Raw genomic sequence first — 70,868 nt, forward strand, 5'->3', positions numbered from 1 at the left:
CTGTACGCTTTTATTTCCAATGTTTTTGCTCGTAATAAGGCTTTGTCTCCTCTCAATCTGCATGCGTGATGCCCTCTAGATTATTTGCTATGGTCCAAACCTTTGCGTTGTAGATGTAAACGTTATCCTGGCTTTCGTGTTGATGAGGAAGAGTTTCAGTTGGGGGTTTGTCTACTCTTAATTTTGAAGAATAAGCACTTCCTATGCATTAGTTTGAGTCGTTTGACACAAATCTGTTTTTTAATATGTAAATTAGTTATGGGTTAGTGGATTGGTTTTCGGTCTAGAATGTAATACGTCATATGTGACGCTTGTAACCTTGTAACTTTGGCTATGATTGCTCATAAGAGCTTTATGTTCATGATTTTTCTATGAATGAGACTGATATGGATTCCCTTTTTTTTTTTAAAAAAAAAAAAAAATTTATGTCACATGAAAACACTTTTTTAAACTAGAAAACAAACAAATATTTTTCAAAACCATTATCAAACATTGATTTTTATTATGTTAAAAGCTATTAAATTTTTAACTATTTTAAAATGAAGAATAATAAACAAGAAAAGAATATAAGACAAAAAGATAATATATATTTTTTTAAGATTGAATGTGAGAAATTTTATCTAACTCAATCTATTAAACTGACATGTACTCAAAATATATGTCAAAATGGATATGAGAATTATATATTATATTAAAAATACATGTAATTCTCATATATATATATATATATATATATATTGAACACATATAATTTAATAATTTGAATTCAATTTTGTTTTTTTTTTGGGAAGAATTGGGTTCAATCTAGATTGAAGTAAACTTTGTTCAAAACTAAAACAAAAACGAAAAAGTAGCTACGACCTACGAGGACAAGAAACAAACAAAAATGCCAAAAATGCCAAAAAAAAAAAAAAAAAAAAAAAAACCCCACAACTTCAAAGGGCTTCTCAGCTATATATGCTGTTCCCCTTCTGTTGAAGCTTTGAATCAAGTAACTTGCTGACTGTTGAGCCAATAGCTTCGCGCACTTCGCAGTACACACTACACGCGCGCCTCTTTCAAATACCCTTCGGAGAACTGGTAAACATTCTATCTCTTCCATTGCCAAATTCGTCTTCTCAGCGCATCTTAAGAATGACTACTATTTTCACTGTTAGATTCAAAATTATGGGTTTTTTTCGTAAGGGTACAATTAGGCTAGGTTTTTGTTTATCTGGGTTTCTGGGTCGTGCACTTTATGGCTTTTGTTTGAGTTTATTTGTATAGAAAGTGGCTGCTCTTATCATAGTTAGGTATAAAATTGTGGACTTTTTATTAAATTACAGTTAGCGGCAGGCTTTTGTTTATTTGGGTTGCTGGGGTTATGGAATTTGGGGCTGTTGATTGAGATTTTGTTTTGTTTCCTCAAAATTGAGCTTATATGTCAAGAATGTGATCTTGTTAATAGTTCTTGAGGCAAAGTTTAAAACTTTTTAAGAGATGCCTCAAAATAGACGTTTATCTGACAGCGGTGCAATCTTCCAATATACTAATGCTTTGTTATGGTATCCCAATTCCTTTGCCTCAATCTTTGTTGAAATAGTTTTGCATTATTGATCTTGCTTGTGGTGCAATTAATATATTAATGGTTTGTAAGGTTGATGAGAAAATTTTAAAAGTAAATCCTTTGTTGGATTGATTGGAAAATTGAAAAAGTGTAGCGACTAAAATATGAGATCCCACAGTATTGATGTGAAAATTCTTAGGTTCTCTGTATCATTTCCTAATCTAGCAGTTTGTTTTGGCTTTTGTTATGCTGTCACCATTGTTGGCACATTTTACCGCCACCATGCTGCTACTACCATTTTATCACCTCCATTTTTCCACTGCCTGTACGAAGCTGCTGCTATAGCTTTCCCGTTAACTACTGCACCCCAATCACCAACCTGGTGATAGCATTGCCACTACAAACAATTTATTACCTGCATCATGAGGCTTCCACCACCACCACCACCCATTATAATTGCACATTGATTATCATTTTTTAGAAGATAAATTTCTCAAAAAGAAAAGAGAAGTGCTTGAACCTAGTGAGCACAGGAAGTATCATTTTGTGGAAGGGTGAATTTTTTTTTTTTTGGCAGAAAGAGATCCTAGGAGCCAATGTTTTCAGGTTTGAGTCTTTTTATAGCATGTTGATGAACATAGTTGTGGACATGTGAAAGTGATTATAATGTGTGTTTTTTCATATTTTTGTTCCATTTAAAGTGGCCTGCTTTTGTATATGTGTTGGTTTGTGACGATATTTTAACTATTAATCAACTGGTTAGTAGAGGAAGGGTATCGAACTGAAATTACCAAAAAGTGATTTTAAATTTTGGCGGTCGCACATAAATAGTTTTAAAAGTTGTTAATCAGTAAATGGTATATTTTGCAGAAATAAGAAGTTAAAAGTTAGGGGCAAAACAGGATACCTGTTTAGTGTGCTTTAAACAATGCTAGCCTACTTAAAACCTTGTATGGCAGCAAGCAAAAAAAAAAAAAGGTTAGATGCCTACATTCGTCAAATATTGGAGCCTACAAATTGAGAACCTTAGGAGTAAAGTTTCAATACTGGAAAATTCAAATCCTTGAACATTTTTATCTATCTTCCTCTCGATGCCACATAATACGAAGAGTTGCTGCTTCCTTACAAGTCACAAGCTCTATCATTGGAAAATGTGTTTTTCTTCTTTCAATATTTGTATTGAGAGACTGTCTAACTTTATCAGCAAGTTTTCTTCTGTCTACATTTCAATTTGATTCGGTGATACTATTTGGAACTTTTTTATTTATTTATTTTTTATACTAAAGAACTGAACAAGATGAATCTACATCTACACTCTTTTCAGTCTCCTGAAAATATTTATATGTGAAGTATCAATTATAACATTAATAATGGTTTTTAGTGAGGTGAAAGATGCTTGGAGAGATTGCACCGCAACTTCCAACGGACTGAAACTGATGCTCAACTGAACCAAATTCTTCTTCATTGTGGGCCCCAAACTTTTAGATTGATTTGAAGTTCATTGCTATTACATGAAAAAATAATGATGTCTTATGTTTTTTAATTTTTATTATTTACTTGGAAAGCTCATGAGTACAAGGTTGACATTTGCTCTCTTACTCATTGTGGTAAAGGCTTTTGGTAGCAGTACTTATACCCAATAAAATTATTATTTCATCAGTGTAATTAATATACTTGTTTAACTTGGGCCAGCTTAATTCAAAACATTACTTCCAATTAGTTGATGTCATCTACATGGACTTACCGCTGCCTAAAGCCATATTCTCTATCAAATCTTTCAACATTGTCTCCTTTCTTATTATTATCCAAGCCCATTTTTGGCATTCCATTTGCCATTTTACTCCTTAAATTAAGTTGAACCCCTCTTTCACACTGTTACAGCTGGATGTGTTTCTTTCACATTGCTGGACCATTTGAAATGTCCTTTTGTTATCCTTTCATCAATTAATGCTGCCTCTACCTTCTTTTTTTGTTTGGATAAATGAATGCCTCCTCGACCTTCTTTTTTTGTTTTGGTTTTTGGATAAGTGAATGCCACCTCTACCTTCTTATAAATGTCTTTGTTTCTTATTTCATCTTCCCTTTTATTGCTGCTGATTCATCTTAACATTCATATGTTGACTACTTTTATGTTTTTTCTTGATAAGTAAAGTTTATATCAAAAGCACAGAGGGGCGCAACCTAAGTACACAGGGAGTATACAAGAGAAAACGCCTAACTAGGAGAAGAAAAATGAACAAGAAAATCAAGATAGCTAATCACTAAAGAGGCAAGCCAAGCTGTTGTCTAAGTGAAAAGCGTATAGAAGAAGAAGGCCGTGAGTTCCTTCAAAGATCTCTCTGAGTCCTCAAAGCATCTCGCATTTCTTTCTAACCATAAACACCACACTAAGCATAAGGGAACCATCTGGCATTACTTTTATGTTGTGAACACGTTTCTCAATTGCCCACCATTTTGTATTATAAAGCAATAAAGCATAACTCTCCACTAATTCAGTTCACTCCATTAAGTCATATTTTTATTCATGTTTGTTGAATTTCACGCATTATCGTTTGGTGTTGCAATACATGCTTGTTCAGACCTTGTGTCTTACCATGTCATATCTTTGAGAATTTTAAGTTGCCAGTGGTGATTGCTGGTTTTGCAGTTGTTTGCTTTCTAGAGCTTTGACACTTTGCTAAATGGCCAATAATCCTCGATTTTCGGGTGCACAGGTAGTTTGTCCATAAAACTGTTTCTTATAACATTTTATATCTTGTGAAACCGTTAGTTCTAAAGACAAGGTTTTCTGTTCTTTTAGTTTCAAGATTTCAAGAAATGTAGGTTGTTATCAAGGATTTTTATCCTTGATAATAAGATCAGTCCTGAAGGTATCATCTATGGGACTCCCTTTGAAACTCATGTTTCCAGGCTTATGCCTTAAAAGGTTAAGGCACTGAAGGGGTTTAAGCCTTATGCATGGAGGCTTACCTTAGTTAAGATATAGCAATCAAACGCTGGAATTTTTATATCTAAAATTGGGCTATTGCTTATTTTCTTTTCTTTTGCTAATTGATTTCTCTTTTTGGCAAAGCCTCATCAGCCTCCTATAGGTGGTTCAATGGAACCTCCTCGAAGTTTCCTTCCACCCATGTCTTCTCAAGTAATACTTCCCTTCTTGCAGAGTTCTTATTGCCTAATGAATATTATTATCATCTATTTAGATAAAACCTCTTTACATCATTTTTGTTGCTGCAGTTCCGACAGGTGGGTCCTGCACAGCAGTCACAGCAGTTCAATCCTATGCCTTCTCAACATTTTTATCCTGTTGGCCGAGGCGTTCCGCTAATGAATGTTGGATTGCCTCCTCAAACTCTGCAACCCCAATTTTCTCAACCAATGCAGCAGTTTCCTCCACGAGCTGGTCAGCCAGGTCATGCTACACTACCATCACAGGCAATTCCATTGCCAATTGCTCAGCCAAACATGCACATTACATCTGAAAAATCGATGCCTCAGATTAATGCCCAAACTCCAAATAACTATTCACCTAGTTTGGGTGGCCCAGAAAGACCTCTCAGTTCATCATATACTGTAAGATTCTGGTGTGTTGTTATTGCTGAGTTCTTTATTTACTCCAATTTATTAGGTCTTGACTTTATATAATTACACTTGTGCAGTTTGCATCAACTTCTTATGGTCAACCACAAATGAATTTTAATACTTCCACCCATTATCAGTCTACATCTCAAATGCATGCACCCAATATTTCTTCTGGGAGACAACTTAGTTTATCATCTGAAAGTCAGAGCACTGCCTCTGCTGCACAGCGCACTGCTGAACAACCATCAGTTCCCACTGCCATTGTGTCGGTTAGACGTCTTTCTTTTTCTCCTCTTTACATTTAGTTGCTGAGTTGTCAGCGTCATTGTCAAATATTTTGTGCTCCTTTGCTATCTGAAATGCTATCTGTATGTTGTTGACATATTAAAAAATTTCAGGCAGCAAGCATCCAGCATAATTCCACCAGAGAGGCCCCAACAGATTGGATAGAGCATACTTCTGCTGATGGAAGAAGGTATATGGTTCTAATGAATGCAGAAGATCCTAGTTTTTCAATCTTTGTCTAGGTTAAAATGTTCTTTCGCTTCTTCCTATATATATTTTTTTTGATAGATGTGGACTTTCTTTAAATAAAATACTAGCAGAAACAGAAAATCTGGCCACGAGACTGAGTAAACATCTAAAAACCATGTCTACTCCTCTGTACTTAAGTTATTCTCCTTTTTCTTTAATTACACTTTTAATCATAAAAACATTCTCAGTTAAGTCTAAGGAAGGCTGTTTTTTGATGAATAATGTGAGCCAGATGAAAACCTATCCCAAGGGATGTTGAGATTTCCATTGTCCGAATTTTGTCATGCATGGGATGAACACTTTTCATTTTTTTTTATTTATTATTATTATTTCCCCTCCTCCCTTGAACATCCTTTTCTCCTTCCTTTCTTGTAATCCGTAGCACCTCCAATTTTGGAAGGAATTGATTTTTTTTATTTTTATTTTTGTGTTCTTAATATTGCAACTCCTGGAGGCATATGCCTTTGCTATGGTGAGCCGTTTCTTGCAACAGGTTTTTATTGCATGCTTTCTTCTGTGTTGGTGCTTTGTTGTGCTCTTATTCTTTTGCATTTAGACATATGCCCTTTGGATCTTTCAAAACTAATGGAATGGATAAGGTGTTTCAGTCTTTGTCACTGCCTTTTATGATTTGTTGTGATTGATTAGATATGGTTATAAATTGTGACTACATTCTTAAAAATTTCATTTTGGCATTTCTACAATTTATGGGGAAAAATTGAAACCGTGTCTTTGCTTAGAGGTGCCACATTCTTCTTCTCTCATCCTTAATGTACCAAAATATTGTGCTTATTACAATTGTTTTTAACTCGTTATAAACATATAGGCTCTGCTTGTTAATGTGTTTTGGGGGTTTTTTTTGTTTTTGGTTTGAAAAAATGTTTTGATGTGACTTATCAAAAAAGTGTTTTGATGTGAAATACAAGTGAAAACTATTTTTTGTGCTTTTAGGAGTGTTTTGTATTTGGGTTGTTTGTTAATGTTTTTGTTTTGAGAAGAGAAAACAAAAATTTTAACAAATGGAGCCATAGTTTTTGATTCTTTTCATTTGTTATTTTTCCTTCTTCTGGCTAAAATTCTTCTCCACATTAATCATTCAGATACTATTTCAACAAGAAAACACGACAATCTAGTTGGGAGAAGCCCTCAGATTTGATGACGCCAATTGAGGTGAGTCATGCCTTTTTCCTCTTGCTTCTTCATAATGTATGATGATTAGTCATGCTGTTGAATAGTGTTAAAGCATACGGTGGATATGTATGCTGTGCACATGTTTCTCTTGTGATTTATACTCCTAACCTGGTTCAGTATGAGCAAACTTGTTTTACGGATTTATTTTTGCATTTCTTGTTATTCAATATGCTATATTTTTTCTAGACCGGTGAAAAAAATCCGTTAGTTCAAGTTGCAGGATTCTTTTGTCTCATTGTAAGGACGATTGTATCCAATTTGTGTTTGGAACTGTCTGATAATGTATTTTTAGCTCTCTTTCGGATGAAATTTTGGAAGAGTTCTCATTTCATATAAATTTATTTTTCTCAATCTTGTTTATGGACTGAAGTTCTGTCCTATGAAATGGGCACAAGTTGCTTATCATTCTGACAATTACTTCCACATGTATCTCTGTCAAAAACAAAAGAAACACATATCTTGTCTTCCAGTTTTTATGTTTTTGGTTTGAGGCTGGGTGCTTAAAGTAACTGTTTTGTTCACTTATAACTTCTGTTTGAAAACATGTGTCTCTTCATCTCTCTTCCTCCCTCCCTCTCTCTCTCTTGTGCGTGCCTCCCCAGTTCTGATTTTTTCTTGGAAAAAGTTACTGTATAATGTGCCTTTTGGAATTATACAAAACTGGTCATAGCATTTCTCTACTGGTGTATTGCATAATCTGGTCACAATATGGATGAATACAAACGGGATTGTTTATTCCATACTTCATATCATTTCTCTACTACTGTGTTGCCTACATCTTTGATTCTTATTCATTTAACATTTGATGTACTCATAAAAAAAAATTGATGTAATTCCAAGGTGTTCGATCTTTGTAAGAATTGCTGAGATACTTAGACGATTGTCTGCTAGTGGCATTATTTTGCTTCGAGACCTATAAAGTTAATGGTGTTTTCAATTCCTTTGGAAGTTTGTTTCTTATTCTCACTCTTTTATCCTTGTATACACTGCGGGACTTGCGTAGCTTTAAAGATGGTTACAGGTACCTGCTGTGCTACTCTATTGAGAGGTAGGTTATGCTGTGGGTCTTTGCTGCCTGCCCTACCTACTATATAGCTTGAATGTTAGTAAATTTTGTCATTTGTATTATTTCCTTGCTTGTTATAATTTGATGTGCTCAAACTTGTTGATTCTTTAATAAAAGAAGTAATAATTTATCTCTTGCCATGTTTCCACAATAGGATGTGCATCTTTTTCGGGGCTACATACCATACTTTCCTCTTTTATTTCTTTCTTAGATTCTTGCTTTGGCCAAGCATTTGAACGCCAATGTAGATTTTACTACATATTTGATTTGATTTAATGAGAAAACAAAATTCGTATAATGTTTTCTTGGATTTTTGTAGGTTGTTATTTGAAAACCTATAATTTTGCACAACTTGACTCATTGTGATAAAGTTGTGGGTTCCCATTTACAGGCTTGGAATATATAGCTTCTGCATTGTATTTTTATTGGGGATAATGAAAGTAGTTTCATGTAATTCCAGGATGTTAGGGTGAATTGAGTGGACGTGCCCGTGTTACATGGACTTGGCTGTGGTGCTGTATCTGGTTACATGTCCAAGTGTTAATTTTGTTTGCTTCCAAAGTGTCATGTAGTGTAGTTTTCTGTTGCCAAAAGAGTATGCCAGAGAAGTGAAGGGTTGGTCTTATAGAGAAGGGGGTGGGGATGATGAGGATGCGATGAGAGAACATTGGCTGAGATGGATTTGACATGTCCAATGTAGGTAAGGATTGAGTGGGAATGCTATGAGGATGAGGTCAGCTAGTAGGACATGGCTGGAACAGCATCACTCCCATTGATCTAAAAATGTCCTCAGTAGAGCAGAATGGTTAAATAAGATTTTTGTGGTGAGTGCATTGTCTATGCTAGCCATATTTGCTTGGATGTTTTAACTACTTATCTCAAATCGTAAATTGGGGAGTTATATATATTCTTTTGAACTAAAATATGGAAGTGGCATATTCTGAATCCCATATTCTGAATCCAATTGAATCCAAACTGTTGGAATAGTTCCATCAAAAAGTCAAAAAGGAACCTGATATAAGTAAGATTTAACATTTCATTATTACCCAATGAGGTGCCGGAGATGGCTTTTCTGAAGGGGCTTGCCTGTCCTTTACAATATTTGAACCATTATATACTTAAAAATAACTTATCAGAATGCCCAGAGTATGTGTATAACCTTTCCCAGACTCATTGGCAAGAGAGAGAGAGAGAGTGTGTGTGCCATCTCTTGAAAGGTTCCAAAGCCTCTTAACAGTGGGCTTCTACCTGCTTGAATTTTTCTCTCTCCAAAGACAGAAAAAAAAGAATTGATATAAGTTAGAAAGAACCTTTGGTTATAGTTAAATTGATACCAACCACCCCCCTTTTCCCCTTCTGTTAATGTTATTATTGTTTCAGTCTTTTTACCTTACTGAATTCTTGTTACTTAACTATTATCATTTGGAATCAGTTCTTTATTTCTTAAGACTTCTTATTTGGAAATTGTTTTTATGCTAAAGAATTTCTATTTATTTTAGTTTTTATCACTGTGACAGAGGGCTGATGCATCAACTAACTGGAAGGAATATACAAGTCCTGATGGAAGGAAGTGTGTGATCCAATATTGGTTCCTTAACGCTATTCCTTTATTAGCTCTGCACATATGTGACTGACTTCTTTTCTGTGCATGATTGTATTGCAGGTACTACTACAACAAGGTTTCGAAGGAATCCAAATGGTCGATCCCTGAGGAGCTGAAGGTTTCTTCCCATATCAACAAATTTATTCTCATACTTTTTTTATTTTTTTCCCACTCATGTGCCTTTCTTTGTTATACTGCTTTGCTTATACTCTTACTTCAAGTTGGCTCGTGAGCAAGTAGAAAAGTCATCTTTCTTGGGAACACAGCAGGAAACATTTGGGACTCCTCCTGTCTCATATACCGTTCCTCCCTCCGCGGTTGAAGCACCATCTGGTGCAGATACCTTATCTTCCCCAGCTCAAGGGATACCTTCAAGCCCAGTTTCAGTGGGACCTGATGTTGCTGTTAGTGATCTGCAACCCGTGTTGGTTTCTGGATCAACTGCTTCAATTCTTATAGCTTCTCCTAAAGATGAAAAGGCAGATGGAGTGCAGACACTTGTAAATCTTGTTACGAGTTCAGCAGCTGTACCAGAAAGTGGTGAAGCCACCGTATCCATTGCCAGTACCATTCCTGCATCCATGTATAGTCAATCATCCATGTATAGTCAATCTTGCTAGTTTTGAATGTTCTGATTGTAGTTTGCAAATGGCATGTTGTTGGAATTTAATTCTACTTGAGTTTTGCAGGGACAATGTTGACAACCTTTTGGCTCAAGATATTCATAGTTCTGCTGATGGAATTCCTGCGAAAGACTTAGAGGTATGACTCGATTTTTTTTTAAAAAAATTGTTGTTAGTTATGTTCTTGTGATGAAAAAAATGCCGTTCTAGGGAGTTGATGCGGTTAAAGCGTTGGAGGAAGTCAAGACAGATGAAATAGGGGAGAAAATGACTGATAGTGCGTTGGTAGCAAAATCAATTGATCCTGAACCCTTGATATATGCCAACAAGCTGGTACGATATAGAACTTGCCACATTCGAGTCTCTCTTATTGTTGCTCTTCTGGGCATAGACTAGTGATATCATTGGTCTTTTCTGTTTCTAGGAGGCTAAAAATGCATTCAAAGCACTTTTGGAGTCTACCAATGTTGGGTCTGATTGGACCTGGGATCGGGTACTTTAATCATGTCAATTTCACTATCTTTTATTATTATTATTTTAGTACCTGACAGCAAAAATGTATGTATCAGGCGATGAGAGTAATAATTAATGACAGAAGGTATGGTGCTCTGAAAACACTTGGAGAGCGGAAGCAAGCTTTCACTGAGGTAAACCATTTTAAGGATGTACTTTTAAGTCGAGTATTTGATGTGTTGGGTTTTAGTCTGATTTTGGCTGTGAATTGGAACACATTCTTTGTTAGGCACTTCTGGAAGACTGGAAGTATTATCTAGCCATTTGTTAAGTGCAAGTCCTGTTTTGTTATCATATAATCCAATCTTTTTGTTTCAGTTCTTAAGTCAAAGAAAAAAACAGGAAGCTGAGGAAAGACGCATTAAACTGAAAAACGCACGGGAAGAATTTAAACAAATGTTAGAAGTACGTTGCTTGCTGCATCTGGAAATTTCTACCATCTCTATTCATATTATATACTTTTTCTTCTTGTCCTTTTCTTATCTTCGGTTGACGTTTTACAGGAGTGCACAGACCTGACATCATCCACAAGATGGAGGTTTGTTTTTCCCTAAATGGTTTTACACATTGATTTTTTTCTTCTTATATATATATATATATACCTGGGTTATGTTTTGCATATATCTTGGTTGGTTTCATGATAGTTTTCCTTGCTATTTGGATTTTTGAACAATCATTCAGCAAAGCAGTGAGTATGTTTGAGAATGATGAACGTTTTAAAGCTGTCGAACGAGATAGAGATCGCAGAGAATTGTTTGATAACTACTTGGTGGAACTCAAAAACAAGGTAAGTTTCTACTGCCTCTACTGCTCCTATTTATTATAAGAATTTGCATGCATACATATTGAGGTGTATGTTCCCATCTCTTTCTCATCTCTTTTTCCTTTTTTAGTAAATAATGAATCTATGTTTTGTTCAAGAAGAAATAAAATCCCTCATATCTATGAAATCCATATTCACGATCAGTTCCATTTTATGGCAAAAGGTGGAAAGAAGTTGAAATTTTAACTTTTTGATTGAATTGAATACCTTTCTTTGTTAACTTCCTCGACTATCAGTATGCTGTTTTTCATATATGGTCAAAATCGACCTGTTTAATATGTCATCCTTGTTTTGATGCATTGTACTCGATTCACTATGAATTCAGAAGCTATTGAGATTCATCCAAATTATCACAAAAAATCATTAGCAGAGTTTTTGTGGATTAAAAAATAAGGCTGTGAGCAATTTAGTAGTTTAATTATTATTTTTACTGTTGCTTTTGTTTTTGTTGTTATTGGTAATTATGTTAGGAACGAGCAAGGGCAGAGGAGGAACGCAAGAGGAATATAATGGAATACAAGCAATTCTTGGAATCTTGTGATTTTATTAAGGTACCTTTTGGCAATGTTCTGCTCGTTTCTTCTGCTTTTGCAGGTTATCTTTTACGATCAAAATTGTACTTATGCATCGCCTTCCTGCTTCAGGCAGACAGCCAATGGCGAAAACTTCAAGACCGCTTAGAAGTCGATGAAAGATGTGCACGTCTTGAAAAAATCGATCGCTTGGATATTTTTTTGGTAATTTTCTATCTCCACCTCTGGAGAATTTCTATGAGGCTTTTAATCTAAATTCAATATGTTGTCACAGGAATATATACGTGATTTAGAGAAGGAAGAAGAAGAGAGGAGGAAGATACAGAAGGTGCTTGAATATTTAGGGTATGTTTGGTACGCGAAAGGGCTATTTCATTAGAAAAAAATGAAAAGCTTTTATTGGAAATGGAATAAGGTGGAATGGAATAGTCATTCCCATGGCCCGTGAGGGAATGACTATTCCAAGTGTTAGTATATGTATACTTTAACACCAAGGCTATTTTATTCCACATTCTTCAATTCTTATAAAGGCTATTCATTTTTTCTAATGGAATAACCATTATGTGCACCAAACGTAACCTTAGCCTTTTTTTGTTAGCAATTTAACCTATTTTCCTACCCCTCTCCCTTGATTTTATTTATTTATTTCATAATGTTCTGATCTTTGTTTGATCAAAATAGGAAGAATTGAGAAAGGTTGAGCGTAAAAACCGTGACGAGTTCCGAAAATTAATGGAGGAGCATGTTACTGAAGGCATTCTTACAGCCAAAACCCACTGGCGTGATTATGGCGTTAAGGTTAGCATCCCAGTATTGTTTTTAATTTTTTCTCTCTTTATATGAGCACGACATATTTAGTTCCAGCTAAATTATTGTATATTTTTAATGTGGGTTGTTTCTTGCTCTGTGATGGTTTCTAATTTCATTTCCCTCTATAGATTAAAGATTTACCTGCATATTTGGCGGTTGCGTCAAACACTTCAGGTTCAACTCCAAAAGAGTTGTTTGAAGATGTTCTCGAGGAGCTAGAGAAACAGGTAACTAAACTATTCTGTCTTTGTAATGAAGATTATTGTTGCATTCCAAGATCTTAATTTTTTGAGTTTGTATGTTATTGTTACCTTGTAAATCATGTAAATTTGATTTTATATTCACGTGCCATTAAATTTTCTAATTCATAGTTTCACGATTTTTCGTATTATATGTGAGCTGTATTTTATTTCTTTTAATAGACACAAAACTCTAAAGTTAAATATTGGTAATCACAGATAAGCTAGATTTCATAATAGAACTGTCCAACCAGTGTGACATGATGAATTTTGACCTAAGTCTTCTATTAGAATCATCTATGTAACTAATAAGATGGAGCATCAGTATGTAACTCCTTCAATGATTGAAGATAAGGTCCTAGATAGAGATGAATGATGAGCAGGAGCTTGTGTAGCACATAACTAATAGATGGAATACTCTGTTTAATTGAGTTAAATAAAATGTAGGAATATTTTTGCTTTGCAGAGGATTGAGCTAAGGATTTTTTTTGAGCTTCTCAGCATGATTTTTCATGGAAATTATCGTATTTTTGATATATGGTCATTCAAAACTTTTCAAAATGGTTCCCCATGTTAGTACTCCTTTCCATTGGAGGAGTATTTAGTAGAATCAGGCTCCCTTGAGAATGGTGTTCTTTTCTTTGTCAGTTGCCTTAGGGATATAACCTAAGAAAGCGACATGTCATTGCGGTTGATTGGTGCTGAATGTGTAAGAAAAGTGAGTCAGTGGACCACCTTTTACTCTATTGTGAGATGGCTAGTGTTCTATGGAATGCTATTTTCAGCCTAGTGACTTATAAAAGAAAAGAAAAGAAAAAACTATTTTCAGCCTTGTAGGGTTAGCATGGGTTATGCCTAGTAGAGCGGTGACCTTAAAGGGAAATTTGGAAGGCTTCAGAATATTGCAATGTGGAAGATGGTTCTATCTTGCTTCATGTGGTTTCTTTAGAAAGAAATACTTGGATTTTTGAAGACCACAAATGGATGGTGATGGAGTTAAAGGATTTTTTTTTCTTGAAGACACGTTACCACTGAACATTTGCCTTCAATTTAAATATTTCTAGCTTTCATGTTTTTCTTGATCTTTTTTCTTCTTCTAGCTATGTGTATCTCATGTATACTTGTGTACTTGGGTTGTGCCATTTGTGTTTTTTTGATAAATTTGCTATTACTTACAAAAAACAAAATAAAAAATCCAAATTCTTCCAACTATCATGACTTGGTATCTTCAGTGTTAGCTAGAATTATATAAAGTAGGACAGTCTTTCTGAATTAAAATAGCTCTTTAAAATCATTCATGGCTGGTTCACCCTTCACTTGTTTACTTATCAAAAAAATAGCTCTTTATGGAGATGGAATAAACACAGAAGACCTTAGTTTTTGGAATGATGGACGAAGAACCTCTCGTATGCTCTAATCAAGCAAACTATAAAGTTCTTAAAGCAACTTAAAATCCATAGGAAATTTTTTTCCCAACATCCATAGGATTAAACATGGTTAATATTGTTTCATATATCTTAGGCTTTAGCTTCCCCATCATTGTCTTCATTGTTCTGCTGCTTGTGAAAAATAACCACTCACCACATCACAACTCTCTCTGTCCATAGAGATAGTCTACCTTTCTTATTCGTCTCTCCCAATTTTTTTTTCCATGTGAATTGTCAAGGTGAATTTTACATAATTACCAAATTTTCCTTCTACTACAAGTCCATAATTAAACAAAACGAGCAACCAAGAATGCGCTCATTTTGGTCTCCTTAATTTTCTAAAAGGACAACATTTTTGGGACTGATGGACAAATTGCATCTCCAGGCATCAGCTTGTTTTATTGCTGAGCTTACTGGTTTATGATTATGGTATGAAAAAGAGAAAGTTGAACCACTAAGTGTAAAAAGTTGTACTTCTGCAAATCATCAATAACGACAACATCAAACAACTACCGTTTACAAATTTTATGGTTTTTGCATAGCTGGTTTTTAAGTTGATACCACTGGGGCTTCCGGTTCTTTTCTTAATCTTACAGTATCATATACACACTTCTAATGATAACTTGTTACTTATCAAAAAGGAAAACTTTATTTTACAGTATCATGAAGATAAAACTCGAATAAAAGAAGCAGTGAAGCTGGGCAAGGTATGATGTATCTGTGTTTTCTTGTTTCTATTTGATTTTCTTTGCCTTTTTAGGTAGCTAATGTTCAGGTAATCTTCAGATCCTGGTGTCATCTACCTGGACGTTTGAAGATTTTAAGGGTGCTATTTCAAAGGATTTTAATTCTCCACCAGTATCAGATGTCAACCTAAAGGTATGTATTTTACTCTCAATAGTTGATTATTCTTTATATTGTATGTTCTCTTGTCTCCAACAAAAGGTTTTATCTCTTGTAGCACCATAAGGCATGTTCGTTTGTATTATTAGAATGCTTTGTTGGTTCAAAACTCCCATCTGGATACATATTCTGTAATTCATTTTGCTAGGCAACATTAATAGATTGCTTTGGAATTGCCATTGTTAGAACATCTTCTGTTTACTAAATTTTTTGATAGTAATTGACAAATATCATTAAAAGTGTAAGGCGCCCCTATGTATATAGGAGAAAGTATACAAAAGGAAACCTCTAACTGGAATAGGCAAATAGAACAAGGAAATCACTATAACTAAATGTCACAGGAAACACATAAGCAATTGTTCACTGATACAAAGTTGTGAAAAATAAAGATATAATCTCCTCTAACGACTTCTCCTGATCTTCGAAACCTGTCATTTTGTTCTCTCTATAAGCACCATAAGAGGCATGTAGGCACCATTTTTCACACTGCAACACTTCACGGACTGCCAGAGGTCCATTAATAAGCATACAGAGCAACTACACATCTAGGCATAACTCAGGACAACCGGAAACGACTTAAAAAGGCAGTCCACATGGCATAAGCCATGTCACAATGAAGAAGAAGGTGGTCCATTGACTCCTCACATCATAATTGATTTGGCACCTTCTTCTCCCATAAGATTGGGCTAGATTGTGAGCTCGTTTGCCTAAGAGATACTGGTCCGTTAACTTACAATACAAAAACAAAAAAATTCATTATGACTTATCTTTTGTAATTGAATTTTTTAGGGTAGAATATAAATCTCCATCCTTGAAATCTAGGTGTGAGTTTATCCAGAAAATCATTTTGGCCTCTCACCTACCCCAATTTTGGGCAAAAGGTGAATTTTTTGGTTTTGTTCAGATTGAATTGTTTGGTTAGGGTAAAATATAGATTTGGGCTTGTCCTGAAAGGCTCCAAGCTCTCACCTACCTAGAAATTTAGCTGAAGGTGAATTATTTGTTGTACAGTATGCATTTGCGACGTGCAATTAATCTGAGTAAAGTTTTCTTACGTTATCAAAAAAAAAAAAAAAAAAAAAAAAATTCTGCTGGCCATGGCCATGGTTATTGAAAGCCTGATTGGGATCTTGATTTTTTATTTTTACTTTTTATAAGTAATTATGTATTATTAATAAAACACAGGGGCACAAGCCTAGTACACAAAGAGTATACAAGAGAATCCCTAATATGCTAATATGAAGAAGCTAAAGAACATTTATTCAAAAAATATGCAAGAGTAAGAACAATCAAACTATGATGCGCCATAATCCATGTAACATAGCCTATTAAGCATAAACTTCTACAAACTGCTGTTTTTACATCTTCAAAGTGCCGAGCATTCCTCTCACGCCAAAGATACCACATTGAACACAAGGGAGCCAGCCTCCATACTTCCTTAGCTGTACTGCACCCAATCGAACTGCCCCAAGGCCCCCAACTATGCAATCTCAAAAAACCATAATAATCTGGATCTTTAATCGTGTCTTAACTTATGAAGATCACATTATAATCTCAATTCAGATTGCGAGATCTAGTGAAATTCTGGTATTTTTAACAATTTGAAGGATCCCAAATTTTTAACTTTTTTTAATATTTTTTTTGGATCGACATGTATATAGAAGATTTTAAGGTATAACAACCATTTAAACATTTTAAATTTGGCATTAGGCTAAAATCATTGGAAAACGTTGTAATAACCATATTTACTAATATAGTAGTAGTCCTGATCTTTTAGTTGCATTCCCAATATTTACAGCTAAATATAATCTTATGTGCAAAACTTACTAGTTTTAAGCTTTATGTAGACTTTCAACCTAAAGATGTTTTTATCATACATATAGTTACTAGTTGTTATCATTTTAGTTTGTAAAATTGTATGATCCACATCCTATGATTTGATCTTGAAGACCCTACCTCCGATATTGGAAAGGAATGGATTTTAGACCCTACCTCCGATCTTAGAAAGGAATGGATTTTATCAACCTTGGAAATGAATTTATTATCATACGACTGTCTGTTGACAATAATCAATGTTAGTTTCTGAAGCACCAGCTTAATCATCTTGGAATGTTGGAACTGCTTTTCCCATAGAGCAATACACACTTAGAGTACATGCATTTAAGCACTACACAGACAGACATGCAAATGTACGAACAGTAGTACAGTCCAAGACATCCAATGTACAAAAGGGATAACTTACAATAACCATAAAGAAAATACAGAGGTATGGGTATAAATGACAGCCTAGCTGATCCTACTAATGAGCCTCAACATTATCCCTCTTTCATTGCTTGCTGGTGTCTCAAACTGCTAAAGAAAGTGTAGTGGGAGCCTACCCTTGTTTTTCACTCGGTTACTTCTCTGCCAATCCTAGGTTTCATAATTCTAATCAGTGGCAGACATGCGTGAAGAGTTTTTAAATCAAGCCCTTGTTGGACAGGGCACAGGATTTCCTTCTTACCCAGGCATACCCATACAAGAAATTTTTTGACACTATCTCTACGAAGATTGAAGAAATCAAAATTAGGAATTTGAGGCATTTGAGCAGTTATTTACTACAACCAATGTCTTTTTTGTTCCAATTTTTAAGTGAGGCTCAGGATGCTTGAAGAACTAGGTTAGAGGCAAGAGCTTGCTGAAAAGCAAACCCAGAGAAGGAATTTCCTAAAACAAACTCTACAAATAGTTACAAAGATCACAACTTCTAACTCTACAAATAGTTACAAAGATCACAGCTTCTAACTCTACAAATAGTTACAAAGATCACAATTAAGAATTTGAAACATCCCCATTTATCTACTACAACCATGTCTTTTTGGTTTCCATTTTAAGTGGCAAGGCTCAGAAATGGCTTTAAGTGCTCTTCTAAAGGCAGCCTTTCTAATAGCCTGCTCCAAAGCTTTTCGAGGAAGTGCTTGTTTCATGCCTGGAGGCTGTCTAAGGTTAGGACAACATACTTTAGCTATTGTACGATTCTAACATACTTTCAGAGCTGTTCGCGACGATTATCGCAAGCAATGAAGGAAAGGGACCGGGTATGGCCTCAACTGTGGGTAAGAGAGGTACTAGAGAACTCTATAACCCTGCATGCTCCATTAATTATGAAGGTAGTGCTTGTTGGGGGAGGAACAAGGGAAGGGCTCAAAGAGAACTGTTATGAAGCCAAGGTTTGTTTCTTGGAATGTGAGGGGTTTGAATGAGGGAAATAAGTGTTTGAAGGTAAGAAATATGCTTAGGCAATGGAAGGTGGACGTTGTGTGCCTCCAAGAGACGAAGATGGAGTTTATTTCTAGCAAATTTGTAAACAATTTGTGGGGCTGCGCTTACGCCGATTGGTGTTATGTTGCTTCTGATGGAGCATCGGGTGGCATATTGTTGATGTGGGATAAAAGGGTGGTCACGAATAGGGGTGTCAAGGCAGTTACGGTTAGCGGTTATTGCCAATAACCGCTAACCGTAACCGCCTTAGCGGTTAGTAGATTTCACTAACCGCAACCACTAACCGCCTAGAGGTTAACGGTTAGCGGTTAACTGCCGGTTAGCGGGTAGTGAAATAGATAACCGCTCGCTAACCGCTTTTTTAAAATTGGGCTTTTTTTGGGTGTTTTGGGGCTTTCTTTCGGGCCTTTTCGGGCTATCGTACTTCCGTCGACCTGAGAGACGAAGAGAAAGGTCTATCTACTATTTTATTTAGTTATTCAGTTAAACCAATGATTCGTTATTGTAACAGATAGCAACAACCATTTCATCCCTCATTTTTTTTTTTTGGTATTTTTTAGTGTCTTCTTGGGCCCAATTGCTATAAAAGAGCCCATATTGAAAAATCAAAAATATTTGACCCAAATTTACATTTACTTGTACTTTAAAATAAATTCCTTAAATATTAAATCATAACCGGTTAACTTTTTTTTTTTTTTTTGTAAAAAAAAACAATTCAACACAACATATAAAAAAAAGTTCAGAATTCAGACAACTGTTACAACATATAATGATAATTACATTAATACTTAAATTGTATTTTTATAAGTATCACATTGGTCATTATTTAATCCAATGTCAATTACTTAATTTGATATTATACAAATCATATCATCATTGTACATTAATAATATGATTCACTTGAAGTCTTGAATAAAGTATTTGAATTGTCATTGAATCATATGATAAGTATTGATATTATACATTTATATTATTCATATGCATATGTAGACTTATATAAACTTATAACATATATAGACTTATAAGTTTATAACATACATTGAAAATAAGTCTCTAGATATTTAATTGTTGTATTGGTATGAATTGGTATACTTATGAGTTATGTCATATTATATATGTATAATTTGTTATTATATAATCAAATGATTTAATGATCAATTGATCATGTGATATAATCATATAAATTATAGTGATAATATATTAATACTCAAATTGTGATTTAATTATTTTAAAAAAAAATTGCGATTTAATGATCTAGTGATTATATGATATAATCATATAAATTATAGTGATAATATATTAATACTCAAATTGTGATTTAATTATTTTTAAAAGAAAAAATTGTGATTTAATGATCAAGTGATTATGTTATATGTATAAATATTTTTATAATTATAATTATAAAAATATATTATATAAAAAGGTGGTTAGCGGTTAGCGGTTACGGTTAGTAAACCCAATAATCGCTAACTGCTAGGCGGTTATAGCGGTTAGGCGGTTAGCGGTTAATATGGTTAAGCGGTTAGCGGTTATAACGGTTAACGGTTAGCGGGCGGTTTTTAACCGCCCGCATTGACACCCCTAGTCACGAAGCTCGAGGTCTATGTGGGTGAGTTTGTTGCAGCTTGTTATTCCAAGAATGTGTAGGATGATTTTGTTTGGGCATTTGCGGGGGTGTACGGACTGAATCTTGATTATTTTAGACGATTTCTTTGGGAAGAATTGGCTGGTCTTATTAGTTGGTGGGAGGTGCCATGGGTTATTGGTGGTGATTTCAATGTCACGCATTTCCTGAGTGAAAGGTTGGGGGGAGCGCGGTTCAATACCGCAATGTCAGACTTCTCCGATTTCATTTCCGATCAGGGGCTTATGGATCTTCCTCTTTCAGGAGGGACGTTCACTTGGTCCAACTCCTACTCTCGGTCTGGGATTGACCGCTTTTTAGTTTCTCTAGAATGGGAAATCAAATATCCCAACCTGCTTCAGAAGAGGTTGCTAAGATTATGTTCGGATCACTTTCCCATCTTGCTCTATTGTGATGGTATGATTAGGGGTAAGAGGCCTTTTAAATTTGAGAATATGTGGTTGAAAATTGATGGGTTTGTGGATAGGGTGCGGGGCTTGGTGGTCGTCTTATAATTTCTCTAGTACTCCGAGTTTCATTTTGGCCCGAAAGCTTAAGGCTTTAAAGATGGACATAAAAAATTGGAATGATATGGAATTTGGAAAATGTGAATGCTATTTGCAAAGAAAAAGCGGAGGAATTGAAGGCTTTGGATAGGTTGGAGGAAGAGAGAGGATTAGGTGAAGAAGAGAAAGAAAGAAAAAGGGTGATTGTTAGGGAGTTGGGGATTGCTATTTTACAAGAGGAAATCAGTTGGAGACAAAAATCTAGGATCCGATGACTTAAGGAGGGTGATAAGTGCACTAAGTTTTTTCATTAGATTGCCAATTCTAATAGAAGATGCAATTCTATCGAGTCCCTATATATCAATGACCATCCTTCTTCTAATCAAGACATCATTAGGGACCATGCGGTGCAATTCTATAAGTCGTCGTTCTCTGAACAATGCAATTGGAGGCCTAGGTTGGATAATCTTGCCTTTGATTGTTTGGAAACGGGTGATGCGGATCGGCTAAAAATTCTTTTTGAGGAAAGGGAGGTGCTGGAGGTGGTGAAAGGTATGGATAGAGACAAGGCCCCTGGGCCGGATGGTTTCTTAATGGCTTTCTTCCAAGATTGTTGGGAAGTGATTAAGGAAGACATTATGACGGTTTTTTCAGATTTCCATGCCCGTGGTAAGTTTGAAAAAAGCCTCAATGCTACTTTTATTTCTCTCATTCCAAAGGTACCTGGGGCGTCCGAGCTTAAGGAGTTTCGTCCTATCAGTCTTATAAGTGGTATTTATAAGATCATTGCTAAAGTTCTTGCTAATAGGATGAGAAGAGTGTTGGATAGGGTGATTTCAAAGCCTCAAAACGCCTTCATCAAAGGAAGGCAAATTACGGACTCGGTTCTTATAGCGAGTGAATGCTTGGATAGTCGCATCAGTTCTGGGGAACCGGGGTTGCTTTGTAAACTGGATATAGAGAAGGCCTATGGTCATATTGATTGGAAGTTTCTCTTGTATTTGTTGAGGAGGTGTGGTTTTGGTGAGAAATGGTGTTCTTGGATAGAGCAATGTATTTCGACTGCTTGCTTTTCTGTGTTGATCAATGGCACTCCTGTTGGTTTATTTAGTAGTTCCCGAGGGGCGAGACAAGGGGATCCGTTGTCTCCGTTTCTGTTTGTCATTGTTATGGAGGCTTTCAGTAGGATGATTACTGCTGCCATCGGAAGGGGTCTTATCTTGGGTTTTTCAGTGGGAGCCAGTTTATCTGAGAGGGTTCACATATCTCACCTTTTATTTGCAGATGATACGTTGGTTTTTTGTGGGGCGAATATTGATCAAATTCGTTCCATTAAAGCCCTACTTGTCTGTTTTGAAGCTGATTCAGGATTAAAGGTAAACATGGCTAAATCAGCTTTGGTCCCAGTAGGTGATGTGGACAATATGGGAGAATTGGCTGATGTTTTGGGTTGTGAGATGGGTTCTTTACCTCTGAAATATATGGGGCTCCCCTTGGGCGCTTGCTTTAAGGCTAAACCCATTTGGGATGATATTTTGGAAAAGATTGATCGTAGGTTGGCGAGGTGGAAACGATTGTATCTTTCTAAGGGAGGTAGGGTTACTCTTATAAAGAGCACCATCTTTAATCTTCCTACTTATTTTTTGTCCCTATTCCCTATTCCTGCTTCGGTGGCCAGGCGGATAGAGAAACTCCAACGAGATTTTTTGTGGGGAGGTGTAAATGATGAGTTCAAATATCATTTGGTTAAATGGGACAAGGTTTGCTCTCCTATTTCCGAAGGAGGACTAGGGATCAGGAAGTTGAGGCTATTCAACCAGGCTGTTTTAGGGAAGTGGCTGTGGCGTTATGCACACGAGAGAGAGGCTTGGTGGAGAATTGTCGTGGAAGCCAAGAATGGTTCTGAGTGGGGTGGGTCTTTGGAGGTATATTAGTAGGGGGTGGCGTTTGTTTTCAAGCCACACTAGATTCGATCCAGGTGACGGATCCAAAATCAGATTTAGGGATGATGTTTGGTGCGGAGAAGCGTGTCTTAAGGAAGTTTTTCTAGGCCTATACAGCATAGCTTGTGCAAAAGATGCGTCTATTGCTAACAATATGGAATTCACGGGTGGAGCTGTTCAATGGAATGTTAGTTTTTTTTGGATGATTCATGATTGGGAATTGGAAGTGTTAGCCTCGCTCTACACTTTGTTATATTCCCATAGAATGAACAGGGAAGGAGAGGATAAAATTTGGTGGATTCCGTCAAGTAAAGGGAAGTTCGATGTTAGATCTTACTATAATGTCTTGGCTAGCACTGAGGCTAGTCCGTTTCCTTGGAAGAGCATTTGGCGTGCCAAGGCTCTCATGAGAGTGGCTTTCTTTACTTGGACGGCGGTGTTAGGGAAGATTCTCACGAAATGACAATCTTAGAAAAAGGAATCTTATTGTGATTAATGGATGTTGCTTGTGCAAATCGGATGGGGAGACGATCTATCATCTTTTTCTCCACTGTGAGATCGCTCACGCTTTATGGAATGCTATCTTTAGCTGGCTTGGATTGTCATGGGTTATGCCTAGTAAGGTGGCTGATTTGTTTGCTTGTTGGTGGGCGGTCCCAAAGCGCTGTTGTGTGGAAGATGGTTCCCTTATGCCTAGTGTGGTGTTTATGGTTAGAAAGAAATGCGAGATGCTTTGAGGACTTGGAGAGATCTTTGGAAGAACTCACGGCCTTCTTCTTCTATATGCTTTTCACTTGGACAGCAGCTTAGCTTGCCCCTTTAGTGATTAGTTATCTTGATTTCTTGTTCTTTTCTCTTCTCCTAGTTAAGCATTTTCTCTTGCATACTCCCTGTGTACTTGGGTTGCGCCCCTCTGCGCTTTTGATATAAACATTACTTATCAAAAAAAAAAAAAGACCACAATGCTTACATGCAAGGCCTTGTTGATGCCTTCATATATCTATGATTATCTAGAACATATAGAAGATGTCATCACATGCAAGGTATGCCTATAGCACCTATCTAGATTACTTATTGTTGAGCTTGTTGTAATTAGACGATGCCTATTCTATTGTATGTGTCAATGTATTCTTTCATATCATGGCTTGGAAATTTTAGGAGTGTTTCGTTCAATGTGGTGAGTTCTCTTCTTCTGAGAAGTAGTCATGTTACAGTTAAGTAATTCAATGGTTAAAAGCTTGTATCCCTCTGTTAAGCAAATAGATTTTTTAATGAGCCTATTCTTTAGAAAATTCCTTGTTGCACATTATTCTTGTAACATGTTGTCCCGTGTTGATTTGATGTGATCCTCTACTACACTGCAGCTGGTATTGGATGAGTTGCAGGAGCGAGTTAGGGAGAAGGAAGAGAAAGAAGCAAAAAAGCGTAAACGCCTTGCAGATGACTTGATTCGTCTACTTTGTTCAATGAAGGTGTAGCATCCTTTGCAGCACTAATAGATGTGCTCATTTTGCAATGGTTGAGTGGGAAAGCAATCTTGTCCACCTATTTGATTATTTACTTTGTTGCAGGAAATAACTGCATCATCAAAGTGGGAGGACTGCAAACCACTTTTTGACGGTAGTCGAGAGTTCAGGTATCATTTGTTTGTAATTGGAAGATTGGTACTTTGTCGTACATACAAGAAAGTCATTCTTTCCTTTTGGTGTTCTGCAAGGAATAATGCATTGATGTCCTTGGACATCTGTTTTATTTTTCATTGAATGGCCGATTATGCTATTTTATATGGAAACAAAATAACTAAGAAATGATTCCCTAGTTTTAATGGACGTTGAATTTTGAATTATATTCTTCCTATTCCTGATTTGTTGGTTTAATTGTTCTATTTTCTTTAGACTTCTGTAAACTATTATATCCTTTCTTTGGTGACTGTTGCTTTTGTAGTTCCATAGGAGAAGAGAGCCTTTGCAGGGAGATATTTGAGCAATATGTAGCACAACTAAAGGAACAGGCAAAAGAACATGACCGAAAACGGAAGGAGGAAAAGGTATTTAACTAGTTACAATGTCTATACGGTGACAATTCACCTTCTGATCATTAATATATGTTTATTGACAATATCTTATAATAGAGCCTTTCTCGAAGTTTTCATTATGAGAAATGCTGAGGCTTTGTATGTTTACATTAGACCCCCCAAAAAAAAGTATGTTCTACATATGAATTGTTAGTAAGTTTCTGTCAGGCATATGACTGCATTTTTTTTTTCCCAAAACAAGCGGTTAGATCTTGACCCTCTCATTGTTTGGAGGCAATATATGTTTACATTAGACCCCCCAAAAAAAAGTATGTTCTACATATGAATTTTTATTAAGTTTTTGTCAGGCATATGACTATATGTGCATTTTTTTTCTCTAGTCTGTTTTGGAATATGACCCGCACGGGACTTGGGGTACCACTTCCCAGCTGGGATGCCCAGGTTCGACTCCCTACACAAGCACCTAGTCTTAAACGATACTTGTCTCTTGTGGGAGGGGGAAGGTTTCCAAGGTTTACCCCAGTCCCACCAAAGGTGGGGTTGGGGGTTCCACGATATATTAAAAAAAAAATGTTTTGGAATGACTATTAGTAATTTAGTACCCACTAATGGTTACATGCAATTGTATCTTCTGAATCTATTGCTGAATGCATCATGCCACCCTAGCTTTATTATAGGGATGCTCATTTCATGGTGCAAACCAGGATTTAGACTTCAACCTTAACGTTGTATCTTCTTTAAGTGGTTTTAGGATTTGAGAGAAGGGCTTTGTGAAGAGCGGTAGTGGATTGTAAATATGGCAGCTTGTGGGGTGGCTGGTATTCTAGTGAGGTTAACGGGTCATATGGGTTGATTTATTTAAATTTATCAGGAAGGGTTGATGGGGATTCTCTAAATACAGTAGATTTGAGGTGGAGGATGGTTCCAAGATTAGATTTTGGTATGATGTGTGGTGTGGAGAACAGACCCTTAAGGTAGCATTTTCGAAGTTATTCAGTTTAGCTCTTTTCAAAGGCGCTTTTGTGGTAGATCATTTATAGCTTTCTAGTGACTCATCAGTGGAACATTAATTTTATTAAAGTGATGCAGAATTAGGTGGTAGATGTCTTCACCGCGTTTCGTAATTTGTTGCATTCCTCTAGACTGAGACGGGGCGGTGATGACAAGTTATGTTAGGCCCCTTCCAAGATAGGGTTATTTGATGTCAGATTGCTCTATAATGTCCTTGTTCCCCATGACCGTGACCCATTTGACCATTTCCTTGGAGGAGTATTTGGCGAAATAAGGTTCCGTCAAGAGTCGTGTTCTTTGTTTGGTTGGCCGTTTTTGGGACGATCCTCACTTTGGATAACTTAAGAAAATACCATCTTATAGTTGTAGATTGGTGTTGCATGTGCAAGAAGAATGTGGAAACTGTAGATGATTTCCTACTCCACTATTGGACTACTTATGCCTTATGGAGTTCTATCTTTGGATTTTATGGGTTAATGTGGATCATGCCTAGGCGTGGTGATTCTCTTTGCTTGTTGGACTGGGTACTGTGGCTCTTCTCAAAGGGTAGCAGTGTGGAAGATGATCTCATCTTACTTAATGTGGTGTATTTTGAGAGAAATAGCACCCCTTTCAGTTTGTCTACATATTTCATATCTCTTTTCCCTCTCCCTGCTGGTGTTGCGAATCGCATAGAAAAGCTACAAGAAGATTTCTTATGGGTTGGGCTAGGTGAAGAGTTCAAATTTCACATGGTGAACTAGTCCTAGGTTTGTTCTCTGATCTATGAAGAAGGGTTAGGGATCGGAACTTGCTGGTATTCAATCGTGTTCTTTTGGGAAAATGGCTTTGGCGCTATATGCTTGAGAGAGAGGCTTGGTGGAGAGTTGTGGTAGATTCTAAATATGGCAGCTTGTGGGGTGGGTGTTGTTCTAATGAAACTCTTTAGTCATATGGGGTTGGGTTACAAAAGAATATCAAGAAGGGTTGGGAGTTGTTTTCTAGTCATACTAGATTTGAGGTGGGAGATAGCTCCAAGATTAATTTATGGCATGACCTGTGGTGTGGAGATTAGACCCTTAAGGAAGCTTTTCCTGATTTATATAGTATTGCTTGCGTTAAGGATGCTTTCGTAGGAGTTCATTTGGAGCTTTCTAGTAGCTCCCATAAGTGGAAGGTAATCTTTATTAGAGTAGCTCATGATTCAGAGGTGAATATCTTTGCTTCGGTTTTCAATTTATTGTATTGCTTTAGAGTGAGATAGGGAGGTGAAAACAAGCTTTGTTAGGCCCCCTCCAAAAGAGGGTTGTTCGATGTTAGACCTTTTTTACAATGTCCTTGCCCATCATGATGGCACTCCCTTTGCTTGGAAGAGTATTTGGTGGATTAAAGTTCCTTTGAGAGCTTGGTTGGTCACCTTAGAGAATTCCCAGCGGCTTCTCTTTGATTTTCCCTAAATTTAGCGAACAAAACTACTTTTTGTTTCTCTATCTAATTATACGCAACAATAGCTTCCCTTATCTTTTCCTATATATATATACGAAATCTAAGTTCCTACATAGCCTCAACTTTTTTATAAAATTTCAACACAATTCCCAATGAAAGGCAAAGAAATGAGAGGGAAGAGAGGAGAGACGAATAATTTGTATTAAAATAGTGCATGGGGAATCTCTTTTGGTTCCCTACACATTAGGTAGAACTGTAGCATTCCCAACGTTTAGGGAACCAATAGGGTATTTGTTGTGGGTGGTTTTTGTGATTTTTTTGACATTTTTCCTATATTTAGAGAATGGATGGGATTATAGGGGAGCTGCTAGGAATGCTCTTAGGGAATATCCTTACCATGGATAGCCTAAGGAAGCGACATATCATTGTGGTCAATTGATGTTGTATGTGTAAGAGGAGGGGGGAGTTTGTGAATCATCTTCTTCTCCATTTTGAGGTTGCTTGTGCCTTACGGAGTGTTATCTTTAGTCGTGCTGGGTTTTCTTGGGTTATGCCTAGACAAGTAACTAGACTTGTTGGCTTGTTCGAAGGAGCTATTTGGTAGTGCTCAGAGTGCAGCCGTGTGGAAGATAGTGCAATACTTTTTAGGAGGGAAAGAAATGATAGAAGTTTTGAGATCCGCAAGAGGATGGTGATGGAGTTGAAGTCTTCTTCAGTACTTTTCATGATTTTATTGTTCTTTTTTCTCTTTCTAGTTAGGCATTTTTCTTGTATATTTTCTTTGTACCTGAGTTGCGTTTTTTAATGATATTTCGATTACTTGACTTTTTTTTTTTTTTTTTTAATATTTTATCATAAATACAATCTGGTGGACTTATGAACTGTTGTTTGAAAGTGTGATGCAAAAACCTAAACATAAGAAACTTCTAGGTTTTACACAATTCATGAGTGGTAAAGCTGAGGTAATTTAAACTTCATTCCCATGTATCTCACAGATCATGTGTATAAAAAGCTCATACATGAGTTTACTTATCAAAAAAAAAAAAAAAAGAAGCTCATATATGAGTCTCTGATTCTTTATGTTTCTGCAGGCAAAGAAGGAAAAAGAGAGAGAGGATAAAGAGAGGAGAAAAGTCAAGCAGAGAAGGGAAAAAGAGGAAGGACGTGAAAGAGGAAAAGATGAGCAATTTAAAAAGGATTTAGAAGACAGTAAATATGCTGATGAACCAGAACTTCATGCCTGCAAAGAGAACAAAAGATCAGGAGAAGACAATATTAAGAAGCAAAGGAAGCGGCATCAAAGTTCTGAGGATATTGTAGATGACAATGAGAAAGATCGGTCTAGGAAATCCCATGGATCTACCAGTGACCACAAGAAATCAAGACGTGTGAGTTGATTATTTCCTTTGTTATGTTTGGAGATAGTTTTGATGTTTCTCTTTGGTTCATTTGGTTTATTACTTTGAACACTTATGTAACATGTTACTCTTTTTGCTGATAAATGGTGCAGCATGCATCTGGTCTTGAATCAGATAATGAAAGCAAGCATAAAAGACATAAGAGAGACCGCAGAAATGGTTCTCGCAGATATGGAGATCATGAGGAACTTGAAGATGGGGAATTTGGTGAGGGTAGGCAAAGTTGGTAGCTACTTAATTCTACAAATCATTAATTCTTCTCTATCGCTATCACCCCAACCCCCCCCCCCCCCCCCCCCCCCCCCCCCTTCCTTTCTTAGCGAGTTTGATATATTGTTATCATTTCCAATATATTTGTTTTCCAAAGCAAGCTTAATTATATTTGCAATCAGTGTAAATATTGTTTTTCAACTTAATCAGCCACATTTTTGTCATATGGTGACTTTGGGCTTTTCTAACCGATTAACATTTCTAACATTTAAATGTCAATTGAAGAGTTCAAATTCTGAGCTTTTATAATTAAAAATGTTGGTATCTGTACTAATTTGAGCAGTTCTTTGAATAGTGACTTGCTTCTTTTTGAAGATAAAATATCATTATGTTTGAATTTTTTGCTGTGTGTCTTCTTGGCAACCAATAAATCATTATTAAAGTTAGTGGATTTTTTCCCTCACAATAAGAAGATATGTTTATTTATTTATGTGCATGAAGTGCGTGGAACTCTGCAAAATACTTAATAATCTCTCTTGAGAATTTTAAAACTCGAAATTAAACCTAATTTTACTCCACTATTTGTTAAATGCCAAAAGTCATCATCCTGCTGTATTTCTTTTTTCTTTTTTTATTTTTTTGCGAGGAACCGAGTATGTAGAGATAGGCTATATTATATGTAAAAGTTATAAAACAAAATGCATTTAAAAATGCATTTGAAAATGTTATAAAAAAATTGCAAAATGTATACATTTATAAAGTAGTTAAGTAGTCACTTTGCGCCTCATTCAGTCTGTCTAAACAGGTTAGCAGATTGACGTGTTTGACATGTAGCCCAGCTTCTGGTTTGGTTAGTGGCTCCATTGAGGCACTCTGTCTCTGCCTTGGTCTGAAGTCTGCACTACACGTAAAATTAGTAGGGGTTAAGATAGAACCACCAGTGTCCTTCCTCACTTAAAAAAAAGCTAGAAGTATAAATCCATGGCTAGCACTTTGGCTGGCGGTGTATAAGAAAATTGATTTATCTGGAATAAAAACTGCCCCAAAATGGGGCATTTATTTGACAATTGACTGCACTGCTTTAGTTTTTATAACGCTATCCTATATTTCTTTATGATGATTAATTGATCAAATTGTATTAAACTAAAAAGAAGTAACGATCTGGATTCATTATGTATGCATATACAACTCAGTGATATTGACCTCAATGTTTGAGGGATTTATGAGCAACGGGATATACTCATCTCATATCTGAACTGAATAAAAGTATTGAGACAGCTTATTCCGCTTCTTTGTGTAGCTGTTCAAACTTTTTCTGCTAGGCTTGACTATTTGCACAATTCGGCTCTAGTAGCTTGAAACGGTATATTAGATGTTGCAATCAACAAATACTTAGAGATCAACAGTGGAATAAGGAGGCGTCGTGTTCAGTTTTTAACTTTGCCATTGGTGATTGTTGCATAAGATAGCACATTGAAGTGATTAGGGCCTAGAATTTATATTACCCTGTGTCTCCAGATGAAATCTGCAGTTTGATTGAAACTAATAATTTTTTTTTTTTTTTTTTTTTTTTTTTTTTTTTTTAAAAAAAGCAGAGGCAGAATGCTTCCATAATACAACTATTCCCTTTTAATACTAAAGATACTTTTCTGATCTCCCCCTTCTAGGTGGGATGGAGGAAGACCATCAAATAGCTATTGACTTGTCATTATGTGGCTTTTACTTCTAGATCTACATCCTGTATCCATTATGATAAATTTATGGTGACAATCATCCTTACCGGCCATTGCTTGTCATCATTGATAGACCATAGTTAATAATGTGTTATCCTCTAGGCCCTAGCTAATAAAATTCTGTTTGCAAGTCTTGCTTATCATATGTGTATCTCTACTTTGTTGTTTTGAAGCATGAGAACAAAAATATTCTTTGGTGTATATTCTTTGGTCTTTAAATGTTGCTCTCTTCTATTCTTGTGTTTTTGCTTCTGTATATAATTATGTCGATATCTTTTCATTTTTGACAACTACTGTCTGCTTAAAGTTAACAATGAAGGAGCATGAAGCAATAGCTTTCCATCTTCCTAACTCGCTCACAAGATTGAGGGGGAAAAAAGAAGTAAAGATTAGGGGCTATCAACTTGGTCAGTTGAGGACAAGTTGATTGATTTTCAGTTCCTCTAAATTTGCTCAAGGCATGTTTACTGTGCATCACATAAAAGTCCTTGTATAAAACCAGCCTGTTCAGTTCTGGAATTCCTGAACAAGCTCTAGGTGGTTGATCAAGTATCTATTCCTGTGGATAGAACATCTGTTTACTGCAAAAATAAGTCAAGCATCTCTTTGAGAATCTCATCCATGATAGCATCTCCTATCTCCCTGCCTATCCTCCTTTTTAGTTGCTGAAAATCACTCCAGTCTTCTAATGTGCTGAAGAGATCAAAATTCATCTTGTGGGTAATGTTTGTAAAGTCTCCAGTCTGCTTATAGATGATTTTCTTAATATCTTCTGGATGTGCGACGTCTTGAGCATACTTTTCTCTTTCACCCTTCCTTCCATGGGTTTCTAAAGACTCCTTCACAGAATCAAACAGAAGTTGCTTACCTTGCTGCAAAAGCTTTTTGTTTCTCAGGTACTGAGAAGAAGCAGTCCAAGTTATCCCCTTTAGTTTAGCAAAACCTATATGGCTCTTTTTCACAATTGATGAATTTATTAGTGATTCCCATAGAGAAGCCGAGACTATGGAGTCTCCTGAATCTATTTTGCCCGGAATGGAGGATTGACTTGATGGGGCTTCTTTTGTTTCGAAATCACACGCTGTCTACGGAGAAGTATTATAGATGTTAATAATTGGAGACATGAAGTTGTATCATTATGTTTTACAGCATATTTATTGACAAAAGACTTATGAAACTGATGAACCTTTGTTGGATGTTGCTTCGCTCATTTGTGATGCTGTGGCGAGTATTATGTCATCTTCCATGCTTATCCAATGGAGTGTTGTATCTGCAGCAGTCTGTTAGCTTTGTAAGTGAGTTTAATCTTGAAACTATAACGAAGTAATGCTGAATTGAAAATGAAATCTGGAACATGTCCTTGCAACCATGGTTAATAATTAGAAGCTTTTGTACCTCTACTTTTAAATTCCCAAATTTGAAAGTCATTGAAGTGCTTGCATGAGTAAAGCCATGATGCCTTGTAGAATGCAGAGATAGTTCTTCAACATTGCTTTCCGTAGAAAGATATGCATTTAAACATTCTGTTGAGAAAAAACTATTCGTCTCTGCAATCCGTTGGGTCCTTCTGATGGTGTGAGAAATGTCTTCATCCTTTTTGCCATTTGGAAGCTCCTGGCTGTTAGTGGGAGTGAGCTTGGATATTACTGATGCTAAGATTTTTGTACCATATAAGATCCTCTTTCTTCCCTTGTTTAATTCATAACTCCCTGATCTCATTAGGTTGTTAGTTGAACCAACAGAACGGCCATCAGGACGCAATCTCTTCATGTACCTTCTTTCTGAAAGGTAATTGTCTAAGCTGAAAGGCTCTTGTTGCTCCTGGAGATGTTCTTTTAGCTTTTTGGCAGGTGCTGGCTTGGATGCAGAGGAGGCCATTAAACCTGCAAACTTGAAATGGCTCAAGTGGAAGAGAAAAAAGGGTTCTAGTTTAAGAAGTTGAGTGAAAACAGTGGCTGTAGGCTAACAATTGGACTTGAAAGAGTATCTGCTCCTGAGATTGTGCAGTAGAATATGATAGAATAGTCTGGGATATATATATATATATAAGTGTGATGAGGAAGAAAAGAGTGTCATGGATGTCTCCTACTTGACTCAGCAATCCTGCAATTGATTGGGGACAACCAAAAGTTAAGACCAGGCAATCTTGTAATGATTGGTGACACCACCATGTCAGAACAATAGAATCTAATGATTATTGGGGTACCTCTCTCTCTCACTGCAAGATTATTTCCCAAAATATATTGTTCCCCTCAAGTTTTGTCATGTTTTGAATCACACAAAACATTGCTGATAGGAGCTGAAATCTACTATTCTTTGCTATATTGCTAATGCTTATATAAAATTTCTGCAGAAAGTATATAATATATGCAGCTCTGTGAGGCCTCCAATCACTCTTCCATGTTCCTCTTTCTGGGACACTATGTACAATACCAGGTGTTTTAAAATACATGTGATGATATATTCTTCATAAAATTCGTCATGTCGGTGGGCCCCATTGTACAGTGGGTGAAACAATGAGGGGGGCCTCATGTTTCTGTGATGAACTCTGTTGTGTCATAACTTGTAGAGGAAGCCCTTAGCCTTAAAGCCAAGTAAAAAGCGTCTCATAATGTAGGGCAGCTGCATCCCATTCGTGCTTATTCTCATTAAGTCTTAATATTTAAGGGAAAAATCAACTTTAATCAGTAGGTTTTCATGTGATTTTAATCTAGTCCCCGAATATTTTATTTTCACAATTAGGTTTTAAGTTTCCCCGCTGATATCAAATAGGTCAGTCTACTGTGTCTAGTTAACTCTCGTTTGACGCGCAATGACTAAATTGAAATCGCATGAAAACTTTTAAGGATTAAATTTGATTTTTCTCTGTATTAATAAAGCTGTGCAAGGAAAAGAAAGTCTTGGATTATGTTTGATTTTATTTGTTTAAATCAAGATTAATGCTATACACACTACCTAACGTCGTTTTTAAAATTACCATTAATTTTGCAATGAATTACTAGTAAATTTTGATATAATGGTAAATTTTAGGAAAAAGTCTACGTAACCCCCTTAAACTATTATTTTATTAACAATGTCTCTCCCAAACTTTCAATTGTGACAATGTCCTCCTCAAACTACTAAAAATTGTCAATGTTCTCTCCAATGACGAAATTACTCTTAGTAAAATTGGAAAAAAAAAAAAAAAAAAAAAAAAAAAAAAAACTAAAACTAAAACTTCTAGAAAAAACCTAAAACTAACAAAAAAAAAAAAAAAAAATCCAAACATTGGCCAATTTTTTTTTTTTTTTTTTGGTTTTTAAATCAATTTTATAAGAAAAAAATTTAAAAAATTTTGATTTTTTTTTTTTTTTATAAAAATTGAAAATTTTCGTTTTTTTATTTTTATTTTATAATTTTATTTAAATAAAAATTTACGTTTAAAAAAATAAAATTTTCGTTTAATAAAATGAAATTTTTTGTTTTTTAAAACTAAATAAAAAAATAGTTTTTTTTTTTTAAAAAAAATAAAAATAAAAATGTCCATTTTTTTTTAAAAAAAAAATTAAAATTTTTTGTTTAAAAAAAATTGTTTATCTAAAAAATATTATTTTTAAATTAAAATTTTTTCGTTTTTTAAAAAAATCAAAAATTTTTTTTTTGAATTTATAGGGGTATTTTTGTTTTATTGAGAAATCTATATGGACATTTTTGTCTTATTGCTAGTCTTGGGGAGGATATTGGCAATGTTTTGGTAGTTTGAAAGGGACATTGTTACAATTGAAAATTTAAAGAAGACATTATTAATTGGGTGATAGTTTGAGAAGGGTATGTAGACTTTACCCTAAATTTTAAAAGTTACATGAGTGCAGTAGTAGTGAGAGTGTAGCCTTTCTCTTGAATCTAATGGGTAGGTTGGCCCAGGAATCAAGTAGATTTTGTCCTCTATGAAATTATTATGAGCCATTTGGGTCTAGGATGGTAGTGAGCGTGAGCGTGAGCGTGAGCGTGATAGCTTTCAGTGGAGCTACTTATCTCTTCCTTTTTTTCTTCTCTTTTCTTTTTATGAAAACAACACTTGCTTACTCAAATTATTACACTATTTACACTTTTCAAGGTCTCTTTCCCTTTCACTTAGCCCAAATTATGCTTGGGATTTTCGACAAATGCATTACGTGGTGTAAAATGTCCACTATATTTCCTATCAGGTGTGAAATACACGCCTTTAGACTGGGGAAAAAAACAAAAACTCCAGTGGCAATGGAGGTGACCCATGGCTAGCTCTAATTATTTAGGTTCTAGGCTAAGTTGGACCCAGAACCTAGCGGGATCTATCTCGGGTCCAAGTCAATTCCCAGCTCTAGTAAACATTATGTTTTCAATCCTTACAATCGGTAGCTCGAATTGCATGAGACAATTTGGTAGTCTCATAGAGAGAGAGGCAAGCGAATTTTGTTCAGAGCAAGTAAACTCTACAGTCTTCGTCTTTGTACAATTCGAACAGTCCAATTGTAAGAAATCCTTATCTCCAACAAAAACTCCCCCTAATATAGTGGATACATTATTAGGAGATTTATTCAAGGCTTTCTCATCCTTTGCCAAATTCTATTTTGATGTAATCAATAATTGTGAGTCATTTTTTTTAGGAGGAGTGGGGTGTTTAAGAGACGCAGATAATGGTACAAATTATTCATGAGTAATGTTAGGGACCATCTTTTTATCCTCCTAAAGCTGATGTGGCTTTTAAAATCACCATTAAATTTTAGATGAATCATACTTGAATTTTGATCCAATAGTAATTTTGAAAGCCACATTAACTTTAGGAGGATAAAAAGATGGTCTCTAACATTACTCATTATTCAGGCACCACCCAAAAGAATCCATGGATTTGTAAAATTAGCTTGCATTACGTTATTTTCAAACGGGGGAGAACGATGTTTCTTCTTGCTTTAATTTATTTTTGTTATTGCTCTCCTCCTTCAAATTACTTTTAACAAAAAAAATAATTTCTTTTTGGTTTGGTTTTTCTTGTGGCCTGTCATATGAAGGGCCAGAAGGGGGGGGGGGGGGGGTGGGGCGGGTGGGAAAGACTGTTCTTAGCCCAACGAATGAATAAAGAACAATATATAGCCCAAAGTGTGATGGATATTGCAGGCCCACATTAATAGCCCTGGTAAGCCCTTTAGAAACATCTACGAGCTTGAGTCCGCCAGAATTTGGAAAGTTCTGTCTCACTAAAAATCAAATTACTGTCTCATTTGGCCCGTCTTTTTCATAAATTACTGTCTTGATCTGGAACATGTAATATAAAAAAAATAAATGTTGGGACACTATAGTTGTCATGTGGATTGTTATGTGACTGTCTATATTTTAGTAGCCTATGAGGTAAGAGTAATGCTATACATCACCTCTCATCACCCCAATGGTCATGTAGCGTGGTCTCCTAACCAAAAAATCAATTTTCATGCACTAAATGTTATGAAGGGTGATGTATAACATTATTCACGAGGTGAATGTCATATGAATTATCACGTAAGTACCATGTGGACTACCAGATGATGATCTACATTTTAGTAGATAGCATGTAAGTGTCACGTAGGCTTTCACATCAATGTATACAAAATTTATAGTAAAAGTTGTAATACCTGTAGCAACTTTCGTAATATAATAAGACCAAACTTATTTTTATTTGCTAACAAAATTATGTCACTCTTCTTTTATGATGTGGTGGAGGTAATATTCACCTTAGATTATGTTTATACTATCTTTTGATGACTTGGTTGTTTTGGAGTAAGTTCGTATTGATGTGGGATTTGTGGGTGATCTATTTTTGTTATGATCATGGTATTTTATGGTTTAAGAGTTTAGTTGCTAACTTGCTGCTTTGGTTCACATTTGTGATTTAGTATTTTATTATTTTATTATTTTATTTTTTATGTCGGGGAACCTCTTCAAGGAAGGCCTTTTGAACTTACCCCTGCAGAATAAACTGCAGTCCCGTGCACCGCATCCTCGAAAGTTTTCCTATATATATATATTAAAAAAAAAAAAAAAGTACCTTTTTGCTGCACTATTTACCTGATGATTGAGGAGTTAGTGGTAAAACTTGGGATTATTTTCTTTGAAATAATCTGGTGTCATTTCCCACTAGGTGGCAGCCTGCTCCCACTATCCCTAGGAGCTTGATGAATTTCTTATTTATTCTCAACTAAGCCACTTTGAGTGCATTCCTCATAGAGCTCTAAGCTTCTATCACATCACTTCTAATCGAAAATTCACTAAGTTTTCTAATCATCTTCCGCACTTCAATGTGTCAAATTATTAATATTTAATTTATTTTTGCGCAAAATTATGAATGGAAGGAAAAATAAATTCAACTCAACCATACTCTCATTTATCCAATACGACTTTTTCTAATAAAAAAAAAAATGTCCTAGGTCAATCAAGGGCATTCCGACCGGGTTTGATGACCCCAATGGGTCAGGTATGATGGCATGACCCGCATGGGTCGGCCCATAAGCCCAATGAATGCGTTTATTTTTCTTTTTAAATGGCCCAAGCCTATTCAGGTTTTTAGAAAAACCTTCTAGAGTCCAACCCTTTGATATATATATATATATATATATATATATATATATATATATATATATATATATATATATGATACCAAGAAAGGGAGGAGGAGGAAGCACAGTATGCATATAGATGCAGGGAGTAGGGGAGAGTGATGTACATGCAAAAATTAATTTAAATCAAAGCAATAAAACCAGCCAAGAGGCGGTAATGACAATTGTATAATCAAAATAAAGAACTGAAATTAAAAACAGTTGAGAAGCTAGAAATCAAAACTTGATATAAGTTTGATAAAATATCTTACAACAGTAAGTGATAGAACTTACAGAAATAAGTGATAGAGGAGAAGAGGGGATACAATATGAAAGCAGGGGAATGGTCAGAAGTAATGGGTATCAGATTATACCAAAAAAGCTTCTGCATTACAAAGGAGGAGGGGAGCCCGTTATATAGGCAAATTACAATGAAAAAAACAAAATACAATCATGATTCAAATAGTAAAAACAGATTCCGCGTTAATGCGATCAAAAGTAAAAAGTAGAAAATACACACACTGTGGAGTCAGTGCCAATCAGGAACAGTGAAAGTCTTCAGTCAGAAACAGTAACTTGTCGGCACTGTAGTGTCAGCAGACAAGACAATAATAGTAACAGTAATTCGTTGTCGTCATGAACAGTGAATGTGAACAGTAATCTTGCACAGTGTCAATGAATAGTAAAAAGTGAACAGTACTTTTGAACAGTACTCTTCAGATAATGGTGAATAGTAATATGAGAACCAGCCGTTATGAGCCAGTCTGAAATCTAAAAATCAAGAGCCATTATAAGGCTATTATGAAGTTTTGGAAGGCCGTTATGAGCCAATCTGAGCTGAGAAATTTAGCCGTTAAGAGGCCATTGGTTCACAAATCTTCTATTCCTTGGTAGGTGATAAGCACCGAATGTTGCACATTCAAACCCCTTAATTTGCATATGTTAATTCCTTAGCGTTGTTATTTGTTTGATTTTGTTTTGTTTTTGTGTTTTCAGGTTATAAATAAAGATGCAATTAATTCCATTCATTTTGGGCTTAAAAGCACACTTTGAGAAGACCTAGAAGATATGATTAAGCTTAACCAATCATGGTTAAGTTTAATCAAATAAAGGAAGGGATTAATTCGGAATTTCTCAAATTGGAGTCAAAATCGGATTGGATTCAAATTTGAATTCTGCATGTGTCTCGGTATTTTGGCCATAACTTTCAGCTCAAATATCCGATTGAGGTGATTAAAGTGGCACTGGAAAGCTAACTAAAATTTATACAAATCATTGTGAAAGAGCATTTTCCTAATTCGGAGCGCCGCAATGCCAAAATCGTCCCTCAAGATAGGAACGCAATTCTGGGCGAATCCTACTCCGATTTGGATTTGGTTTTCAGTCTCCCAATTGGACTGGGAGACTGCTCTCCGGTTTTCTCAGGGTTTCTAGGGCTTCTAGGACTCTCCTAAGCCCTATAAATAGGCCTCTAAGCATTGAGAAAAAACACACAGCTTCTAGAGCAAAATTCAGTAAAATAGTCTTTGGAGCTTAGAAGATCATGAGCGACTAAACCCCTTCGTGGGGTGTTGATGTAACCCTATCCAAGTACAATGGTTTGATTGTATTTAATTTCTAGATTTTCAATTTATGCATGTTGATTGTATAACTATGAGGATTGCTACAATTGATTTATGTTCTTAATTATTAAATGCAATTGTTCTTAAATTCCAAAATCAATATTTGTGAAATTCTTCTCTTGTCTTAGAAAGTATTTTACTTTTATTGAAATCAAATCATTCTTATTTTCTGTGATTATGAGGATGATGGTTATACAATGGGTTTAATTGACATATGATCAATAGGATTTGATAGGCCATGCCTAGGGAAGACGGATTGTACTACACCCTAGTTTAGTGTAATTTAGGTAGACAGTCCGTGCCAACCGAAGATGGGTTACACTTATTCATTGATTGTATGTATCCTGTTATAGAATTTGATAATTTATACCTAGGAAAGACGGGTCGTACCACATCTTAGTGGTTAGGTGGACGATCCGTGCCAACCGAAGATAGATTATGCTTATTCTTTAATAAGGTAGTTTCTTGTTTATTTATATCATGCATAGAATGAATTTCTGGGATTAATTATGATTAACCATTGTTGTGCGGATAGAGGTGAAGTCAATACCCTACACTCTCTCTCTTATTTTTAATCTCTTTTATTTTCATGCACTTTAGTTTTAAAGAAAATCAAAACAAATCTCTTCTTAATTAAGTTAATTTTAATTTTTTAAATTTTGATAATAAAACCCCTGCAGTCCTTGAGGTTCGACACCCTCTCTATAGCCGTATCCTACAAAGATTTGTCCTTTTGCGAGTGGTTATTTTTATAATTGATATTTTTGGTCACAAAAATACCACATCAGTAGGGATAATAGTCTTGTGAGTCTTCAAAATATGGGGGAATCTGAATGGGCTTTTCAGATGATGGTTTGGACTTTTCTTCATCGGAGTCATCGGAGTCATCTAGGGCAGCAAAGAAGGCCAAAATCTTTTCTTTCTTCTTAGAAGATTTCTTCTTTGAAGAACTTGACGAAGCAGAAGGGGAAGAAACAGGCGATATATCCTTTTCTTCTTTTGGAGAGGAGAAAATGCTTGGAGTAATCAAGAGAGGGGATTTGTTCGGGGGCAAAGCAGGAGCCTTAGGGGCTTGAGACAATTCTTTAACAGAGATGACAATGGAATCAACTAGTGAGCATTTATCCCACCATTTGACATACCAATGTCGTTGAATCTTGTCTTCTGAAAGGTGATATTGCCATTTCAGAATCCATGGAATTTTGTATTTTTTAACAAAATGAAGCATAGTGGGAAACTTAAAACCATAAGAATCAACTTTGTAGTTGTTCTTGAAAATTTGGAAAGCTTCAACTAATTGGAGAGGAAGAATATCAGGGAGAATGCCAAATTGATTCCACCATCTGGAGAACCAGAGAGGAAGGATTCCGCAGAAGTTTTTGTCAAAGTTAATAAACCAAGAATGATCAAAATTCGAGGTTTGATAAAGCAAAAATTTAAACCAGGCATCAATATAATCATAATAAGTACAAGGAATGCTAAATCCGTTAAGGGATTTTGAAACAGAGGGATGATTTCCCCATTCTTTTTCTGTAATGATTCTTTTAAAATAAACACTATGATAAAGTATTTTTTGTGGATTATTCCTGTCAGGAATAGCTTTAAAAGAGACAGAATCAGTTTGTTTCAAAACAGTGGAATAGTATGCCAAATTTTTCTGAGGATGTTCAGGAATCCAGTGAAAATTTGGAGGGAAGTAAGAGAGGGCAATATCTCCGGCAGATTTGGAAGAAGATCGATTTAATTCAACAAAAAATAAATTCTGAGAATAGGGGAGAGTCATGTAGGCAGACGTTTTATCATACCTAATGAAAGGATTTCGTGGTTTATTAGAGAAGGGATCATATGAGGAAGCAAGGGTACTGGAATATGACATCTGAGAATCAGGGTAAAAGGGAGAAAATCTGTTGGTTATGGCAACAGAAGAAATAGGCAAAGAATTAGCAATAAGAGACTCTGGTTTTAAGGTCAGAGCCTTGGAATCAACTTTCTCTTTATCCTTTTTGCTTGCCATGGTGGCACTGCAAAAATTTATAAGAAAAGTAATTAAAACCAAAATGGTTAAAATTTTAATAAAATATATGCAAAATAATGTCAAAATTATTTTTTGCAAGCCAGAAATAATAATATGTGCCATGTGCTGGGGATTGGTATGAACAAAGAATTTAGGGAAAACACGACCGTCAGGGGGGTGTTTAAGTAAGATAAAACTCTAATGGGAATAGGGTCTTTATCTAATTCTAGATCTAAAGACTGCCTAAACTTAATGTCCAACTAATTAACATCAATTTCAAATTTGGAAGCAAAATGTATTTGAATATTAACACCAAATTTAACAGTTGAAACACCAATCTCGTCAGCAGAGAATGGATAAAGCAAAGCAAGAAAAGGCATTCCAAGAATTACCCTTTCGTTCATATTTTTAACAAAAACAGCAGGAATATGAAAACGAATATCATTTTGACAAACATAAGCATCATTTAACTCATAATTGATATGCAACTTGTTTCCATTTGCAGAGTCTAATTTCTGAGTGGATTTTTCAAAATATTTACTCGGAATAAATCTTTCTTGAATACAATTCAAGTCAGAACCAGAATCAATTAAAGCAATAACATCAAAGGCATAATCAGGGAAAATGGTAATTCGGACTTTTGAATACCATCTGGGAGGAACAATTTTATTAATTATACAAACAATCTTAACATCATTAGAAAGAGGTTTATAGTTGGATTCAGCTTCATCGTCATGCTCAAGCTTGTTATCCTTTTCATTACCAGAGTTATTTTCTGGAAAACATTGTTCAAGATTTAACAACAAAAGCTGTTGTTGTAAACCTTTGTTCTCAGTTTTAATAATTTGCAAGTCATTTTGCAAGTCAGCAATATCTTTCTTTATGTTACCAATCTCATGCTGCAAATCTGAGATAGTAACTACCTTGGATTTTTGTTTTGAAAATCGTTTCAAGGTATCTTCAAGGGATATTTTAGTGCCGACAGGTTTTTCAAAATCTTTAATCATGAGTTTCTTAATTCTTTTAAGATACTCTTCTTTTAAATCAGGATTTTCAATTTTTGAAATCAGAGTAAGAAGTAAATCTTCTTGTTCTTCTGATTTGGTCAGAACAAAACAAGTTTTTGGATTGCAACAAGAATCACTACAACCAATTTTAACACAATTTGCAGAAATATCAGAAGCAGAGTGATAATCATAATCGGAGGAAGATAGAAAATCATTATCAGAAGAATAATCAGAAAAATCATTGTTTTGAAAAATTCTAAAGATTTTTTGCTTATCATCGTCATTCATGTTTAAAGCATTAATTTCTTTTTTAATATTTTTAGGAGGTTTTGGGCATTTGTCAGCATAGTGTCTTGTTTCTCCATAATTAAAACATTTATTTTTAGAAAAATATTTTTCAAATTTAGAATCTTTATTCTTTTTAGGAGGTTTAGAAAATTTAGGCTTATTAAATTTTCTTTTCTTATGAGTATTGTAATATGGAGGGGGGGATTTCATGAAACTTTTGCCAGATTTCTTCCTATGCGATTTGGAGGGAGCAATAGGAGGTAATCCAAACTGTTCACAGAAATTTCTCATTTCATACTTAGCTTTCTTGGCGTTCTTAAGCTGTTGCCTGATCATTTTCTGATCAATACACATCTTAATACCAAGTTTCTTGACAGTAGAGAATAAATCTCCATAAGTCAAATTTTCAAAATCAATTAGACCAGTGTCAGAGCTGATCAATTCATCTTTAACTTTGTGAGCAAATAATGAAAGCAATCCATCAATAAACTTTTCTTTCCAATAAGGTTTTTGATTGTCAGGTCTAATCATAACACGGGAAAGAAAAACATTTTGATACCATCTATAGTCAGACATAGTAGGGCATCGAAGATTATTCAAATAGTCAGAAATTCGAGAAGTAATATTAGAAGGAGTACCAACAAAATGTTTGATAATTGTGTAAATCAAAGTGTTAACACCATCAGGTTCACCCATACCAATTTGTTCATTAAAAATGGGTAATCCTGCTTCATCACTCTTTACTGCTTTCCTGATCTGATATCTTCTTAGTTCAGTGAGATAATTATCCCACCAATTTCTAAGAGTACCAGAAAAACCAGTAGCAAGTAAATCCACAATATCAGCTTGGCTTTTATTGTGATTAGTGAGATAGGCATTAGCAACCATGGACATATGATTCATCTTATTAAGCAGTTCTTGCTCAGACAAACCATCGATATTCCATTCATACAATTTATCAGCAGAGACAGAGAATTGGGATTAGAGAAATCTTTCTTCAAATTGTAAGTCAGGAGGAGTGGGTTTTGAATAAAAATTCTTTGTAAGATTAAAGGGTTTGGATCTGTCAAAGATCCTTTGGAGTTTTGGGTCCAGGTTAATCTTGCCAAAGTTTTCTTCAAGAATTTTAATATCAGAATCAGTGGAATCATGAGAAGAAGTTTCAGAATCAGAGGAGAAGGTTTTTTTAATACCAAAATTCTGACCAGAAGAACTGGCACGAGCAGTAGTTAACTTAGAAAGTAGTTTGTTGACTTTCTCAAGGTTCATTTGAGAAGTAGTTTTCAAACTAGAAGATTTTTTCAAATCAGGGAGAGAAATCAGAGGTTTTTCAATCTTAGAAGGAGTGGAGGAAACTTTTGGGTCAGAAGAGAGAGAGGGAATTTTCTCTTCGATTCGGTCCAATTGTTGTCCTAAAATATGAAGAGATTGGGAAACAAAATTATTTTGTTCGATAATTTTCCTATCGTTATTAATAGGATTCTTATCATCATGGGTTTTAAAAGGAGAATATTTAACAACAATTTTATTAACATCACGAAGAGTATTTTCAATAGGAGAATAAGAAGATCTGACAATAGATTTATCTTCTTTAACAAAATTCTTTCTGACAACATTTAAAACATTATCGACAGGGAAATGTTTTTGAAGTTAATCAAAGAATAAAATATGTTTTTGGAACTTAATCATCATCTGGGTCCATTTGACCTTTATAAGATTTCATTCATTTTCAGAATATTTGGCACGGTAAGCATGCTGTAAATCACGATTTTCAGAAGAATTAAAATCTTTGTGCAAAGCTGGCCAATCAATGATAGAAAAGAAATCTTTAATTGGATCAGTAAGAACATTACACTGATGATGAGGAGTAGTGGGAAGAGGAGCATTAAAATCAGAAGCAGAAGGAAAAACAGATCCTCCTTCATCATCCGTTAGGGGATGAATTCTAGTAGAATAAAAAACAGAGGAAACTTGGGAATCGATAGAAATTCCTTTGAGTTTCAAATCAGGGCTAACAGCAGGATAAAGAGGAGGAGGAGCGTTAAGAGACTCATCCACATCCTTATCTCGACGTCGGAGTCCTTCTGAGGTGGTAGAACCAGCAAAAGAATTCCTTCGTTCGTTAACTAACAGAGGCCTTTCAATTCTACTTGAAAGTCCTAAATTAGAAAAATTGATTTTAACAGATCCATCCATGTATTGCTAGATGTAATCAAGATTAGAGGCATCATTCACTACTCGAGAAGGTTTTGTAACAGAGCCAAAAGATCGCAACTTTTATGGCTCTGATACCAACAGAGGCTTTTCTAATGGAGTAAATATATTTTTTGCAACAGTTGCCCACCCCTTTACACACTTTCACAACGGCGGCCGCCACCACTAGAGCCCCTTGCCGTGGTGGCCTCTTGAGGCCACTACACTTGCTCATGCGGTGGCCTAGCCGCATCTGGCTATTATTCTCCCAATTTTATTTTTCTTCTTTGCGTGTGGCAGCTATAGTCGCCACACATTCTTTCTTTGTGCAGCAACAATTATTGTGCACCATTTTGGATGACGGTCTTCTTTTTTGCTTGTGCATCATGGTGGCTCAAGGGCCATTGCATGGTGCTTGGTCCGGCGTCACCCAATAACACAATCCCATTGGTTTTGCAGCTTTGTTTAGTTGTGGCGGCCATAGAGGCCACCGCACCAGGGCATGACGACGTCGAACACATCAATGTGGCGCCTAAAGCGGGGAAACATGCAACCCTCTTTGGGTGCGCTCGATAGGTTTGAACATGTCCCTTATTTAAGCGCTCCAAGGCGCAATCTTGATTGCATGACTGCGCGTCACTCTACAGTGGTGCGTGGCGGTGCGGTTGTACGTAGTGTGGGCATATAACCATTGAGTGCGGTTGAGGTAAAGTCATTAATTATTAAAAAGAAAACTCAATAGTACAACCATTGTTTCTAAAGGAAATACTCATATAAATAAAAATGTGGCTAGCTATGATACTATTGTTAGAGAGAGTCTGACAATCACTCGTATTGTTGACAAGTGATTTGATATCTCAACCCGTCCAATGAGAAGTTATATACTCACACTCACTTCCATTGACGAGGAGGAGCAAGTAGTATAATAACGTCTGAGCGTTAGTACTCCATATTCACACCAGTAGGCGTTATGTATGTCAGTCATCAAGCCAAGCATGACTTATAAGCATATGTAAAGTGCTTTTCAAAGCATGTGCCGGTGTGGGCGCCCCTCCACATTTAACAAAGATATTGAACAAAAATCTCCATGGCTGTGATTGCATGGTCTTTTCTAGCAAGTGAATGGTCATTTTCTTCCTCCCAATCTCTTTGGCCAATTGTTTCTGGATACCACTAAAATCTTAAGATTTTCTTGTAGATACGCAAGTGCTGATGTACTCCTTTAGACCCCTAATTAATGGACCAACAATGACATCGTGAATGTGGTCCTCTTTGCAAAAGATCCTTGGAGGTGAGGAAAGGGTCCGATTCCTCTACTTTAATACCCCAATCTATGTCAACGCAAATCTTTGATTTACCGGCATACAAGCATGCGTCATTTTTCTGGCAGGTATCCACAAGCATCCATGTGGGTTCCTTCCAAGTTACAAAATTTCTAAATTGGGTTGATTATTTTTATTTTATTTTATTTTATTTTTTTCAATTTAATCTGTTAAATTGACATATTTTCAAAATAGATGCCAATAGTGTTTTTATTTTTATTTTTTTTAATTGGGTTATAAGAATTTTCGTTAACATAATCTATAAAATTGTCATGTGTGTCTTAAATCTGTGAAAACTATATGTTTTTTTAATAAAATTTCTTCCAATTTTATTAATGTTATTAAAAAAGCAAGAGTCCATTTTATCAGGATGTAGTGTAAAACCTCATTTATAGTATTTAATAAAAATTTGACACATCAGATAAAAATACTTAATACAATAAGGAGAAAAACACTATATCTTTAATTCAAATCAGTACTATGGACTTTTCTATTCATTCAAACCCATTGGGCTGGCAAAATATGTATCTAACACGACCCGTAAAGACCTGCGACCCGATTAACTTATACACGAACATGACCTGTTTAGCTAAACGGGTTGGTGAGTCTGACACGATTATAACACGAAAAATAGTCGAGTAACCTGACACGACCTGTTTTACCTGCGTTCTTAGTAGGTAACCCGACCCGTCTTGACCCGTTTAAAAAGCCCTAAACCCTAAAATTAAAAAAAATGTAATAATAATAATACCAATAACATTGTTAATTGTTAACAAATTGTTAATTTTTAGTCACTTAAATAGTCTTAGTGTGCACATTCAATATACGACAGAGTATTCACCATTTCAAATTCTTGATGACCTCAAGTGTGTAGTAGGATGATCTGGGCTATGTTAAGCAAATATGTAGAACCTAATTTTGACTATTCTTTTTGGGTATCACTTAGATATGTCTAATGCGTACTCATCTTATAATAAATGGTAACATAGCCAATTCGGTATATATCATGTGGCTTAGGATCATTGCAATGTAATACAAGCACAATATATGCCTATTTTGCACTCTTACAGTCCAAATCCACACATTTATTATCAAAAATAGGAGGCCTAGATCAGCACATTCACAAAATTAATAATTTTCAACTCTATACATATTAGATAGTCCATTTATAATACAGCTATGAGACTTTTTTTACTTAAAAAAAATTAAAAATTAAAAATTAAAACGGGTTTGGCGAGTTGACCTAGGGGTGGCAATTTAGGTAATCGGGTAGACCCGATTAAGACCCGCGACCCGAGTACCCAAGACACGAACACGACCCGATTAGCAAATCGGGTTAACGGGTTTGACACGATTATGACACGAAAAATACCCGAGTAACCCAACACGACCCGTTTAACATTACTGGGTAAGATCGGGTAAACACGACCTGACACGACACATGCGTTAAACAGGTAATTCAACCCGACCCGATCCGAAAAATATGCAGAAAACTAAGAAAAGCCATTTGAGCAACTAACATGCTTGTTTTGTTGAGCTGCTTGAGCATTAGATCTACAAGGAATTAAATAAAATAAAAAATTAAATGGACAAGAATGTGCAGGAAAGACCAAAATATAGAGAAGCATGGATGTTAGAGAGGGAGATAGAGCCGAGAGGGAGAGGGATAGCTGGAGAGGGAGAGAGGAGAGACAGTCTGGTGAGTGGTGACCGATCGCCGGTTTGGTTGGGGGGAGCTGGCGGATGCAGGGGAGATAGAGCCGAGAGGGAGTGCCGGTCCGCCGGGGAGGGAGAGAGGAGAGAGAGGCGTCGCCGGTGGGGGGGGGGGGGGGCTGGCGGGTGGCGATTGGTGGGGTAGTGGGCTGAGCTCGTGAGGCCGTGACCGTGAGGGCGTGAGGGACGAGGGTGAGCGACTGAGCGTGAGTGTCTGAGAGGGAGGGAGTTCGGGTTTAGGAAATTAGGAAATTTTGATTTTTTAGGGTTTCACTTTTTATTTGTTATTCACTGAATGTCTAAATCACTTATTCTTATTTTTTAGTTGCACTTGCGGGTTGGGCACTTGGGCTTACGCTTGGGGTGGTTTTTTTTTTATAAAAAAAATAAGTTAACGGGTCTGGCGGGTCACTCGAAACCCGCCATACCTGTTAACTTAAACGTGTCTGGCGGGTCGACCCGCCAGACACGATTTTTATCCGGGTCTTAATCGGGTAGATCCAATTAAGACCCAAACCCGATAACTCCAAACCCATTACCTGTTAACTTCGTGTCGTGTTCATATCGGATTCGAGGGTCGTGTCCAAATTGCCGGCCCTAAGTCGACCCACCAAACCTGCTGCGTAGACCCACTAGACATGAAATTAACCGAACTTAATAAGACCAAACCTAATATCTGTTTTTTCGTGTCGTGTTCGTGTCGGATTTGCGGGTCGTGTCAAAATTGTCAGCCCTATAACCAAACACCCAACACCCACCATTGAACCTTACACTCACCTCCGAGTCCTCAATATCAAAGTCTCTAAAACCAACCAAGATAGTAATTTTGTCAATGAGTATTTTATCAATGAAGTATTTTGTTAAGAGAAGGAAAATTATTTGGTGTAAAGAGTTATATTATTTTTTGATGTTTCAAGCATAAGTGTTTGTTTCTTATTCGAGTGTGCAAAACACCCAATTTACTTTGAAATTTTTCTCTAAAAAAGCAAGTGCAAAACACCCAATTTACTTTGAAATTTTTCTCTAAAAAAGCAAGTGCAAAACACCCAATTTACTTTGAAATTTTTCTCTAAAAAAGCATGTGCGAACACATGACACTTTTAAACCGACGGCAGAAAACTTTATCCCATATGAATCAAGTGAAATAGTTTGTGATTGACTAAAGAACCGAACTTTGAATTATAGCCAAATAAGACTTTAGTTTGAATCCAGCTCGGCTTTGTCAAAAATTAGAATAAAAATATATTTGTTCTAGAAGGGTAATAACCGGAAAGAGATAAAAATATTGTTTTCAAATAGAATAAACCTTATTCTAATCGTAGAATTTGAATCTAGAAGAATCCAATTATAAATTTGTCAACTTGCTATTGGTGTTAATCAATTATTTCAACTATACACGCTTTATCCGATAACGACTATGGCTTTGTTTGATAATAGTGTTTTTGAGAAACTTCTCTTTATCGCTTGGGATTTTTATTATTTTTGCAATTATATTCTTAAATTTTAAAAAATATTAATTTAATGTATCAATCTTTTAATTTTTTTCAATTTCATCAATTCATTAGGATATATATATATTTTAAATCCTATCAAAATTTTCAAAGTACCTTTTTTTTTTTTTTTTTTTTTTTTTTTTTTAATTTTTAATTTTTAATTTTTTTTTTAATTTTTTAAAAGATTCGCGTGAGTATTTTTGCAAATTTCATTAAATCCTGACCAATGCCTAAATCCTTGCAATATTTGTTTTTTCCTTAAAAAAAAAGATGGATATTGAAAATCTTAACGGATGAGTGAAATTGAAAAAAAAATTAAAAGATGGACACTTTTTAAATTTAAAAGTTTGATTACAAAAGTGATAAAAGATCAGAAGTGGCAAGTGCAGTTTTCTTATTATTATTATTATTATTTAAATAAATACATTTAAAACAACCTAGAAGTTGGAACGAATGCACCGTTGTCCTTTGAAGAAAGAACCGGTGAAGGTAGAAAAAAGGGGGATAGTGAGCTAAAATTGATCCTAAAAGTAGTAAAATGAGAAGCTTCCTTCATTGCCAAAGACATTTTCATGCTTTAGATTCTTACTTTTCTCTTCCAACTTTTAAGCCACCAAACCCACCAGCCAACCATTAATTAATGCTTAAAGAAGATCCACTCGATCTTTATGCTTTTCCATGCCTCAAGTTGCCGTTGTTGATCCTTCACCCCCTTCAAAGAGAATGAATGAAGATCAATTATGAGCAAAAATCCATCGAATAAAGGGCCCTATCTCATCTCCAGGCTTGTGTTCCACTGACTCTTGTACATGACTCCACCATACCATGCCATAAATCATGATAATGTTTTTATTATGGGTAATAAAAAATCATCATAATTGGGCATCACAATCCTGTTCCCTGTATTTGATGCATCTCATTATTGTTTGTCTAATTGCTCAAACCAATAATTAATTTCGAGCCAAATCGAATCTATTTCCTTAATCACGGTTGTCGTTAATTGATCAAATGATTTTGTAAGTTACGATTAAATATTTTTTGAGTAATTTTAAATGGCCTACTTGTGTCTCACTAAGAATGATGTGGCTATTAAAATTACCCTCTGATCAAAATTAAATAATAACAAATCATAAGATCAATGGTGATTTTAATAGCCACATTATTCTTAGTAAGACACAAGTAGGCCACCTACAATTACTCGTATTTGTTGGTTTGACGGTTTCAAAACGTGTAATTTGGCATGCATTTTTTTTAACACGTGAATTAATTTTCCATGTTTTCAAATAACACTCCCTTGCATGCTTTGCAAAAATATACACGTTTTTTTTTTCTTCATTCGCCATTTTTTTTATATGAAAAATAAAGTAAAAGAGACTAGGTGAGAAAATGGTTCCATTTATACTAGAGAATGTGTGAAAACATCTCCCGGCCGAAAGCACATAGAAATACTTCACACAAAATCATTTGTTGTTTCTCCATGATCGATCCTTTCACACCCTGTTTGATTATCATAGGCATATATGGTCAACTTCTGACACCATATCTCTGCATGTGAACGTTGTACTATTAAACATGACAGAAGTTGGGCAAGAAGACCAAATAAAATAGCTGTTGACAATAGCAAAAGAATTGGATTCCAAGCATGATCCTTCTCCACTAATTAATGCCTTAATTTGTTTCGCTTGGCGTGATGGAAAAACCATCTTTTGTTGCACACTAAGGTGATTTAACAATTCAAAGAGTGCACTCAAGTCCCATAATGCCTCCCAAAAGGTTAGTAAAGTTGGAGCCTTTTAGATACCAATACTTGGGAACCAAGTAATTGCTCTAAAAAAGTTGATGAATTCGTGAACTTGTAATTGAAAATTTTAAAGTAGCATACGCCCAAACACCTTTTTTGTTCGGTCTTTTTTTTTTTAGTAAATGATACACAATGGTGATGTGGAATATTACAATCCATTTGAGGTCTACCAAATCCTATGGACTCATTGCCCCATCGAAGCTCCTTGTCCCTTGGTAGGGACCGAGTGCCTCGCTGACACGTGCCCTTCGGACACCCCATTGGACGATGGACCTCCAACTAATGAACCATCTCTGATCCTATAAAAAAGGGAATCAATAAGGTTTATCCAAAAAGAAAGATCTCCAAAATGATTCGCCACCTTCTATACAAGACCCGTGATCTCCAATATCTCTCATATTTGGCCTACTCGCCTTATTTATGACAATCCTGTAAATGAGATAAAATACCCTACGTCTAAGGTACACACTTTTTCTCTTCTCATCTTTTCAGTTCCTACTCTTTCATAAATTATCTTACTAACTTAGGCATCAGACTGTCTACTGCTAGCAACTCTTAGTGAATCGCCCATATCTATCTTTTGTTTGCCTTTGTAGGTATCTTCCTTGACTAGATTGAGATGGTGTGGTCAACTACATCAACACACAAAACAACATAAACAAGCAAATAAAAAAAGGGAAGGGGCAAAATTAGCCCGGCCGGGGTTGTTGTCAGAATCGGAATCATAGGAGGCAAAGAAAAAATGAAAATACTTTTACTTTGGTCAATAGAAGCACCATCTATTAAGGTTATGCGCAAACTAATCAGCATCGAAATGAGATTGAGATGCTGGCGAGCTTAGTGGGAGTATTTCACATAACATTTTTTCTTGATAAATATATAGAGTTGATTTAGAAAATGAATATATATATATATAAGGAACGACTGTTGACAAAGTGGGAGTGCTCTGATCACACTTCTAGAAATATTAATTTTATCATAATTTTCAACAAGGCCAGGGCAACTCCACTAATTGGGACCGTTCAATGTTCTTTTACGTACGTACCTTCCTTATGTTTATTTTTTTAAACTTACAACTAATATTTTTCCATTAAATAAGTAGAGTGAAAATCTAGTTTTTGTAATTCCATCTTTGCCCCTGATCATTCCTCAAGACATCTCTATAAATTCATCCAACACAGTCCCCCATTTCCATGTCTAGTGTGCCTCAGACACTTCTAGAGAGGAAGAAAATGTCGTCCAAGGTCAGCACCCTTTGCATGGTGGCCCTCCTCCTCCTCTACACACTAACCTCTGCCACCGCCCGGCCAGAGCCTGTATTTTCTGGCATCACTCCGATGAAAACTCAACATGGGGTATGATAGCTCATATGATTTCATTTCTTATTAATTAGCTTATTCCAAATAGTAGTTTTCCCATGAATATTTTGGTTTTGCTTAACATATTCGATATCTCTTTTGTGAAGGATGTCGAAGTAGAGAAGGCAATGGAGGAGGAGAGCTGTGAAGGAGTTGGGGAAGAAGAGTGCTTGAAGAGAAGAACACTTGCAGCTCATCTTGATTATATCTACACGCAGAAGCATAAGCCATGAAATTTGTCATAATTTCTGGGTTATTATAGTATTATTTATGTTCCTGTAATTTGATTTGTAAGTAATAGCTGCCATAAATAGGTTCTGTTTCAAGAGCTTAGAAGCTAGTTTATCATTGTCTTATACCGCACACTGTTTTGTTTTTCTTTCTTGTAGGAAAGAGTTTGTCTTTATTTATAGAGATTAATTATCCAGATTTTCGATTATATATATTCTTGTGCAAATTTGGTTGACACTTACGAGATTTCTCCCTTGGCTATAAACTTGCAAATTTAGAGAGAGAGAGAGAGAGAGCGAGAGCAATACCATCAAAATTGATGATCTACACCTAAATCCAAAAGGCTTCATGTATGATCATGGGTTCGGATCCACGCTAATTATATATTCAAATTGTTAGCAATTTGAATAGTTAATGTGAAATAGTTCATATGAGACTTATCTGTTTAAATAAAACAGGTAAATTTCATATGATCTCTCACACATTAACTGACTAAGTTGATAGCAATTTAAATAAATATATAATTGTTGCAAATATTCTTGACTCAACATTTGGATTATAGGTAATTTTTACCTTCCATTTAATTATACAATCTCGATATGACTTATTTGAACATTAAAAAATAAAAACCTTCATTGAATCATATAGTCTGACCAACTTATCTACCATTTAAGGACTACATAATCAAGCTTTCAATAAAAACTAAAAAATAATGTAGTCTTATAAAAAAAACATGCGACTTGTTAAATCTTAAGTTGTCTCAAAAATTTAAATCAATAAAAAAAAAAATTAATTATTTAATCAATATTCTCAACCGGAGAGAAGCCAAAACTCCATAAGTCTCTACTGCAATTCATTCATTTGTTCTTATCAATAAGTTAACACAGAAATTAAGATAATCAAGGTCTTAATTTTTGTATGAAACTCAACAAAAATGTGTGGACAGTAGTGAATCTTGTTTGCCTTATCCCTTAATTATATTATTTGAAAGAATAGAAATTACTGTGTAGTCAACGATCTAGGCGTGGAATACTAATTAATTATGGCGTTTTGTGGCACAAAGCAAACAGAAAATTGATTTGATATCAACTTTCTCTATCTTATAAAATACATAAAATATAATCAAGATTGACTTTAATCTATCTATTCTTGTTTCCTTTCTCTACCCTATTCTTTTTTTTATTAACTTTTCCTCCATAATTTCGTTGTCCCTTTGTTCCAAAAAGATATTTTTTTTTCTTTAAACAAAGAAATGCTTACACAATGGATCATAAAGGCAGGAGGAGTCAGGCCTAAAATGACAGAACACATTGTTGTATGCCTTGTCATTTTGCCTACTTGGGATTTGCAAAATGTTCTAATAATTGAACTTCTATCATTATTATCCATGTGTCTTGAGCTTTGCGCAAAACATTTTTCTTGCTAATATTCATAGGAACGTTAGCTTTTTTTTAATGGCTTAAATTTAATTTTAGATAGGTTTTAAAGCTAATACTGGTTCTCGAGTTGCATCCTACAATTTAAAGTGAAGCGAGGTTTTGGAATTAGGGTTTGTTTAAAATTGTGGTTTTAATAAGTGCAATTTTAAAAATAGCGTTTTTGAAATCGCTATTTTTTTTAAATCGTAAAGACGTTAGATAAAATATATTAAAAAATTACTTTTTTTTTTTTTTTTTTTTTTTTTTCAAATTAGCACCATCTATCCTACTTTAGTAAACGCACAATTTTACGATTCTAAACGCACTCTTAATAAAGGCACTCTTTGTGAAAACATAATGTTTTGACAAGACAATGGTTGCCCCTTTGTAGCCTTAACCTAGATACATAGAAGAAGGTGCATGCATTATGTAATAATTATGCAGCCATATTGGCAGTTTTCACTAGCTAATGACCACAATGCACCCAATGTCTAGAAAAGGACAGGATGCATCATAAGGAGCTATCAACTCAAGTACTCAACTCATGGTTGAAAACCCAAGCACCACATCCACATATGTTGCATGAATATCACAATTATACCATTCAATCACTAACTTGCCGCCCATGACTATTGATGTCCACTGCCTTAACTACAATTTTAGTGGGGTTGGGGCTAGCTTTGGCTGACCATAAATTGAGGGAGTTTTTGTAGCCATTACTCTCGTATTTTTATTTATGTCTAATTTTTTTATCATGCTTATATAGGTTTTTGGGTATCTTGCACATTCTTTTATAAATTGATTTTTAAAGGTGAGTTATACTCAATGTTTCTAGCTGGTATTAGAGACAACCACCACGTCGAGTATGATCGAATGAGTTGCTGCTTTGTGGTCTAGTCAGGAAAGAGGTGACTTAAATGTTGAATTAAAAGGCCTAGGTATTATGTATGTGCATACTATTAAGTTATTGAATACATATAGATGAGTAACGCCACCAAATAAGAATGAGTATCATCGAGTAAATGTCAATAGAGTGGGCCACAGTGAACTTCGGCTACAAAGTGTAACGGTGTGTTATGATCTTAAATGTTTCACATGCAGGGACGAAGGGAAGGGGGGATAGGCATAGGCCATGGCCCCCCTAAATTCCTAAGAACAACAAATTTTTAAGGTATTTGCCCCTAGCAGTAAAATTTTTTAGCCCCTGGCCCCTACCCATAATAATTTATGACACCGTCCTTGCCCACATGTCTTAACTATGTGTATGTAAGTTTTTAGACATTCTCTATTGCAAGTCGGTTTTCAAGAGTAAATTCTACGCAAATTTGTATCACCCCCTTATTATCTTAACATGTCAAGACATTGGTTCTTCAACAAATAGAAACTATTATGGTCACGCTCAAATATATCTCCACGATGGGTCCCCACGGGCTTTAAAAAAAGAAAAAAAAAAATCACCAACTTGCCGTTGAGATTGAGGCTGGGAGCAATTAAGAACTCTATGAGCTGACCTTTCCACCTACAATATTTTCACCAAAAAGCTCATAAATTTCAATGACTAAACAGATTTCGGGCATGACCTTCAAGGAGTTAATGCCCCAAGTGGACATGGCCATAATAGCATCCATGAATCAATCTCTCTAGAAACACAAATTGGTAGCCCATCCGTGTGGACCATACACGACCAAAAATAAGAGGCAATATATTAGTGTCTTTATTCGGCGGCATTTCTACATGATTATGACAACAACAATGGAGAATGGTGGGTGTCAGTTGGCTCACAATGTAATAATATTGACAAATCACACATTTCACACTTTGTTCATCCCAAATTCAATTAATTACTAATTAAATAATATTATTATTTGTCAAAAATGGGGATTACGTCCAAACCGTACATTTCTATAGGAGTTGACAAGGTCGGTTTGTCTTGGAACTTTCTGGCAGTGGATTTTTCTAGTTCTGTGGCTGGCCTTATCCAATGGCCGGCCTACGTCTCAACCTACCTTGGAAGGTGGGAACGTCCAATTTCATTTGTGTACTTTTCTTTGTTAATTCCCTTTTAGGCGGTTTTATTTTTTTTTTTCTTTAATATAATTTTAATGTGAATTAAAAGGTGAAAGTAGTTTTAAGTGTTTTATAAGTATTTATTTTATTTTAAGTTGTTGATTAATATGTTCATATTAAAAAAAAACAAAAATTTGAAAGAAAAAGTTATATATATATATATATAAAACCAAGATCTATTGACCTTAATAACTTGAAACAAGTTTTATATAAAACCAAGATCTATTGACCTTAATAACTTGAAACAAGTTTTACGGAAATTCATCAAAAAAAGTGTCTGAGTTTTTGCCACTCCACATATAAGGATCCAAGGGTTTTTTTTATTTTTTTATTATTTTTTTTAATTTTAATTTTTTCACATATTAAGAAACTCGATTATAATTATATGCCAAATTGAGCAATATTACTCTTCACATCCATTTTACATTGGTTGACATGACTTGTTTTAAATAAATTTTAATCAAATGCCAAATTGAGTAATGTACAATAGATGTGAACAGTAGCATTACTTAATAATTATACCCATTTCACACTGGTTAACTTGACGTATTTTAAATGTCTTAAAATTTTGTTTGTTTTTTTTTTTTTTAAAAAAAGAATAACGGTATTTAGTAGATTGTTATACAAGTATCAAACAATTGAAACGACATAATTGTTAAAATCAGCCATTATTTTTTCTTTTAAAGTGTTGATCCTATGATTGATTTTTACCGACCAATCTTCCTCTTTTTTAAATAGTTGATATTGTAAGCCCCTTAAAATACGTCATGTCAACTAGTGTGATATGTGCATGATAAATAGGTATAATAGTGTAGCATTATTCACTATAATTGGCACCCTCGGGCCTCGGTGCCTTATCGGCCCAATAAATCCTCCCAAAACTTATGGGCCAATTTTATCCGACACGCCCTTCCTTCATAATCCAAATTCTGTCCCATACTAACCAAATGAACAAGGCCCAACTCTAACATGTACGCCAATAAGCCGTACCTTCTGGCGCCAAAAGCGATATTCTCCCGCCATATGAACTCGCTGGACAAGAACCATCAAATCATGGACCACAGAAAAAGCTCTGAACAATCAACAATGGGCAACGAAGGCAAGCAGTTCTGGCTTTTGAAGACGGAGCCAGGAGAGTGGTCGTGGGAGGACCAAGCAGCCAACGGAGGCGTGACCAAGTGGGACGGTGTCAAGAACAAGCAAGCCCAGAAACACCTCAAGTCCATGAACCTCACTGACCTCTGCTTCTTCTACCACTCCGGCGCCAAGGCCCGCCGCGTTGTCGGCGTGGTGACCGTCGTGAAAGAGTGGTATGGTGAGGGTGATGTTGGCGGTGGTGCAGTGGACGTGAAGGCTGTTGGGGAGATGAGGAGCCCGGTGGACTTGAAGGAGATGAAGGGGGATCGTGGGTTGAAGGGTTTTGCTCTGTTTAGGCAACCGAGGCTGTCGGTTGTGCCGGTTCCGGAGGAAGTGTGGGAAAGGGTTTGTGATTTGGGCAGTGGGTATGAAGGGGATGGGAAAGATGGTCCTGTACGAGATGATGAAGGAGGAGAAGATTAGACCCAGCATTAAGTGCTCGATAGTTGTTTGTAAATTTGCCCCAATATGCTGACTTCCTTCTTTTTGTAACAAAAATGAATGGGAAGTATGTGTAGCTTGTTTTGTTTAGTGCTTTTTTTGGTTTATGGTTTGCTAGTGGAAAGGGAGAAAGCATATTGGGTTTTGGGGATATGTAAGTTTTACAAGTCTAGAAAGTAGATGCAAGGAAAGGAGTTTTTAGCTTTGAGTTTTCTGTCTAAATTGCTGCTATATTTGCTGATTGTTTAATCTATGGTGACTGCTAGCAACTGCTTTAGCTTAGATTTCCTGTTGGAGAGAAATCCCTCGGAGACAGCCACGCGAACTTAACTATGTCTAGTGATTCAGGTTTGGGTATGAGTGTTGACTACTGAACCACATTGAAGGTCTAGAGTGCGTTACTGATAGCATCTCTCTTGGAAATTGAATGGGTTATAACACTTCATCAGAACAAATATGCAAATTCATGCGGTTAAATGTGAGGAGATGAGGCTAGTAAAAAGAGGAGTACTTGTTGTAAGAAATGATGGGAACTGTGTTGGTTAAGTGACAAGAATAGCTTGTATAATTAATTGAAAGAAAGCAAGTTAAATTTGCTTTAGGCTGAATGAATTATTCTGCTGCATTCTCATTAATTATAAATAGGCTTTACAAGATAAGTTTTACAAGTACGATAATTATCAAGTTAACAATCTAACTTGATAATAACTTAAAGATACAAACGTATAAGTATGGATTATCTAATGATAATAAGTTGATCTCTATTTTCACTGCTAGCATTCTTGAAGATTTAGAGTTGGTCTTGGTCTTGTTGAGAGTGAATGACTTATCTTGTCGATCACAAGATAAGTTCTCATCTGTTTCTGAAGTGAGTTTATCCGCAGATATCAATTGTGATTGTACTGCTGACTTAGTTGCTGACTTGGTGGATGAGGCTGATTGGTCTTCTTCCTTAACATTCATATCTGTAAAATGTAATCATAAGAGTTTGTTACAATCGTATCTGCTGTGATGAGATGAGACTACACATTTGAACACCCAAAAGCAGAGTATGTTGAGCAGATCATGATGGAGTTCGAATAGGAGAGAATGACTTCAATGTTGATAACACCATTGCCAGGTATATATCTATTGTTAATAATCTTCTTTTTGTTGAGCCGTGCTACTGTGTTGTTCCTTGGGAGTTTCAAACATCTTGGTCTGACGTTGCTGAGTCATCTGGAATAGGATTAACACTTGTATGTATACATTGCAATTTTTTATAATTCTCTAAGTTAGACAATGGACCAATAGCATTTAAATAGAGAGCATCCTTGTCCCCCCTTCTCCCCATAAAACTGTTTTTGGAGTTAAGAAAAAGTGATATTTTTGATTTATGAAAGTGTCGTACCTTTGGGACAGAGGGTTAACGGTATCTCCCCCAAATCAAACACAAGCTCTCACTTGGATAAGATAAGCTCCAATTCTGCAGTAACAGAGCCCTCATCCACTTCTGACTCTTGAAGCTAGGTGATAGACAATTGTATTGTGTATTCAAACTATAGATATCCTTAGCGGGTAGTTCACTTAGGTTTCTTTTGTATTTCAAATGTATAGATAGATGGATAGATATTTCCTTGTATTTCAAACTTACTTAGATTACATCTACTCTGTACGTGTATAAATACATTGTTAGACATTAATAAAATTATAGAATCTCAAAGTATTTCATGGTATCAAAGCTTGTGTTTGATTTGTTGAAAATATCGTTAACACAGAGCAGTCTCATTTGATCTATCATTTGCTTCTCATTTATCAGTTTTTAAGTTGCCTTTCTGTTTTCCCAATATTTTGAAGGTCTAAGAGGAGAAGCTAGAGTTTAGGGTGGGCTTGCATGCAGTTGGGAATGGAGGAAAGGGCGGGATCATCTCTGACTAATGGAGCCATCTTATTAGAGGATCTAATTGCTTCTACTAATGGGATTTCTCTGCGGATGAGCTCATCATAGCAACAAACAACTTCGATCAACATCGCATTATACAAGATTTTCCATACCATCACGGATGTGTTGATGAGCTTGATGATTATCCTGCAGTGATCCGTCATGTTATGTATAAGGGTTCTTTTATAGTAAAGAAGTGCACGGGTATTTTACGGGAGGATGAAATTAGGTCACATGCTATTCGTGACATTGTCATTACAACCCAGATGAGCAACCACAAGAATGTTTTGAAACTCACAGGCTGCTGTTTGGAGTTCCCTATACCGGCTCTTGTGCATGAATACGCAGCAAATGGAGCTTTTGGAGCTGATGAAGAATTTCTACCTTGGAAGATTAGGCTGCGGATTTCTAAGGAGCTTGCACATGCACTTACATATCTCCACACTGCTCTTCTCAGGCCAGTCATCCATAGGGATATAAGACCCACCTCCATTTTCTTGGACCATAACTTTGTTCCTAAATTCTGCAACTTCTCAATCTCCATAACAATCCCTCCTGAGCAATCTCATGTAGGTGATGGCCTGAATGGAACGTTTGATGGGTACTATGACCCTGAATATTTAAAGTCTGGCTCTCTTACGGAGAAAAGTGATGTCTACAGTTTCAGCGTTCTTCTACTTGTTTTTTTAACTGGGAAAGGGGCTAGACTTCTAGATTGGGCACAGGGCTCAATAATTGGATATGCGAGACAAAATGCTGGAACTGATGGGCTAAGGGAAATTGTGGATCGGAAAATTTTGAGAGAGCGTGGGGGAGATGGGCAAGCAAGGCAAATCGAAGCTTTTTTAGCTCTAGCATTGGCATGCACCCGTGAGAAAGGAGAAGCAAGGCCTGATATGATTGATGTGGCAAAAGAACTCATGAGGATTGAGAAATTAATTTGATCTTTCATTGGGTAAAGGTATAATATTTGAAGAATAATTAGTTTCCTCTGTTCTATTAATAGTGTGAGGTTTGATATTCATATATAGAACTTCGTTTTAAGGCTTTACAAGACAGTTTACACCATAATGAATGTCTAGCTATGTTATAATTTTCATCATTATATTAGAGTCGATTCTATCCCTTATGGTTGTTGATCAATCTGTGATTCAGAGTAAACTTGATTTTTGAAAGATCAAACAGCAGTGTTGTTTGGAGCAATATCTTCTATACATCCCCTCAAGCTCAACAGCTAAGGAAGGACGTTGAGTTTGTCCAAAGAGTGATAAACTGGGAAGAAACCAAGCTTATACAGGGAAAATCAATTTCTATATATTTTGTCCTTCAAGATAAATGGAATTGGTTGTTAGAAAACTACATTTTTATTTCACAATCTTGATGTAGCAATCTCAACGAACATTTGCATCAATCATTGTTTGAAAGAAAATTAAGGGTTGGTTGTAACTGACATATCGATATTATAGGATATATAATTATGGGATAAAAAAAGTGACTTTTAATATTACCGAGGCTATATATAGTCTCACTCCCAATTGATGAGAAATAGGAGTCTTAGATAATTTAATCCAATAAACATAATCCCGGTCAATTTGTCACATTTACAGTAACACTTGGCTCGTTACGTTTCCTTTTAAAAAAACAAGTGGAGGGTAAGCCCTCTGTAGGTGCCCCCTCCTTTGAACATATATAATCATTGTCATATTTATTTGAAAAATGTTACACTCTCACTCTAACACTCATAATTGCACACTTAGTAAGTGAAAGTGAAAATTACCGTTGGATTTGGTAGACTTAAAAGTGTAAGAATGAGATTACATGCATCATATCTCTATTTATAATGCCTTAAGTTAGGAAATGAACTAATACGCTGTCAGCAAATGATAGCTTGCACTAGGAAACTACTACACCTCTTTCTAGTATATATATATATATATATATACTAGAAAGAGGTGTAGTAGTTTCCTAGTGCAAGCTAGTCAATATATATATATATAGATCACATGCATGAAGAAAAAAAATGGCGTACTGCGGTGTGGGCTCTACACGGTTTTGAATGTTGAATGATAAGAAGACGCCGTCTGCAAAACAAAAAAGAACAGTGGTTCGTCAACACACCCTTTACTTTTCTTTTCTTTTCTGGTTGTTGAAATTGCGAAGGGTATCTCATTCATTCTTAAAGTGACACAGAGCTTTCGGTCCAGCAGGGGCGAGCAAGAGATAGCACTGGCGAGCAAGAGATAGCACAACTCTTGTAAAAGTTGACAAGGTTAGACATTTCTATCTCTCTCCTATAGTTTTGCTTGATTGCTTACGTAGAAGCGGCTTATTCATTTTTTGGGGTTTGGGGGAGGCCAAGCCAATGAAACTCTTGGCTCAAACTCTATTATTAGGGATCGGATCCCCTTCCCTTCCCAACCATCATTTAATACATTCTTTCTTTGTTTTTTGCGACGTGGGGTGGGAATTCGAAGGTAAACCTTTTGTTTTTTTTATTTTTTTTCATGTCATGCTCAAAGACTTGAGACTTTGCAGTTGATTCTTGCCTTCATTAGAGAAACGGGGCTAGAAATTGGGAGGCTTTACCCTCATTATGTTTATTTAAAATGAACGGCATATAATTCAACAGCACACAGGAGAGAGAGGTAAGAATAGTTTTGCAAGCATGAAAGCAAGGGGGTTTGGCCGAACTACTTATGTGACGAAAATGTTGGTTCGGCCACCCCCGATTGTCGGGCCCCCAGTAGGCGTAGGGAATAGTTTGGCCACCCTGATGGCTTCCATCCCTTTTTTCTTTATTGTTGATGATTATTGTTGATTTCAGAACTGTTCATTAAAAATGAACGGCTCATATTAAAACTGTTGCATGGTGCAATACCTAGACGCAATTCGGATCCCATTATGTTATCTATTATCTAATTTATAGTGCACCTTTTCTTTATCCTTAAAACATGGATCCTGCAAATATATTAGCATGGAGGTATCAAAGCCCATACGTAAATCCACATATTTATTTCCCAAACCCCTTTGCTAATAAAATTGTATTGGAGTTCCATGTATTTATGAATAATGCTATATATCATTTTTTTTTTTTTTTTTTTTTTATAAATATCCTACAAAATTAATGTGGCAATCTCAACAAACCTTTTGATTACTTTTAATAAGGATATTAAGGACTGATTCAATGGTTGGTTTGGACTCTCATGTCATTTTTGTGGAATAAGTGCGAAATAAAAATGTTGTTTATAGAAATATTGTAGGATGACACTCTATAGAGATATTGTAGTAAAAGATGATAGTAGCTCTATCATTTTTCCACTTATGAAAGTGATTATTTTTCATTTATGAAAGTGTCATACGTTTGGGGCAGAGCACTCCCATTTGATCATGTGCTTCTCTCTTTCATCAGTTTTAAAGTTGCTTTTTTATTTTTCCTATATATATTCAGGGTCTAAGAGGACAAGCAAGAGTTTAGGTGGGCTTTTTTGTTTGAGAATGAATAAAAAAGGAAAGAGAGAAATCATTTTTGAAAAATGGAGGCATTTTGTTAGAGGATCTGATTGCTTCTAGTAATGGAAAATGCAATACCATTCGCAATTTCTCAGCTGAGGAGCTCATTAGAGCAACAAACAACTTCGATTCAAGTCACATTATGCAAAATTGTCCATTAATTCCATGTGAGGGGATTATAGTTGATGAGGCTGATGATGTTGTTGATAATGTGACTTATGTTATGTATAAGGGTTCTCTAGATGATCGCCCAATCATTGTTAAGAAGTTCACGAGCTTCTTCTGGCCGGAGGAGGATAAAGCTTGGTCCTATGCTATACGTGACATCGTCATTGCAACCCAGATGAGTAACCATAAGAACGTTTTAAAGCTCTTAGGCTGCTGTTTAGAGTTTCCTATACCGGCTCTTGTGCATGAATACGCAACGAATGGACCTCTCAATTATCAAGGACGTTTTGGAGATGATGAAGAATTCCTGCCATGGAAGATTAGGTTGCGGATTGCTAAGCAGCTTGCCAATGCACTTACATATCTCCACACTGCTCTTCTCAGGCCAGTCATCCATAGGGATATAAGACCCACCTCAATTTTCTTGGACCATAACTTTGTTCCTAAACTCTGCAACTTCTCAGTCTCCATAACAATTCCTCCTCACCAATCTCATGCAAGTGATGATGTGAAAGAAACATTTGGATATTCTGACCCTGACTATTTAATGTCTGGCACTGTTACTGAAAAAAGTGATGTCTATAGCTTTGGCGTACTTTTACTTGTTTTCCTAACAGGAAAAAAAGCTACAAATATTCGTTGGGCACCAAAATATCGGTCATTAGTTCAATATGTGGGAGATCATGTTTCAAGGGAGCAGATGATTAAAATTGTGGATCCCAATATTTTGAGGGAGGAAGGAGGAGATGGGCAAGCGCAACAAGTGAAATCGTTTTTAGCACTAGCGTTGGCATGCATCCAAGAGAAAGGTGAAGCGAGGCCTGATATGATTGATGTGGCAAAAGAGCTCATGCGGATTGACAAGTCCGTATGAGTCTATGACCTTTCCTTGATGCAGACTATGACGGGTTACAGAGCCATTTATCTACTGTCTTTATTTTGATTGTCTTTTATTTTTCAATTAAAGATCGTGCAAGCCTAGATTCACGAAAATTCCATCTGCATAGAGAGAGCACCTTGTGTCGAACTCCAAGTCCATCAGCAAGAAGTTTCCTTCTCTGGCCAAGTCTATATGCAAGAATTTATTTCTCCAAGTCAGTTTGCAAGAAGAACTTGTATTCTCGAACAAGAAATGCTACACAAACTTTCAAGCAACGAAAATTATCATTTGATGTTATATGTACTTTAATTTCATTGCTACTTTACGAAACGCATACTTGGGAGTATGTACATAGCACTTCTCTTTTGAAATGTCTCTTATCAAGACAATGCCCTTAGTAATTATAGACTTGTATTGATTTATCCTATCTTTGTGCTAAGGTAATAGTTCTCTTTTATCCTTAGTCCACTAGAATGACTAGATAGCCTATATAATGTGGACAAGGATCCTCTCCAATTCAAAATGGACCGGAGAGGATCCAGTTGATGGATAGGATCTTAGAGATCCTAAGGCTATCAATCCGCCACGTGGCGCATTGAAAAAATAATATTATTTTATTATTTTACTTTTAAAAATAAATAAAAATTAAAAACAAATATAAACAAAAAAAAAAAGGTGGCTGGCCACCCCATGTTGGCCACAGGGGGTGGCCAGCCACCACATATTGGGACATGGGGGTGGCATATTGGGACATGGGGGTGGCTTCGGCCACCCCCATGGGCCGGTTGGGGGTGGCATTGCACTTGGGGGTGGCCGATCCACCCCCAAGGGCCATCGCTTGGCCATTGGGGGTGGCTTCAGCCACCCCCATGGGCCGGTTGGGGGTGGTCTAAGCCACCCCCATGGCCCTTGGGGGTGGTTCGGCCACCTCCAAGGGCCAAATCAATTTTTTATTTTTTTTATTTTTTTGATTTGGCCCATGGGGGTGGCCCCCAACCGGCCCATGGGGGTGGCGACGCCATCCCCATGTCCCCATATGTGGTGGCCGGCCACCCCCTGTGGCCAACATGGGGTGGCCAGCCACCCTTCTTTTTTGTTATATTTGTTTTTAATTTTTAATTTTTTTTAAAAGTAAAATAATAAAATAGTATTATTTTTTTTAATGTGCCACATGGCGGGTTGATGGATTTAGGATCTCTAAGGAGAGATCCTAGCCATCAACTGGATCTTCTCCGGTCCATTTTGGACTGGAGAGAATCCTTGTCCATATAATGTTATGTATTCGATGAACAATTATTCTATGAAGAGTTATATTTTCTAAATTATTCAATGAGATATTTTTGTTTGAAATGAGATTTTCCTTTCAAGTACCAAGTACCAAACAACTAAGACAGAAATATTTTTAAAGCATTTTGAACATCTATGAAAGGGTAAAATATAAACAGGATCAACTTTTCTTCTAAAAAGAAATTGAAATTTATGTGATTTTTAGTGTTAATCCTATTAAAATTACATGTTTTAAAAACAGATACCACATTAATAAATTGAAAATTTTCAACCCATTTTTCCTCAAAATTAATTGGGAAGAAAACTTTGTCCATATCAAAAATGCCCTACGGTAATGATGCACTTTCTTGAACCAAATTTAAGGTTAAACTAAATTTTATTTTATTTTATTTTGTGTAAATTAGATTGAACTGAACTAATTAGCTTCTCACAACAATCGCTTGCAAAGAACACACGGCCACTTTTACCTTTTAAGAGTAAGATTTTCTAGTAAAACGACACGGCCTTTTAAGGTGTTGAAAAGGGTTAAAACGCCCGAGGATTTCACGGAGTTTTCAAATACTACCAAGCCAATACGGCTTCTATCTATGCAGTCTGTGTTTCAGAGGATGAGTCCGTTGCAAATGCAAACCCTAGCACCGATACGACCTCGTTTCGCAGAGCTCTTGAACCGCCCGTTTCTCAGGACCTTGAGCCTCCGAGCATTCTCATCGTCTTCCTCTGATTAAGTTGATAGCAGTCACTGATGTTGTTGTCGGTCTCATTCTTATTCTTATTCTTATTTATTTATCTTTTATTTGAAAAGTCTGCTGGAATTTCTTCAACTTAGTGTTGGCATGATATTGGGGGTTTTATGTAAGACTGCTTCGATCTTTAGGCTCTTTTGAAATGTAATGTGGCACGCTTTCAATGCTGAAACTATAAGAGAAGTTTTAACTTAAGAGTCACATGATTGAAGAATGAAGACAGTATTCTTATTGTTTTCAATAATAATGCTGGGCAGTACTGTTTGTGTACAAAGTTTTGAGGTTGAGCACAAATGATCGAGAAGCCCCTATATATATGATGAGAAAATATGGCAATTAGAAATGAAACAAAGAAAACAAGTGTAAAAGCAACTCGATTTTGTTTGTTGAGTGAATGAAACTTGAAATTCTTCTTGAGCATCTATGAAAGGGTGATGTCAAAACGCCCTGCGTTAGTAAATAATGTCGAAAATATCAGACATTAGTTAGATATGTGAAAGATCATGTTGTAAATAAGCGGGGGACTAAAATTGTGGATCCCAATATTTTGAGGGAGGGAGGGGGAGACGGGCAAGCGCAACAAGTGGAAGCTTTTTTGACTCTAGCGTTGGCATGCACCCGAAACAAAGGAAACGAAAGGCCTGATATGATTGATGTGGCAAAAGAGCTCAGGCGGATTGAGAAGTCCATATGACCTTTCCTTGGTGCTGAATATGACGGATTATCTACAGAGCCATTTATCTATAGCCATTTAGTGTCTTTATTTTTAGGGGAAACTTCACTAAGGACCCTCAAACTTCCACCCGTTTTGAAATGCCCTCCCTGAACTTCAAAATCTCTCAATTTAGCCCCCTGAACTTTCAATTGCTCTCAATTTGAACCCCTCCGTCTAAATCAATCGTTAACTTCAGACGGAACCCTAAACACGTGACTTGCACGTGGTTTTTTACCATTGAACTACCCGTTATACCCTCTGAAGAGATTTCCCAAGCTCGCCGGAACCTTCCCGGAAAAAATGTTGGCTCTCGAACATGACATCGTCAAATCCCCGTCAACATCGACCAGAACCTTGCACTCTTCTTCCCCTTCTTCGACTCTGTCAGAATCGAGCAATTCCCCGCTCGCAATCTCCACTTGAAAACCCCGAACCTCTCAAAAGCAGCCCAACCAGAACTACAACGAAGCTACAGCCGTCCTCTCCACGGCCTACCCCAGCATCTTCTCCCCCAAACACCTCAAAAAGGCTCGCAAATTCATCGCACAAAATGATTATTTCTTGGTCAAGTCGTCCGAGTTGCTTCTGCCCTTTCGGGTCATCGATAGTTCCAGTTTCCTGCTCCACCAACCAATCGAAGAAAAACCCAGTTTCCAAATCCAATCCAAGGTTACGAATTTCTGTGAAAATCCATGCTAGAGCCCAGGGGAAGTTGATTTCTAAAAAGAAATGGGATTGTAGCGGTGGCCAAAAGAATTCCTAGTATGGGAATCCATTTCCAATGGGATTTGGGTTTCGGTGTGAAATTTGAAATGGGTTTTGAGATGAGCAGGGGAGGAGGAGTGAGAGCTTTGAGACATGTTGATGAGAGTAACTGGTGGAGTTTTCCAGTGGTGGATATCCGCCAAATCTCTCCCAAATTCCACAGGCATTCATCAGATTCTGCAGAGAAGAAGAAAAAGAAGGTCGAAAAGCCGCCGGCCATGGAGTTGAAGAACGAGATTTCACTTTTAGGTTTAATTTGGGATTTTTTCGAAAAGGGTAGTTTGGACATTTAACACAGTTAGTATGAGGGTATAATGGGTAGTTCATGTAAAAAAGTCACGTGCAGGTCACGTTTTTCATTTTCCGTTTGAGGTTAACGATTGATTTAGACGGAGGGGTCCAAATTGAGAGCAATTGAAAGTTCAGGGGACTAAATTGAGAGATTTTGAAGTTCAGGGGGTGTATTTCAAAACGGGTGGAAGTTTGGGGGTCCTTAGTGAAGTTTCCCCTTATTTTTATTGCCTTTTATTTTTCAATTAAAGATCATGCAAGCCAAGATTCATGAAAATTCCATCTGCAAAGAGAGAGCACCTTGTGTCAAACTCCAATTCCATCAGCAAGAAGTTTCCTTCTCCACGTCTATTTGCAAGAAGTTATTTATCCAAGTCCGTTTGTAAGAAGAATTTGTATTCTCGAACGAGAAATGCTACACAAACTTTCAAGCAATGAAAATTATCATTTTCACGAAGCGAATACTTGGGAGTATGTACATAGCACTTCTCTTTCGGAATATCTCTTATCAAGATAATGCCCTTAGTAATTCTAGACTTGTATTGATTTATTCTATCTTTGTGCTATCTTATAGGTAATATTTCTCTTTTATCCTAAGTCCACTAGAATAACTAGATAGCCTATACAATGTTATGTATTCGATGAACAATTATTCAATGAAGAGTTATATTTTCTAAATTATTCAATGAGATATTCTTTTTTAAGCATTTTGAGCATCTATGAAAGGGTAATATAAAAATGATAAACTTGTCTTCTAAAAAAAAAATTGAAATTCCTCTTACAAAATTTATTAAATTGATGAATGTCTTTAAAGTATGTGATTTTTACTGTTAATCCTATTAAAAATAAATGTGAGAATCACATGTTCTAAAAATAGATATCACGTTAATAGATTAAATTGAATAAAGCTTTTTCAACCCAATCGTTAGTTATTTATATTGGATAATCCGGTGCTCAAACTTTGTAATTCTTCATCTTTTGAAGCTTAGGTTGCAAGCACGTTCGATGTGGTTCGAACGGCAAGCCTCAGTACTATTTTAGAGAGCCTCGTTCGTTGGAGTGTTCGCTATGCGTCCAAACTGCTGATGTTTTAAGAAAAGGTTGTGTGCTCCATTTGCAACTCGTTCCCAGGTCTGTCCAAACGGATGCGGTCCACAGTAAAACCCAAGAGCTTTGTTTGCTGCATGTTTGGTAGGCCGTCTGAATGGGAGATGCACATAGTGAATCTAGAGAGCTGCTTTCGCAAGGCCGTTCGATGGTGGTTCGAATGAGGCATGTCAAGAAGGATTTTAATCTAACCGCGTTAGAGTGAGAATCAAGACTGTCTGAACGGACGTGTGCTTTAGCTGTATTAGGGCTTCCAATTTCAGCTTTGAGTTCTTAAAAACCCTAGGTCCGTTCAAACATGAGTACGCAACGTCCGAACACAACCACCTTGGAATTTTCAAATTGAGGTTTTCCAATTCAGCAAGGAAACCTAATTCTTAGTTGCTTATATATATGGATCTTCAAAGCACTATTTTTTCAAGCAATTAAGGGCGGCAAATTCTATATTGTGCTAAGATGGGGGATTTTAAGGCTTTAGAGCTTTAGAGCTATTTTCTCTTAGAGTGTTGCTGTGATTTTTTTTCATCAAGAATCAAAGAACTTTGTCAAAGGTTCTAGCATGGGAAGTCAATAGAAGAAGTTTCATGAGGTTCTGGGAGAACTACTGAGGTAGAAGGCAATAAGGGTCACTTGTCTAGATGAGTTTGTATTAACTTTAAAGGTTTTGTAAGTGTGAACAACTTATAATTTCTCATTCTTCTATACTGCATAATTTCTCCACAATTGTCTGTTTCTTGGAGCTGTAATAGATCATATTAGAGCAATTAAAAAAACAAAAAAACAAAAAAAGGGAACCCGCTAATAGACGTGCAATCATCTAAGTAGCTAGCCCAATCAACATCAAAGAAAACCAATAATTGGGAAGAGAGGCTGGGGCATATATATATAAGCAACTCCCTAGTGAGGGGTGCTCCTTGTTCGAACAAACTTTGAAAGAGGGGACAACTCCACATTGGCACACTAAACAATGATCGGAATCCAATGCGGCAATCCCAACCAATCATAAAATCACTTATAAATCTTAGTCTTACGTAATAATTAAGGAATCATTATGGAACTTAACACCTCTATAATTTATTCACTCAATTAGAATTAGTCATATTCTCAATATGGACTAACTTTATGGGGTGTCACAGAACTTGACCGCTTAACAATTTAAGTTGTCAAAAAGAAATTTCTTGGATAATTTTATTATCATTTTGCATGCCTTTAAATAGACTTACAATAAGATAAAAATAACAATCAAACTAACAATAAGCTTAATTCGAAAATGATAATGATAATGATACAACTAATCATAATCCTAAGTGCTACTATTCTTAAAATAAGTAACCCTTATCAAATAAAGGGATAAATCACTTCAAAAAAAAATAAATAGATAAAGAAAGGGATAAATACTTTTTTGCTTTATGTGGTTTGAAGTTTTGACAAATTGCTCACTCAATTATAAAACGTAATTAATCACTCTTAGGGGTGGGCAGATTAATCGATTACCGATTACCGGCCAAGTACCTGTTTCGACCGAACTGATATTAATCGTAACCGATATACCGATATCCTTATTGGTTAAATTTTTTATACCGGTATGCTAATCGGTCAGGTTAGAAATTCCATATCGGTTAACCGTTTAACCGATATAAACCGTTAAGTAGGGATGTCAAAACGATGTAGTTTTGGAATTATATATATACCTATGTAACTTTATCTTAATTTGGGTTTGGGTAGGTTTTATTTATTTATTTATTTTTTTGTGATGGCATTGGATGAGATTTCTTTGCCTTTGGTGAAATCATTTTTCATTAACTAGTTTTGTTAGTTTAATTAGCATTCATTATGTTAATTAGTCCATTTGCTTTGGAAAAATGTATTTTATAATATAAAAAATAGTTGTGGTGGATCAATATAAAAAAACTTCAATTTTTAGCCCAAAAAATAAATATTTGGGTCCCAACAAAAATTATTTGGACCCTAAAACAACTCATTTTTAATAAGTTATTTTAGCCCAACAAAAAGTATTTGGGCTCTCAAAAGTAAAAAAAACTCAATTTTGACCCAATAAAATAAATCAATATAAAGTTCATGGTTAAACCGAATCGTTTAACCGTGTACTGTTATAACCGATAATTTCGGTTAAAATTCTTATTGGTCCAGTATTGGTTAATAGACTGTTTAACTGAAAATTATTGGTTAATAACCGATAAGAGCCAAAACCGGACTGTTTTGACCGATA

General features: G+C 35.9%; 5 protein-coding genes and 2 pseudogenes across 13 annotated transcripts; 6 read left to right on the forward strand and 1 right to left on the reverse strand.

Annotated features, from left to right (window-relative positions):
- The first annotated feature begins 907 nt into the window (after positions 1–907).
- LOC132177273 (pre-mRNA-processing protein 40B) lies at positions 908–32,369 on the forward strand. 8 transcript variants are annotated; one of them, XM_059589527.2, is made up of 31 exons: positions 908–1,080; positions 3,699–3,863; positions 4,194–4,260; positions 4,620–4,688; positions 4,784–5,119; positions 5,206–5,397; positions 5,527–5,603; positions 6,763–6,832; positions 9,437–9,489; positions 9,583–9,640; positions 9,744–10,123; positions 10,212–10,284; positions 10,356–10,478; positions 10,570–10,638; positions 10,715–10,792; positions 10,977–11,063; positions 11,162–11,196; positions 11,340–11,445; positions 11,952–12,032; positions 12,126–12,218; positions 12,289–12,342; positions 12,696–12,812; positions 12,953–13,051; positions 15,150–15,197; positions 15,277–15,369; positions 24,092–24,199; positions 24,299–24,363; positions 24,672–24,774; positions 28,290–28,586; positions 28,709–28,823; positions 32,282–32,369. In XM_059589527.2, the coding sequence occupies exons 3-31, from the start codon at positions 4,228–4,230 to the stop codon at positions 32,287–32,289; spliced, it is 3,120 nt and encodes a 1,039-aa protein (XP_059445510.2). In that variant the 5' UTR covers positions 908–1,080; positions 3,699–3,863; positions 4,194–4,227; the 3' UTR covers positions 32,290–32,369. The 8 variants fall into 8 exon arrangements, with proteins under 8 accessions (XP_059445510.2, XP_059445507.2, XP_059445505.2 ...); XM_059589524.2 differs by lacking the exon at positions 32,282–32,369 and having other exon boundaries at positions 909–1,080; positions 3,694–3,863; positions 28,709–28,909; XM_059589522.2 differs by lacking the exon at positions 32,282–32,369 and having other exon boundaries at positions 909–1,080; positions 28,709–28,909.
- LOC132177274 (uncharacterized) lies at positions 30,438–33,041 on the reverse strand. Its single transcript, XM_088515281.1, has 3 exons — positions 31,955–33,041; positions 31,746–31,839; positions 30,438–31,640 (listed from the first exon to the last, which is right to left on the reverse strand). Exons 1-3 carry the CDS (start codon positions 32,435–32,437, stop codon positions 31,138–31,140), a joined length of 1,080 nt encoding a protein of 359 aa, XP_088371407.1. The 5' UTR covers positions 32,438–33,041; the 3' UTR covers positions 30,438–31,137.
- An 18,733-nt stretch (positions 33,042–51,774) lies between these two features.
- LOC132179450 (phytosulfokines) lies at positions 51,775–52,422 on the forward strand. Its single transcript, XM_059592180.2, has 2 exons — positions 51,775–51,951; positions 52,062–52,422. Exons 1-2 carry the CDS (start codon positions 51,790–51,792, stop codon positions 52,185–52,187), a joined length of 288 nt encoding a protein of 95 aa, XP_059448163.2. The 5' UTR covers positions 51,775–51,789; the 3' UTR covers positions 52,188–52,422.
- Positions 52,423–56,638: 4,216 nt separating this feature from the next.
- Positions 56,639–57,456, forward strand: LOC132179135 (thymocyte nuclear-like protein). Its single transcript, XM_059591780.2, has one exon. The coding sequence runs from the start codon at positions 56,640–56,642 to the stop codon at positions 57,228–57,230; it is 591 nt and encodes a 196-aa protein (XP_059447763.2). The 5' UTR covers position 56,639; the 3' UTR covers positions 57,231–57,456.
- Positions 57,457–58,122: 666 nt separating this feature from the next.
- Positions 58,123–60,138, forward strand: LOC132177883 (serine/threonine-protein kinase ZRK1 pseudogene; annotated as a pseudogene). The gene is made up of 2 exons (XR_015912002.1): positions 58,123–58,368; positions 59,085–60,138. The product of XR_015912002.1 is annotated as a serine/threonine-protein kinase ZRK1 pseudogene (transcript).
- Positions 60,139–62,143: 2,005 nt separating this feature from the next.
- Positions 62,144–63,993, forward strand: LOC132177882 (non-functional pseudokinase ZED1-like). Its single transcript, XM_088515480.1, has 3 exons — positions 62,144–62,149; positions 62,678–62,831; positions 62,862–63,993. The coding sequence occupies exons 1-3, from the start codon at positions 62,144–62,146 to the stop codon at positions 63,719–63,721; spliced, it is 1,020 nt and encodes a 339-aa protein (XP_088371606.1). The 3' UTR covers positions 63,722–63,993.
- Positions 63,994–66,711: 2,718 nt separating this feature from the next.
- On the forward strand, positions 66,712–67,533 carry LOC132164949 (protein CHLOROPLAST IMPORT APPARATUS 2-like; annotated as a pseudogene).
- Positions 67,534–70,868: the final 3,335 nt, after the last annotated feature.

This window comes from Corylus avellana, chromosome 4 (assembly GCF_965113065.1).
Source record: "Corylus avellana chromosome 4, dhCorAvel1.hap1.2, whole genome shotgun sequence".
Classification (NCBI taxonomy): Eukaryota; Viridiplantae; Streptophyta; class Magnoliopsida; order Fagales; family Betulaceae; genus Corylus; species Corylus avellana.

What these genes read in the sequence shown, in the direction of transcription:
- LOC132177273 (XM_059589524.2), top strand. Translation starts at nt 4,228, where the DNA reads ATGGCCAATAATCCTCGATTTTCGGGTGCACAG. An exon ending in ACTTCTGCTGATGGAAGAAG is followed by an intron (nt 5,604 to 6,762) that starts GTATATGGTTCT and finishes TTAATCATTCAG; the next exon opens with ATACTATTTCAACAAGAAAA. An exon ending in GACGGTAGTCGAGAGTTCAG is followed by an intron (nt 24,364 to 24,671) that starts GTATCATTTGTT and finishes TTGCTTTTGTAG; the next exon opens with TTCCATAGGAGAAGAGAGCC.
- LOC132177274 (XM_088515281.1), bottom strand. Translation starts at nt 32,437, where the DNA reads ATGGCCTCCTCTGCATCCAAGCCAGCACCTGCCAAAAAGCTAAAAGAA. An exon ending in TTGGGAATTTAAAAGTAGAG is followed by an intron (nt 31,840 to 31,954) that starts GTACAAAAGCTT and finishes CAAAGCTAACAG; the next exon opens with ACTGCTGCAGATACAACACT. An exon ending in CGAAGCAACATCCAACAAAG is followed by an intron (nt 31,641 to 31,745) that starts GTTCATCAGTTT and finishes CTCCGTAGACAG; the next exon opens with CGTGTGATTTCGAAACAAAA.
- LOC132179450 (XM_059592180.2), top strand. Translation starts at nt 51,790, where the DNA reads ATGTCTAGTGTGCCTCAGACACTTCTAGAGAGGAAGAAAATGTCGTCC. An exon ending in CGATGAAAACTCAACATGGG is followed by an intron (nt 51,952 to 52,061) that starts GTATGATAGCTC and finishes TCTTTTGTGAAG; the next exon opens with GATGTCGAAGTAGAGAAGGC.
- LOC132179135 (XM_059591780.2), top strand. Translation starts at nt 56,640, where the DNA reads ATGTACGCCAATAAGCCGTACCTTCTGGCGCCAAAAGCGATATTCTCC.
- LOC132177882 (XM_088515480.1), top strand. An exon ending in AAGTCACATTATGCAAAATT is followed by an intron (nt 62,832 to 62,861) that starts GTCCATTAATTC and finishes AGGGGATTATAG; the next exon opens with TTGATGAGGCTGATGATGTT.